This window comes from Poecilia latipinna, unplaced genomic scaffold (assembly GCF_001443285.1).
Source record: "Poecilia latipinna isolate Pla-1442-1.1 unplaced genomic scaffold, P_latipinna-1.0 Scaffold3042, whole genome shotgun sequence".
NCBI classification, from domain to species: Eukaryota; Metazoa; Chordata; class Actinopteri; order Cyprinodontiformes; family Poeciliidae; genus Poecilia; species Poecilia latipinna.
The window spans coordinates 5,986-62,073 of NW_015115658.1; the positions used below are offsets into that span (position 1 = coordinate 5,986).

General features: G+C 36.9%; 2 protein-coding genes across 4 annotated transcripts; both read right to left on the reverse strand.

Moving 5' to 3' along the window:
* Positions 1-6,115: 6,115 nt before the first annotated feature.
* On the reverse strand, positions 6,116-37,117 carry LOC106939963 (prominin-1-A-like). 2 transcript variants are annotated; one of them, XM_015022559.1, is made up of 5 exons: positions 36,311-37,117; positions 12,583-12,641; positions 12,033-12,059; positions 7,568-7,777; positions 6,116-6,127 (listed from the first exon to the last, which is right to left on the reverse strand). In XM_015022559.1, exons 1-4 carry the CDS (start codon positions 36,537-36,539, stop codon positions 7,568-7,570), a joined length of 525 nt encoding a protein of 174 aa, XP_014878045.1. In that variant the 5' UTR covers positions 36,540-37,117; the 3' UTR covers positions 6,116-6,127. The 2 variants fall into 2 exon arrangements, with proteins under 2 accessions (XP_014878045.1, XP_014878046.1); XM_015022560.1 differs by lacking the exon at positions 12,033-12,059 and having other exon boundaries at positions 36,311-37,107.
* Positions 37,118-39,468: 2,351 nt separating this feature from the next.
* Positions 39,469-56,046, reverse strand: LOC106939962 (transmembrane anterior posterior transformation protein 1 homolog). 2 transcript variants are annotated; one of them, XM_015022557.1, is made up of 15 exons: positions 55,821-56,046; positions 52,894-53,024; positions 52,011-52,129; positions 50,320-50,352; positions 47,880-48,042; positions 46,933-47,068; positions 46,462-46,559; positions 46,187-46,256; positions 45,765-45,845; positions 45,184-45,293; positions 45,038-45,097; positions 44,830-44,898; positions 44,627-44,703; positions 43,161-43,330; positions 39,469-41,665 (listed from the first exon to the last, which is right to left on the reverse strand). In XM_015022557.1, the coding sequence occupies exons 1-15, from the start codon at positions 56,008-56,010 to the stop codon at positions 41,361-41,363; spliced, it is 1,812 nt and encodes a 603-aa protein (XP_014878043.1). In that variant the 5' UTR covers positions 56,011-56,046; the 3' UTR covers positions 39,469-41,360. The 2 variants fall into 2 exon arrangements, with proteins under 2 accessions (XP_014878043.1, XP_014878044.1); XM_015022558.1 differs by lacking the exon at positions 50,320-50,352.
* Between the last annotated feature and the right edge of the window lie 42 nt (positions 56,047-56,088).

Below are 56,088 nucleotides of genomic sequence, written 5' to 3' on the forward strand. Positions count from 1 at the left end.
CCCGTTGAGGGGGGCCAATATGCTGAAGTGGCCCTCAGTGAAATTGAGTTTGACACCCCTGGTCTAAGACCTTTATATAACAGACGTATTTAAGATTGAGATTAAATGTCCAACAGCTGGACTATCTTTAGTAATTATGTGACTTCTAAATTATTAAATTAGGTTTTAATGTGTTTCAGAAATTAGGGTATGAATACAATGCATGCCACACTTTTGAAAAACACGTGTTGTTTTGCTCTAGTTTTTCTCATAAAGGTCCCAATGATATTTGTTGCTGTGATGTTAAAAAACTCTCCTTTAGCAAAATCACTTTATTATTCATAACATCAACTCATTTTCCATAAATCTGGTTTCATGAGTTCTTCCTTCTTTGGTTTAAACATATTGGGATGAGCCACTAGCATGTTGTGTTCTAAGTTTGTTCGCTACATTTAACTTTGGCAAATGGTTGCACGTCTGTGTGGCTTTTTCTTTTTTTTTGCATCGTTTTTACCAGAGGGGAAAATTCAAACACAGCAGGAAAGAGACTTACCTCTAACAACTCTGGAAAAGGGCTTTAATTCTTGTTTGAGAAAAAGCCAAATGACACATGAAACTCTTCCCTAAGGGTGGGAGCCTCAGAACAGCAGATGAAGAAGAGCATCAGTCCAGTGCGATGCTGCAGAATCTAGGCCACTACTGGGGGCTGGGAAGTGTGTGTTACATGGTCTAGTGGCTCCATAGCTTTTGCGAACTAACAATGGCTGCATTCAGCATGACTGTGGCTGCAAGGCCGGGGCAGTCGCCTTTCAGCCGTCCCCTTGTTTCACTCTGCTGGAATTGGACCTCACTCCTCCCGTCTCTCAAAAAGACATCATCTTTAGTCTGAAACGCTACTGTAAAGTGAAACTGTCACCTTCATGTGAGGGGAAAAAGTTTGGGATTGTGCTGTGACAATTCAAAAAGTCTGAAATTAGGACAATACTTTATTTTTGGCACATCTTTGTTTTCTTTATTTTGTTGATGTTATCTAGGTATTCTGCACGGAAACAGACAGATTAGGGAATGTGGGACAAATATGTGCTGAGTTAAACATTTTGGAGCCAAAACAAAGTATACTGACAAATCCTATGCTCTGAGAAATGCCTAACAAATACTATAAAAAGAAAAAATTATGCATACCACAGTCTTTTTAAAAAGACTTTAATAGTGGCAAGCAATATGTGTGATAAACAGTGTGCTTGTTAATCAGCACACGACTTTCTGGATGCCTGAGCGAAACCCTGACTAATTAACCAGAAAACATAGGCTTGTTATTCTTACTCTATAAAGAGCAGGACAACAAAAAATGATCCATTTCCTCTTGTAGTTCTAAATATAATGAGCGTTTATTATGCAATTTAAAAAAATGATAATACCATTTCAATGATCAAATTCATGTTTTAATTTGAGGCATTAGGGATAAGTGATGATTTTTTTTCACTCTTTTTTGTTATGTAATTTATGCATCTAGTTTAATCATTTTTCACATTTTGTTTTTTTTTTCTCCTCACAGTTCATCAGGTCAGTGTCTGCACCCTGCATCCTGTTACAACCACAGTTTCCTTATAAAAAATATTAGCAGGCGATGAACAGATTAGCTCTCACGTGCCAAGGCCTTTCCTGTTGTTTGGCTCTCTTGCCCTTTTCATCATCAGTGCTCTATCTAAGATTTTATTTGAAAACTATAAATTCCTTGAAAGCAGTCCAGAGGAGATGAATCAAAGTCTGAACCTAAGAGAAATCCTTGGAGTTCAGGATGATCTTAAACTGGAAGAAAACCACAAAAAAATACTTCTAAAGCAATTATATCAGTTAACTTGAGTGGGTATACTTTATATCTAGGTTAAACATAACTTACTGAACTGGATTTGATCATATTTGAAACATTTTACTTTCATAACTGACTAAAGGATTATGGTATGGATTATGTGGATTGAGGCTGTGAAGAGTTTATGTTTAAATGATGAAGAGCAAACATGATCATATCAGTGTAGAATAGCAAAGTTCAGTTCATCGGGGCCTAAAACACTCATTTATTGTTGACATATTTCACTCGACCTCTGGAGCAAAGAACAAAAATATTATCCAAAACAAATCTTCATCCGCATTCAGTGGCGTCAATTTAAAGTAAAATTCAACATCCCAGTTTCAGGATACATATCTGATATCTACTGAACTAATGCATTCAAGATTTGGTTGCATCCCCTGACATTTATTCATTGCTCTTTAATCTGGACTCAACTACAACTGCAAAGATGTGAATGAAGAAAAAACAACACAAAACTCATAAAATATTAAAACATTTATGATTTAAGTGGCTCTGTCTGAATCATCTCGTTTTCTGTTTTCTTCTATTAATATTTACAGCTCTTAAGTTGGAAATAAATATTTCATTCATTCATTCATACATCTTAATTTCAGAAGTTAGACGTCTTCACATCTATGAGTTGCAGTAGAGAAATCTCATCACAGAAGACTATAATTCATTCAACTAGTTTAACAAACCATGAATTTTCTTAACATAAAATGATTAATACCTAGCTGCTGAAATTAACTTTTCTACATGTTTTTTTAAATATAAAGATGTTTGCCTTCTTTTACTTCAGAGCTAAAATGGACCAAGCTGTATTAGAAATCTTGTTTTTGGGGCAGTAGAGGATCCTAGCTTTGCAGAAATAGAGCACCTCTAAGATGTAAAGCACATCTCAGAGCCATGCAGCTTTCCCTTTCATTTCTTTTCTCTCCCAAGGAACAATGTGCCATATAATCTCTACTTTTAGCCAAAACTCTGCAGGAATGCTTATGCATGCCTGTGCACCTCAGTCAGTCTCACAGTGGAACATGCTTAAATTTGTATGTTAAATAGTTTTATACACACCAGTTTCTGAGAAACTGTGCAAAGACAGAGTGGTTTTCATGGATGAAACAGACTTGTGAAAATTAGAAATTGATTAATAGGGATGTGTTGCATTAAGAAGATAAATCTGAGGATTCATTCTTAGAATGGCCTCTCTTGTTAATTAGCTGAGGAATGATTTGTGTCGAGCTGCCATTGTGTGCTGAAGGTGGACGCAGCGGGAGAAAAATGTGTAGTTTGTTAATGAAAAAGCAAATAAGTCATGAGGCACTACAGAGACCGTGAAAACACACATTCAATAACAAATCTGTTCCAACAGAAAATAAGTCAGGCTCCAGGCACAAGAAGCTGAGAGAATGACAAAGATTTTAAGACTTTAATAAGGAACATTATGGAAATGCATAATAAAGACTCATTTGTTATGCTATTTTCACTGGTGTTTGGTTGAATTCATTGATGGAGCAACTTTGAACATAAAAACATTACAATTTGGGTGCAAAGGGGCAAAAAAAATCTATAAAAGAAAGAAAGACAGAGCATTTGTTGCTTGCTGATGGCATTGTAGCAATATCCTCCCAGTTTCAATACATTTTTAATAATAAAAGTAGAACTTTCTGGGTCAATATCACGGACTGTATGGAGTTTTGTTTAGTCGGTGCTTACACCATGGGCCTTATGAAGCTCCACGTCACAGCTCCACGGTCCTGTTTCACATAACTACACTACTTATGGTGGAAAAAACACTTAAAATATTAAAAGTATTCTGCTCAATGAAATATTCCACACTAGTAATGTGGGGGGTAGTATCGATCCAACATACTGCCGTCAGAAACTTGAACCAAGATGCTTCTGTAAATTTCCCTCTAACATCTCAAAGCAGATATAATGCAATCTGTAACAAATTTACTCTAAGATTTTTTTATGTTTTATGTCAAAATAAAATGTGTTCTGTCAACTCATGGAGCATGATAAAAAAAAAATCTGTGTTTTTTGTTTGTTTGTTTGTTTCTGGACTTTTATATGTATAAAACTGAAAATATATGTTTTTAGAGGTTTGTTTATGCCAGCAGGATGTACAATAGTACATACAGTGTCCTTCACACTTATCAGAACTCCTGATGAAGATGTAGCGAGGCTTAAATTATATTTATCTTTTATTGCAGCAGCATAATCTTGCCCTGGAAATGTTGGAAAAGCTAAACCTTTAGTATGAGGACATATTTCAGTGTGGAAGCCTTCTGTTCTCTCGTTTCGGATCACTGGATGGCCCGTTCCAGCTGAGGACAAGTTTTGCCACACTAAACTGTCTGCCTGGGATTTTAGGTCAATACTTGGTTCAAAGTATTTGCACTATCTTTAATTAGAACCCATCTGATTAGCATAATAAGCATGAATTACTAAGCTTGTAATTTTTGGACCTTTTTTGTTAATACTGTTGGACACCCAGTAACTGAAATAGATTGTTGAAGTGCATGCTGGGTAACAGAATCAGCAGGGCTCCTCCACTCAGCTGCAACAAAAGGAGGGATCTTCATTGTCTTATTATAAATCCATGCATGGGTCATGTTGAATCAGAGCTGATTAGGACAGACTCAAATAGCTCCTGCTGTTCTTTAAATAATGCATGGTGTGGCTTTAGCGTAGCTGGCAGACAAAATGCAACATGTCATATCAGAATAAGAAAACATGCATGAGAGCACAGATGTGATATGTGAAGAACATTTGCACATTTTTCTGCATGTTTACTAATGATGATCCATGTACATAAATATCAGGAAAACATGAAAAATAATCACTTCTCAATTGAAATATTTCAATTTGAGGTTGAAATGTTACAATCAGGGCAATGAATGTTTTAGACAGAAGATGTGTTTAAATCCACAACAGCCAGGATCTAATGAAGCTAAAGATGCTCATTATTGCTGCATCAATCGCTTCTATTGGCTGCAAATCTGAGTTTAATTAGTTATTGAGTGTGATGGATAATGACAAGCGAAGGATGTTTCCGCTGCTCTCACACTCATATTGCTGTGCTGATGTCATAGGTGTGTTTACAAGCCAAAATGAATGCTAATATATTTATTTGTTTCCCAGGAGCAGATAATCAGTATTTCAGTGCGTTGAAGGTAAATCCCCATTACAGACAAAAAATGTAAAGAGGCCATTTAGTATTAGTTCAGGTTTCAGATTTGTGCATATTTTTAAAGAGAAACATAAAAGTTAATGAATAAGAGGAGCTATAGTTGTTGTTCTCTTAGATGCAATATATGTAAAAACAGAGTAAGAGATAAAGTTACATGACAACAAGAAACTATATCTGATAAAAAATTGGTTTATTGTGCTGCTACTGCATTAGTTTAGCATTTCAAATGGTGATCTACAGAAATGTGTTCTTAATCTCTGTGAACTGAACTGTAAAATGGTCCTGGTGAAGTTTAAATTGGGACGGACCTTCCTACAGAACAAGGTGACATTACATTCCTACAACCTGAATCACTATTCAAAAGAGGTACAAGTAAAAACCATAAAACAAACCCACTGACCTTTAGATTCTCAAGCACCAACAAATTGTTTTTTTAGTAAAAATTAGCAACAAAGAACTTCAGTAAACAGATTTGTCTTATGCAGGAACCCAAACCTTCAGGTTGTTAAACATCAGTGTAATCTGGGATATAATGTTCAGTAACTTGTCTTTTAAGTGAATAAATTAATTTAAATAACCTAAGCAGTGATATTCAGCGTATTTCACAGTTTGTAGGAATCTGCAGAAAATGCTTAAAAAAATCTTCAAAAATATGTATTTTTGCCTCAAATTTAATGATGCAAAACAAAGTATGAAGACAGTTTTGTTCTGTACCAACGATTACTTTTTGCCTTTTTATGTTCCAAACCTCACCTGGCGGCTGTCTTCCCCTTAATATGGTTCGAACACTTGTTGGGAAATAAATGTCACCACTGCTCTCCTGTGAGCCTGGCTGTCAGCTTTCTTGTGACAGTAAAAAGCAGTCAGTTCCTGGGCTCCGTGCCTCTCGCTCAGCTTGTAATTGCTTCATTAGAGCTTCTGCTGCATCTCTGCCTTGTAGCTTGGGAGATTTAATAAGAGCAGAAAAGCAGCTCGCAGACTCCTCTGTCTGGGCTGCTGGGTTATTGCTGTGGAATTTCTTATAACATGAAGACAGAAAGTCAAAGAACATCAAATTAAGTACACTCCTGGATCCCTTCACTTGAGCACAAGCAGCAAACAGAACTCTCTCAAAGCCGCTAAGCTAAAGATTTTATGCTGCTACCGAGACTGCAAAGCAAATCAAAAGAAAAATAGAAAAGAGGAAGATCCATGAAGCTATTTGCAAGAGATAAATGTTTGCAAACCTGGATTCTTGAGTGTTTCAAGTCAGATCTGCTCAGAAAATGTGTCTCCTAAGCAACCAGGTTTCACTCTGCACTGATGGAGAGTGCCCACTTTTTATATGAGCAGAAAAATAATGAGTCGGAATGTTAATGAAGTGATCTCACTTGTAGTGAAGCGGTCTGATATGTTTGCAAATACATTTCTATTCAAAAAAAAATGTCTAAATTGTGCTAAAAATTATTTTATTACTTATTTAAAATTCAGAAACCCATCGATTGTGGAACGTTCCAACGGATGCTGTCCATGCTGAGTTTCACAAGTAGAATTCAAATAAAAATGATTAAAAGATTATAAAAAATATAAGCTGTATTGAATGAGGCTCACTGAGAAACTCAACCGTTGCTCGGAGGGTGAGACAATAAGTTACTACTGCTGAAAACAACAAACAAGACGACAGGAAGTGGTAGCAGGAGGATGGTTTGGTTTGGGGGTTTTTTTCAGACAATGTGCGGCTAAAGCTCTCACAGCATCGGAACGTTCATAAAAGGTTGTGTGTCATTCAAATGTATTGAGTCCATAGCTTTGATGTAAAATCACAGACTACAATTCACACAAAACACTGTAAAATTAGCCATTCCAAGTATAAGGGGCTCATCGCTCCAATGCCTGAATAAGTCGCCAACCTAATTATCAGTATATCACATGCAACTGTTTATATCCATGGTTGCCATGATTTTTAGTAACTTATTTTTTGTGAATAAGCTTATTCAAGTGTGATTTTAATTTAATTTCTTATTTAATAGAAACACTGCAATTTCAAAATTGAGTTTTTTCAACATTAAAAATGTCAGAGCATAAGATGAAGGGATCTGCTGTGGGTATAAAGCATAAAGCAAAATCTCAACAGAAAAGCAAAAGATGAAATTGTAAGACACGTGAATGAATTTGACATTTTAAGGCATCCTGTGGTTTTATCTGGGATTATAAATGTGTATTGACATGATAGAGCTCTGGAAGAATCCCCTGCAGGACGATGAGACCCAAGCTTAGACTGAACACAAGGATGAAGGGTGCTGCCACACAGAATCTACAGTAAGACTTTACTATATTTAGCAAACAACATGGGGGGATGGTGGAGGCTCATGACTGAGTGTTTGACCAGAGGAGGAGTGTGTCTGTAGTATCTGTGCATAAACATAATTACGAGTACAAAGCTGCTGAAGAGGGTGGGGGTGTTGCATGTAATCAAGAGTGCATGCATATGCATGCATTCAAATATTCCTTTAAAAATAACATGCATTCTTATGATCACATTTCTGTCATTCCTGCGTCTGCCACACTCACGTGATGACCAGCGAGGTGGAGAAGAGTAACGTTCCCAGCAGGCCGCGCCGGCAGTCCGCGTTCTTCCTCTGGCGTTGGTGCATCTCACCGCCGCAGTTGTCGCAGCAGCGGCACATGCAGAAGAAGAGCCCCACAACCGGCATGAGGATGGCGAAGAGCAGGCCGACCGCGGCACATATGAGGAAGCCTATCTCATAGTAGATGGCCTGGGGTCAGTGGAAGAATGAGAGGAAAAAGTATGGGAATTATCTTAAAAGAAACAAGGAGGAAATAAAATAACGTATTGGGAGAGTTTGGAAGGGAGGAACCGAAGAAAGGAGAGATTAATGAAGGCAGAACAGAGGAGAAGGAAGGACACACAAGGAGGCCAAGGATAAAGAGAGCAACAAATCTAAAAATATCTGGAAGACCCCAGGGGTGTAAAAACTCCTGTCCATTGGACATGTACATAAACAAAGAACACGATGCATCACATGTAGATATTCCAAGTTAATTTGATTCTTATTTTTAAATTATCTCTTGCTAACATGCTAAAATGGGACAACCAACCTCAGACTCTATGATAACAGATTCAATATTTCAGAAAAATCAGAAATATTGTCAAAAAAACCCCGAAAACTCAATAAGCCCTAATTAATCAGCCAGAGATTGCATTTGGATCATTTTCCTCTGTATTGGTTCTGATTGGTGGTCAGTAGGACAAGTACATGAAAATAAGATTTTTTTATTCATGTGCCTTAAATACATCAGAGTTAAGAAGTTACATCATCAACCAACAGTGAGTACAAAGGGTTTTTTGTTTAATAATATAAATGCATAGTACAAAGATAATTACTTTAAGGCTGCATTTCTGATGAAAATCTGACTCAAGAGGAATTTGTTCTAAGGTAGGAAATCATTGTGAAGCAGATCTTTGGACTGAGCCTGAATTACAAAAACAGGTTTTATTTTTCTTAAAATATAACAAATGCACCCAGAACTGAGATGATTACCTGTTTCACTGAGATTAAACTGAGAAAGGTTGAATTGAATAATAATATTATTATACACAGTAGAAGTCAAGAGGCCATGAAAAACCTGCAATTATTGTCTACGAGTGAAAATTTCTATATTTTTTGTTCATGAATGAAATTTAATGAATTTGTTCAAAACATTAAACCTGCAGCTCTGAGGCTGAGATAGAAACTTAACTATAAAAACCTGCTTGTATTCAATTAGAATGAGCATTTTATCAAATATATAGCTGATTTGAACAAAAAGTATTCGCCTGAAGATATTTGACACTTATTAAGCAGTTATAAAAGTTTATCTCCTGCGTCACAGAATGGGATTATTTCTACAATGAAAAAGAGCAAAACTGGGTCGAAACTGAGAACATTTGGTTCAGATTCTTCAGCAGGAGACATCTCCAAACCTCAACAAGAAGCATGAGACAAGATCAACAGCTGCCTCCAGAAGTGACCCAGAAACCAAAATAATATGCAAAAAGTTCTCATTGTCTGTGATGGGGCAGTGAATGTGCTGCATTGCTTCTGCAGTGCAAAGAGAACGAATGAAAGCTGCTTCACAAATGACAGCGTCAGAAATAACCAAGAGAATACTCTCATTAATCACAGATGTTAACAAAGTTTAATCAAAATGAATGCTATGACAGAAAATTAATTTTTTTGAAATAACTTTTTAATCTACATTTTAAAACCAGAAAACAGCATATTCCTAGTATTAATCTTATTACACAGTAGGGGAAGAACAATGTATTATAATCTATATGTGTAGGACTCTGTCCTGTCTTTATGTGGTCACCTAGGAAACAGACATATCTCTCTACACAAAGCCTTGGTAATCCCAGGATCCATCTGAATGCCATAAATATGCAGGTTGACTAAACTGCTGCTGCTGAAATGTCCTGTGTATCTTCTGTCTCGTTTTATCTGAATTTCCACAGGAGTCGGTCCTATTAAATCTGCATTCATCAAAGGATTTGGAATTTGACAAAACCTTAAAGGCTGTTAGTAATCCCTCCCAGCAAATGTAACTTTAGTATCATGGTTTTTGCCTGTCTTGTATGAAAAGATCAGAGTATGACTCTCAGTGGTCCCGAATGGCTGAACAGGTCTTCCTCTCTGATCTGCACTAATCTGGAATAGCTTCTGAACTTGGCTCAGAAATATTCTTCTGTTCTTCAGGACATATTTGTGCAAAATAGTATACACTTTGAAAGTAAGAGCTTTTTAAAAGCCTGCATTAAAAAGCAACTGCTGGTATTAAAAGTCTGATTATGTTTTTTTTTTTTTTCCTGATCTGAAGTTATAACAGTGTGGAGGATTGCAGCATCAAATCTTACAAAAAAGAAACTGGACAGACTAATGTTGGTAGGAAGAGAAGGAGAATAAGGCAGGAGGCGTAAGCAAGTTTAAATGTATGTGAGTCATTTAAAAGCCCCAACGTCAACCTGCTGTTGGGGACATCGTAGAAATTTAAATGTCCGCACTGTCATTGTGCTTCTGGGCACTGCTTGTTATTGGGTGAATCCTCACAAAAAAGGTCAGCCATGTATATATATATGTTTTCTTTCCACCAAATCTCTTAGAGTGCCTGCAGCTCAGACTATTTCTGGGCTCCAGTTTGGTCTTGGCAAGTGCCCAAAAGAAAAAGACGCCGTTCTAATAAGAACAAAGGGGATGATGAGGTGGCGACATGTCGTACTGATGAAGATGATGTAAGTTTGATTAACTCTAGTGCTGGCAGCAAACATTAGACCTGCTAATAACCTGCCTAATGTGACTCTAAATTTAATAACTTTAAGTCATTACTTGATATATTCCAGTCCGCTAATGGGGAAAACGTTTATTTTAGTGTTAGGTAAATCGTATTATTATCAAATGTTGTTATACTTTTATAATATTCTTGCTTTAGGTACTCTTATTTGTTTAATCATATCTTTTTGGAATGTTGCTGTATTGTTAAATTACCCCTATTCCTTTCTCAGAAGGCCTCTCTGAAGAAGAGCTTTCTGCAGTAATCATTCAGTGGAACGTCCTGCCTTTGACCTGTTATTCAGCTGTAAAACCATCGCTGTGAAGACGTACAACTTGCTCTGTTTGATCCTGGGTCGGGAACTGGATAATCTAGTGCAAGATAGATTTTGTTGCTAGTTAGTGATAGTCTTTGGCACTGTAACTATGTGATGAAGTGTTTTTTCCCCCTCCCTTTAGAGTTACAGCGCTCTCTGTGATTAGGGATCCTAAAGACAATAAAAAGAGAGAAGCAGGAAAATGTGCTTTCAAAGCGGTAGGAGATTTGTAACTGAAAGCACATCTCTGTCTGTTCTCTTCGAGAGTATTCAGAATCTAACTTTCTCTTGTCTTTCCTGTGTTATTTAATCTGGGTTAATAGGTGTCAACTCTGGCATTTAGCATCTTTTGTTTCTATGTCAGCTTGGTTTGTTGTTATGGGCAAAAGCACCGGATCAATGGACCAAAGTCAGGGATCAAATACATCGATTTACTGCACTTTACTTGTGACTCAAAGTCATTTACTTTTCTTTTATAATCAAAATGTTACCTTAATTTAACTTCCATGGAGGTGAAAGGTAAAGGGAGTGGATTTGAATGATCTCAGTTCATCTCACATATAAATCAGTCAGAACTCAGTAAAGAACTTCATACAATGAGTCCAGGGAGGCTGATCAGACTTTTTATTTTACTTTCATCTTAACTTCTTATTTTTTGGTTTTATTTTATTGCCTACATTTGTCTGTCAATTTGCTGCTGGTAAACTTGAATTTCACCATTGAGGGACAATAATATTCCATTTTCAGGCAAATTTGTATTTGTGCAGAAATCAACAAGTCTTTGTTGATTTAATTTGAAAGAAAATGCTTCAGTTAGTTTTTCAAATCCAATAAAATATAAACTTATTATGAGGCCTTTTGCACATATTGACCATGAGTGGCTTGTACTGTAAATGTGCTCAAACTGCTGATGTTAAAATACTGGATTATTTTACATGACACTTATTACAACAAAATATCAACTATGCGTAACTAAAAGGGAGCAAAAGGTCCTGATTTTAGTACTGTCAACATGCAACCAATTCAAAACTGAAGGCAATAATCAGGTAAAAAGAAAAAACAAATCAAAAATCTGAATTACCATGTTATTATTAAGCACTGTTGTTCTTTCTGTGATCTAAAAAGCATTTCTCCTTCTGAGAATATGCTTTTAAAAGAGAAGGATATGACAAACTGAAGGATGTGGTTGGAGGAAAATGGGATGGCAGCATGAAAGTCACAGGGCTACACAACTAATCACTGGTGTAATTTATCAAATAATGATTTGGAATGGAGTTCTGAACAAGTTAAGATACCTTTCTCAGCTGTAATTGTGCCACCCTGGTGACTTACAGAAGCATAGTTAGACTGAATATGGTTGGACTGTAAGTCCAGAGTGTGGACTTTACCTGCAGTGTCAGCACTATGTTCTCTGGCTGGGGGAAGCCAGACGAGATGAAGAGGACATGCAGAAGACACGGCAATGCAGCGTCAGAAAAAGAGCAAAGCCACAAAACACAAATATGAGATGAAAACGACCAATAGGAAATGAAATCAAAGCAGGCATGCAAAAACTTATTGTAACAAAACACAAAAACAGTGAAAAAGGCTTTTTAGTTCATTTAAATTTTATTCTTTTCCAGGGTCAAAATTATTTTATATACAGAAAATTCGCGCCCAAATAGAAGTGTTTACCAGAAAAAGGTTGTGTTGCCTATAGGCTAATAAAAGGTTGTGCATTGGAGTATTACCATCATTAATCAATAGTAAACCCTGAGAACAGACCTCATCTGTCCTGCTTCAATATGGCAACATGGCTCTTTTTACACCGTAACTGAATGTTGGATCACAGAGTATCCCAGAGAAATATATATATTTTTTGTATTTGTTTACAGTTTTCATAAAATATGTAACATCCAGATGAAGACATGGTTATTTCGCTCTCTTTCACTCACTCACCTTTTGGTATTCTGTTTGAATGGCTCCAAACTTGTCCTTTGCCAGCTTCACAATAAGATCTGTAGGCAGAGAGGACAAGAAAAACAATCTTATTTTCCAGAAAATAACAGGAATAATGATTCACTCTCTTGTCTAACAATTTGTCTAAAAACTCATCCATAACTTAACTATATTCAGTTTAAACAGGTATGCCTCCATGGTTTTCTTATTTTCTATAATTTCTTGTGAGTTCCTTTCATCATTTAGTCTCTTTTCTGTACATTAATCCAGTAGCACAAGGACAGCTTGGTGTGGAGTTAAAGTCTGGAACCAAAAAACATCAACGTAAATTTCGAATTTACCGTAGTGACCTGTTTGGGTCTACATTTTCTCATCTCATCAGTCTTGAACCAGTCTGCAGATCCTGAAGTAATCAGGATGTCATATTTAACTATATAACAATTTAATTGTTATTGCCCAGGCTTATATATAAAAATAAAAAAGTGATGTGTGTCTCTATCATAAGACATTTGATAAGACATTGAGGGAGATCATGAAAAGGCAAAGTTTTTAATGAACCTCTGGAATGATGGTATGATGCATACTTTATTTTGCATAAAAGTAAAAATATGAACTTTTGCATAATCTCTCTGCTTTGTTTTATAATTTTTTTACTCTAAATAAAACACAAAAATAAAGACGACTTAACCAGTCTGCTGTTAGCCAAGTCAAGCGACTTTCTATCTTTCACTCAGTGTCATTTGGGAAATACATTTGCTCCTGTGTCAAGTAGTTGTGATTCCCAAACTTTTAGTGGCAAAAAACTGGAGCCCCACCCTGTGCATGAACAAAGAAAATGTTGATGACTGCCATCTGTATGTTGTGAGCAGAAAATAGACCAAATGCATCTAAGAAATAAGTACAAAGACGTCCATAAAGTAAATATAAACATATAAAAAAATAGATGCTCAGTGTTACTGTGGAAGATAAATAATCCCTAAGCAGTTCAAGAAAAAAGCACAAGTAAGACAAAGATTTGTTTTATAGTTGTAAGTCAATTACTATATTAAAATGACAAAAATAAACAACAACAAAAACTATATTTTGACAAAGCTGGGATTTAGGTGGTTAAGAAAAACCCCTATAACCAATATATAATATGTCTGTGGCTGTTTTCTGTGTGTAAGAGACACAACTTTAAAAGACAATTCAGGGATCCCAGAGGGTTATGGGTGCAATACACATTTATGGTTGATAAAATGTGCAACAGGTATTATATAGCTAGAGATAGTGCCTTGTTCTTGGGTGTGGAATAAAGAAAGTGGTGAGGCTGAAGACAAGAAAAAAAAAGAAGACAACATTGAATCAGAACCTTCTGAGAATGTGCAGAGAAAACCAAGACAGGGAGCAAAGGCTGCAGTGAGAGAGAAACACTGAGCAACAACCAAAAGAGACATTCAACCCCACCTGTTGGCAGGAATAATACACAAAGCACAGAGAGATGAGAGATTGTGTCCTCTTTCTTGTTTACTGGTGGGGAAAATGACATGATGCAGCATGTTCTTAAAGCTGTATGCAAATCAACCCAGAAGTTTCAAAAATACTTTTTTTTTTACTTTCAATTTTACATAGCATCCAAACACAGTTGTGAGCTTTCCTCATACAGGTGTGCAGCAACAATAATTGAGTTAAGAGCCATTAAGAGGTTCAAAGTGCCTCAGGTTGCAGAGGCTGGCCTGCACAGTACAGTGACTGTCAGGAAGTTACAGTCAAAGCAACAAGAAGCTATGCATCTCCTCAGAGGTGTGAGGAGTAAGCATTTAACAGACCATTTCAGCTTTTATCTTCTCTACATTCTAAAGTGGTGGACAGGCACAGCTTCAGTTTGTTCCATCTGGTTCCTCCAAGTTATCATATTTCATCACATTTGTAAGGTTCGTGACTGTGGACACCCACTGATAATAACAAGCTAGATTTGCTCTTGGATCTTTGCTGCTGTGCAAACATTGGTTAAAGTAAAATAAAAAGGATAAAATCTGAACACTTCAGCTGTATTTAATTGGATTTTAGAACAAGGGAATCCACAGAAAACATCAGAAACGCCACAAATGATTCCATCACATATCAAACTCTCTGTTTCTGTTCCCTTTCATTTGTTCACCTGGAGCAGCGCTGACTGTGACTCATCACACGATGATGATAGAAAAAGCAGCACTTTCAAGAAAGATGCAAGAGATATAAAAGTTTTTCTTTATCTGCAGTGTGCTGTTTGTTTTTCCTGAAGATAAAGTACAGAACAAGCTGTTACAGAGTGATTTTAATTGATATAACAATAACAAACCTCTGAACTGTACATATGTTTAAAGAAAAAAAATATATATATATAAAAAGGTTCATCATTCACCCAGTTGTTATGGATGTATAAGACAAACCTTTTTTCAGTACGTTGTATCTCATTGCCTTGTTTCAAACAGAATTATTTGACCCAGTCCTTCCTGTGCTTGATGCTTTTACAGTTCTGTTCAGTGTGACTGTTTGTCCCTCCCAGAACAGAAGTTTTCCTGTGTCCTTACTGTAATCCAACATCTGAGCTATGTGGTGTTTGTTCTTGATTAAATTTTCCCACCAAGATCAGAAACACAACCCCACTTTCCAGGTCAGTTTGTCCGTGTGTTCTGGATCGGCTCCTCCGCCCCAAAATGGCTGCCAGCAGTCCCTATTGTGCGTTTCTGGGCGAAGTGTCACATGATCCAGCTTTTCCGAGGACATTAGGTACAATGAGTTTCCAACCAGACCTTGGGCTTAGGGTGTGTTTTTATTCCATTCATCATGGGGAGGACACAGACTGTAACCTCTGTATGATAGCAAACAAAAGCTTGAATGGCTGAATGCTGGAAAAACTCTCTTAACAGGAAAAATTAGGGCATCAGTTTCTGAAACCCTCTGTAAATGAAAAGGTGAGATCAGATGACATTTCAGATCAAAAATAGAAGGAGAGGATCAGTAACGCTGCCTGTTGTTATTCAGATAATAACTAGTTTTCATAAATGGTGCAACAGGCACCACAGCAAAGTACAGCTTATCTTGTCTTTGTTTTTCTGAACAGTGGGCGCTACGATGCTGGTCAGTCATCAGTTATTAAGGTTTTCCCAATGAAATTAAGATCTATACATGTGAACAGACTTTAAAGGAAAATCCAGAAAATGTTGCTGGTTAAGGATTAGAAAAGAATTATGCTTAAAATACTGCAAGAACAAATGTTTTTTATTAACTAAGTGAAGGCAGCATTACTTTGTCATGACCTAATTTGTATCCAATAACAGAAGTTAAGACAGCATATCTGACATAAGTTATCACAATGAAATCAGTGCTGCAACAAGATAAGAAACCAAAAGAAGCCATGATAAATAGCAGGGAGGAAGGAAATGTAAAAAAATGAGGGAGTTAATGAATGTTAAGAACAACATCTAGGGAAAAGAGTGGAAGTGAATCCAGTCTCTGTTTCTTACGAGGAGTCTAATCCTCCTTTATGAACAAAAAGCTTAATGTTTTTTTCCACCCACATTACTCCTCTCTCCACTCTTTACACCAGTGCCTGTCCTTTAAAAACCACATTAAAGTATTTGTCAGGATGAACTGGCCTTTAAAAGCTTCAAAAAACAAACCTGTCACATGAAAGATGTACACAGGCTTCAGCAGCCTGCCCTGCTGTCTGTGAACTGTATTCCTTTGGGAAAATGCATACATCAAATTGAAATGTATGAGGCACATTCATGTAAATAAATTGTGGTAGCTACTTTCAGGAGTCTGAGCTTTAAATGAACTCATGGCATAGCTCTCCAAACAGATTTAATGAAGCTTTGCAAGCAGCTCAAGATAAAGCAGAACCTGGCAAGATGAATTTTTCATCAGTTTTCACTAGAAGGGAGTCACCCACCCAGAGGAATGCAGCAGCTCCTCATCTATCTGCTCCTCACGGTTGGAAACAGCAGAGGAAAAAATTGGACAGCCAACAACAGTAGGAATGCTGAACATACTGAACTCCGTCTTGGACCAACACTTTAATCTCACCAGGCTGGGCTGTTTAATCTTGCAGCTGCAAGATGACATTTTGATTTGCAGAATAACTTTTAAATCAGCCAGAAGTCTGATCCAGGTACTTTTAAATACAAGATGAAGTCAGTTGGTTTATTGGACAGGTTTGTGTAAAGCAGAACCAAAATAAGGTGCAAGATAAATATCTTCCCAAACCAAAACACTTAAAAAGGAACATAAAAATGATCAGCATTCACCTGCATTCTACTGCTGACTAAGTTTTTTCCTATCAGAATCTTATAATTTAATCTCCAGTAAAGATGGTATTGATGGTTGCAGTGATTAACTATTCTTAGTAAACTTATTTAAGAAGATTTTCTTCTTTTTTTTCTGCAATCGAAATGTTTCTATGAAGTTTGGCTCAGATATTATTGTTATGTTACTGTAGGTTAAACCGAATGACTGAATGTTGGTTAATCCTGTCAGGAACCTGACTGGGTGTCCCAGGATAAAGAGGCGATTAGTGTCATGGATGAAATCATCTGTTTAAGACTGTAACTTTATGTGCAGAAAAGGGCTTTGGACATGGGAATAACCGCCATTATAACCAGCGATTTATAGTATTTCTCTATAACATGCTAATAGTCAGCTGAGAGGAAATATTCTTTTGACAACTAAGAAGTATTTATCTTTACAAGGTTGCTCATGTTGGCTCTGGAATCATTAGCTATCTTATGTTATAGGAGATGACTGACCTGATTCAGAATTATGACAACAATCCAAAATAAAAATAGTCGGTTTGTATGAAATGGCAGCATGGCAGTATATTCTGTATGAACTACAGAATGATAAGACTGGGCTTCGTAATTGCTGTGGTTTAGGCACAATTAGCTTTTCAGAAAAATCGTAGAACACAAACATTGTAAAGTTAATGACCCTGACAAACAAAAGGTTTTTGTTGCTTCTGGAATATTACCGCACTAAATCATTAGTTTTGCTAATGATTTGGTGCAGTAATATTCCAGAAGCAGTTTGCAGGTTGAGGTGTGCCTTATATCTATATAACTTCCAGAAATCGGAAGGTCTACCAGATCTTACTGCATCTTTGTATGCATTTTTTCTGTCTGATCCCTGAAAGATATCTTTTGCATTTTATTAAAGTTAGGTTGATTTTGAACTGCTGACTCGTCTTTGGTCTGTCACATCGTGAATCTGGGCGAAGACGGGTTCATCTTCAACAGTCGCTTCCAAAACATCCCCACTAAAATTTGGTTATATCCTGGTACAATTCAGGCTGAATATCTGAGATTTCTTCTTTCAGAATTAATTCAAAATGTTTGATTTCCCAGCACAGACCTGCCTTTTAAGTATAGTTCACATTTGTTTTAAAAGGAGGAGGTCACGGCCCTTTTAGGAGATTAATGCTGCCCTGATTTTTCCATTCCAGAGTCAGAGGTGAGTTTGTAATCATTTTTTTATGGAACACGCAATTTTGTTCATGTTTAAGCTTTTAGTTTGGTTTAAAATTAAGTTGGATAATTTGAAATGAGCTCTTCATCTTCACTGTTTCAACCACTGTGTTAATGTACCAGCAGGCAGTCAGTTGACAAATGACCACTTTCAATGTTAAATTTTGTGATAATTGCAATAAAATTGATTTCTTTATTCTTCCTGTTTCACACACAGTTACACTGCCTGTAAAAAGCATTCAACTCCCTGGATGTTTTATCCTGTTAATGCTTTTACAAGACAATCATGATTAACAAAATGTGGCTTTTTTTCACAATAAACCCTGTTAATTTCAAAATTAAAACTGATTTCTTCAAAAATAATTACAATAAAAAATATGTAAAATGTAAAAAGTGATTACATAAATATGAACAAAGTGAGAAAGGTAGGATGACAGATGATTGAAAGAGACAGATTTAAAGAATATAAAAATACATGTTAATGTTGTGGGAAGAGTCGATGGTTGTGTGCCTTTAGCAGGCGACAGTACAGTGATTTAATGTTGCACTGGTTTGTACAATCTGTGCAACCTTTACAAAAAAAGCGGGGGGGAAACACAATCAACTTGCTCCAACAGCAACCACCCGAATCAACAACGCTGTAACATTTTCAAGTTAAGCTGCAGCCACCGTGTGTGAAAACATGCATTACTAACAGGCTTATTAAGAGATAAATTTATAAAGTAAGCCTGGCCATGAGGGACTCTATGCTTTAGAAGTTGATTCAGCTCTGCTCTGCTTGTAAGGCGAACAGCAAAGAGCCTGGCCAGCTGGAGGCTGTCGTGATTCTTTCTCACAAAGTTATCAGAGGATGCACACAGGCACAGTGAGGAAAGAGATTTATGTCAACAATTATATTCTGCAGAAGTCGTAACATTAATGGAGACAAGGGACTTTGCTTTGCCTTTTATAGTTTCACTCTTGAGTCAAGAAAATGACAGTTTTTATTCAAAGGCTGCTACAATCAATTGTTCTAAATGAGCAACGGGGCACATGTGAGTATTTGTAAAGAGGTTGCAGACATTAATCTGTTTCTAAATGACTGTGACCTTTAGATGAAAGCAACATCAATGCATTTTCTTCTCTATGATACATCTGTGCTTGTAGAAGACAGATTTAGAACAGCAGTTATTCCAGATTTTAATTTGGTATAAATTTGCAACAATCTGTATTTGCGACCAAAGTCCAGAAGGAAATCTGAGAGTTTGGAACCATGTTATTTGCAGATTGTCTATTGGACATGGCTCTATGAGAGTATGTCAGTCAGACAGCAAAATCTGGAGAGCACCGTTGAGGATCACATCATTTGGCTACAAAAATGACTAGGCTTTAATTTTTGCCTTATTTTTTTTGCTCATGTGTTTTATTTCACATCTAATCATATAAAGCACTGAAAACACGCTACATAAAAACATTTGCCTTGCAGACACAAAAGCGTTGGCAGGAGAAGGGCGTAAACATGTTTTTCTACATTCATGCAAACTTATTATAAATACCAAAAAGAAACATATAAGCACAAGAAGTACATTCCAAATGCATTTACTTTTAGCAGCAACATAAACATTAAATAAAAAGGAAAATGCAATACCTGGAGCAGATATCTGTTAATGATTGTTTTATACTCTATTTGATCATTCATAATTAATAAACTCTGTCTTTTAAGACAGAACAGACTTAGTAGATTAGAATAATATTTGCCAACTGATTATAAAGGATGGTGCACCACAGCGGCAGCGACCCCAGCGACCCCAGCGGCCCCAGGCACCATTGTCTTCTTGGATGGGCTGTACTGAAACAAAATTTTGTTGTGCTACAATAACAATAAAAGCATTCTGATTATTTCAAGAAAAAATATGCAAATCTTTAATCTTCATTCCACAGCCTTTCATTACCAGCTACAGGAAAATAGAAAATTTTAAATTTGAATCAGTGTTGAATATTTTTAGCAGTAGATCTGTGCAGTAGAACACAATGTACTTAAAAAATATAACTTTTAAAAAATTAGATATCTAATTTTAAACAGAGAAATTATTCTCTTGAGGTTAAGGATTTGCTATAATCTTCTAACAAGCAACCAGCATCATTGTTCACTAAGTTACTTAGATACATTATGAAGAAAAACTAAGTGATGCATGTCTGAAACCCTGAAATATCTTTTCTGTCTCCTACAGAAACGTCTGTACTCCTGTGATATCACAATGAAGCATTTCTAACAGCGCTGCTTGGGGTGTCAATAGAAAAAAGGTGCTAAAAGCTTTCAAGGAGCAAGTCTTCATCCTTCCACCTGTTGCTATGCAACAAGAGGTTCACTTTTGGATAATAGCTTTAGCATTCCTCTGTTTTACCAGAAAGTTCAACACACAGGTGGTGCTGAGACAGTGAGAAAGAGAAGAATCATGGCCTAAGGATTGATATCCAGTACTTAAGGCTAGGGGTTAATATTTAATCCTTTTGGGTGATTGCAGCAAATCCTTAACCTCAAGAGAATAATTTCGCTGTTTATAAGAAGAGAACATGAGAAGTGGGCATTGAAACGCATGCTCCCTTAAGATGGCCAACGTAGCTCCAATTATTAAATACAATCTATTTTTTTCTTAAGGTACCAGAGCTCCTAACAATGTTGTGGTCTGAAAACAGAAAAAAGGTACAAAAAAATATCTTGGTCCTGGATACCCCAGCAGACAGATAAAAATCAACATTTAACATTCTTAATTCCATATTCCAGTTTTTGTGTTTTAACTGATGCAGAACATAGCTGCTTTTGTTCCAATGATATGAAGCATCAAGGCGAAGGGACGACGGTAAGCTGTGATATTTTATTCTTTTCTCTGCTGCTGTTTATTCTGCCACATAATTAAATCAGATAATATGCAACTTATCAAAGATAAAACAGACAAAAGCATTTGGTTAGACTTACAATATTTGGGTAGAGATAATGAAAATGAATTTGATCAAAATTATGAGGAAACTTATAATTACTAGTAATGCTCATATATTTGCTGGCACGACGTTAGACTAAAACAAAAAATCAGTCAAATCATATTGAAAGTTATAATTTCAGTACAGAAAAAAACAGCTGCTGTCTAGTTTCTTCTTCCTTTTCCTGTAACAGTTAATGTTCCAGATAAAAGATAGCAAGGTTGTGTGTGTATGGGTGTGTGTGAGAGAGAACAGAGAGCCTGTGGGGCTGAATGTTCGTGTCAACGCCGACTTCCCATGAGCCTGCCTGAAAAACAGCTCCGCGCAGGACAAACACTGTTACCACAGAGTCTGTATCTATGGAGAGACAATGTGACTTTACTTTTCAGTGGAAGACACACAATCAAAGTTACTGTAGAGAGATTTAATTTAAAGCTGCCAACACTGGCTTTAATGACTCAGTAACAATGTTCCCACCACAAGCATGAGAAGACTTATTTCTCTCTTAACAAACAATTACGCACTTATTTGTTTCACATAAAATAATTATGACATACATTAAAGTTTGTAGTTGTAACAAAAAAATAATGTGAAAAGGTTGAAGGGATATAAACACTTTTTCAAGGCACTGTACATGCTGCATGAGTACTGTATGTACGGGAGAATTTTTCATGTAAACAGCTGAGTCTCTTGGTTAGATAACTCTCTTAATTTCATTCCCATCAGATGAAGCCATGTGTGAGAAACACATAGAACAAAGAAACAGCTTCTTTACCCGTGTCTTAAATAAGTCCTGATGCCCAATTGCAGTTTTCACAATGCACTGGTTGAAATACGGTGCGATCAGCGTTTTAATAAAGTTAACGATCTCCCCTCATGTGAAAGTCACACTGATGAGGAGAAACGCTTGACAGGGTGTGTGTGAGAGCACTCAAGCAATCACAGGAAGATAAAAATAAATCTGGGATGCATGGCAGCAGGACAGACAGTAATAAAGCATGTTATACTGCACAGAGGCTCCATGTAATCCTGACTGCTCACTTTAAGAAATGGCACCATAAATCAAATGTTCTGGGGCTAGAGTGAGTTTGTTTGGCTCTACTTTTTAAATGTACTTCTTTGCATGCATATCAAGGCAGCAGATTAGAGCCTGTTCTGTAATAAATATAAATATGTATTATAAAAAAGGGAGAAATCATTTTCACATTTGCGTTTTGTTTGGCTGCTCTTTCACCCCTGAGGCTGCAGGAAAGGAGCAGAGGTCTGTGTGGTGACCGGATTGGCTCTGCAGCCAGACCAAGTAAACAAAACCCAGATTATCATCAGCTAATGAAGGCTGAAGCCCTGCCACAGAGGTGACAGTGAAAGACAAGACTAGTGACCTGCACAGTGCGAAGAGTAAGCAATCAGAGGAGACCTGGACACCCACTGGATGACAAACAGCATTAAAAAGGCTAAATTATATTTCAGCTGATGCTATTATCCAGATATATGGAGTATACCAAACAAACTGACATAATTATGGTGTGGGTGTGTTCAGATTTTATGATTCACAACCAGGAAGTTAAGATTCAGAACAGCTATAGCATAATAGTGCCATGGGAGCAGAAGAAGAAAAAATGTTATTTTTTATGTAGATGCTTTTGAAGGAGGCAGCTGCTGCTTCACAGTGCAGCTGAGCTGCTTGGAAAATAATCAGAACAACACATGAGTTTGACCTCAGGCCACTGCATGACAGATCATTTAAAAATAGTCTATTATGATACAAACGTATTATGAGTTCTAATATGTTTGTGGTGAATTTTAGCTCCAGGGACGAATGCGTGAGAAATTTTGAAGGAAGTAAGATTTCTTCAAAATTTTTAACTGCCTTCTCAGCATAAAAATATAGATTTTTCCAAAATCACCATGAATTTCTAGAAACTGCAATGGAAAAACAAAATAGCCGGTAATGGCTGCCAGCAAAGATTTTGGTCAAAGACAAAAAAGAGAGAGAGAGATTATTTTTAAACCAAGTGTTGTATCTGTGTGGGCTGGATTTTAAAAGCTTCTTAGAATATAATATGCAGCACATGCCCAGTATTGCTTTCTGTCTGAGAAACCACAAAACAGTAGAGCCTCCTTAATGCAGCTTTCTACATGTTTTACTCTGTCAGGCCCATTTACATAAACCTCAATTGTTCTTCAAGACTGAGAGCAGATGGTTAATATCACTGAAGAAAACCTAAGTTTGCTAAAATGTTTAACCAAGCTAATGTTCCACCTCAGGTCACTATGCGACAGATAACTTAGAAATAGTCAATTATGATAATCTGGAGCACATATTACACTTATCACATACTAAATTACATTTTAATTTTCACTCCATTAAAAGTACACTTTTGTTGAATGATTTTTTTTTTTTGTTTCTTTTTATGAACTTAACATTATTTCTTGTTCAGATCCTACAGCCAGGACTGATATATGCCAGAACTTCCTGTTTCATGATGTCACTGATTGCATCACTGAGTACAAACCAATTGGAGGGTTTGTACTATTTATTTATTTTGTTCAATGTAACAATTTGAGCTTCCCTGTATATATATTATATATTGGAAACCATTTTGTTGTGTAAGTGAGTTTGTAGATTCAACTAATAATTGTATCTCTATTGTTTGGCTTAATCCATTCTTTAATGACAACTTCAGACGGATTATTGCGAGACAAGAATCAGTCATTTCTTTTCTTAAGAAAATTGGCAGAAAATTAAGATCTCTATGAATAAAATCCACCAACAAGAAACTCAAAATGTCTGTTAATGATGTTTTCCTACCATCATCTTTGGAACATGTTTACTTTACAAAAGGGAAGCATCAAAATCTAAGGATCTTGAAAGGGATTGTAAACAGTGATTTAAAACTGTGCTGCCTACATATACACAAACATATGATGTCCTATATCAAGTAATGACACTTAACCACTTAAATTTAACATTTCTAGAAATATCTTATTATTTTATAAATAAGTTTCAAAATATTTGACAGTGCAATTCTGCTCTGATGCACAACTCCTAAGATTTCTGTATTTTGTTGTTGCTGTACTCTTATTGGCATTATTTACGCACAGTGGGTCACAGTGGAGATGATATGTTTTGTTTGTCTCTAATGAAAATTAAATAAGAAAATATTTACATTAAAAATGTCTTAATCGACTGAATTTCATTCATAAGAACTTTTTCAGGGAAATGTAAACACTGGAGTGTACTTAGTGAGGTTCAAAGGAAAGAACAAAGCAGATATATTCATAGATGTAAATGTTACATGTTTTGGCATTTATTCACAGAATTCTGATTTTCACAGAATTTTAAGCTGTTCAGCTACAGATGAAGTAATTCAGCTTTTTCCCCCTCAAGATAAAGCCAGACAACCTGGTTCCTTCAGTAAGGCAGAAGCCATGTAAGCATATTCATAGTCCAGTGGTCCACTAAGGATTAATTCTGCTTCCCACTGTTGAGTATTCCTGCAGCTTGTCAGTTTGAGATAAACTGGACTCTCCTAAAATCCTGTATGAGTTTTCACACAGCCAGCTTCCTGTGAGACATCCCTCTCAGTTAAACAGAAACTCTGTCGCTGAGTGAAGGCAACCAGGACCTCATGGACATGTCTGACAGGAGGCAGCAAGAGCAGACAGAGACGGACTCTTAAGAGTAAAGTCATCATGTCTGGCGTTGGCAGGTTGACCTCTTATCAAAACACATCTGCAGCTAAAAATCACCATGTCCCTGAAGTTGATTCATAGCGGGCTCTACTGCTCCTGTCAATGAAGCGGAACAAAGCAACAGAGAATGCATGACTTGACATCTATTTAGCAGGCCTGGGCCGCTTGCTTCGTCTCACCCTCGCCTCTCCTGCTTGGCTTCCCAAGCCTGACCCAAATATGACGTTCCCGAATTAACCGGAGCAGCACCCGGGAAAGTGACAGCTCTGTCCCCAGTAAACTCGTCCGATTTCTTTCTGGTTTTTTTTATTCCTTCTCCTTTCTGTGGATTAGAAAAGCTCAGCTGATACATCCACAGTCATTCTGGAAGAAATGATCTTTTGATTAGCTTTGACTTTTCTTCTGTACTTTCAGTCAGTAAATGTTCTTATCATCAACTCTCGATAAAGTAGCAGTGAGCTTAAGCTGATGCTGACATTATTGTATTTCCTTAAAGTCTTCACTTTATCTTAATACTGAGGCTCGTTTCTTGCCTTACTTGGTCTGTTAATATGGTAAAAAAAAAAAAAAGCTTTCCAAATAAGATCCATAACTCTTTCCTCATAATCTAAAAGCTGTAAGTTCACTCTATTGAGTTACCCTTTTGATATAAAAATCCTCAGACAGCTTTCTATGCAGAACTGCAGGTTTAAAGGCTTTACAGTTCAGGCCAGGTTACATTATGAGGACCTCATCTGATTTTTTTTTCCTGTATTCAACCAGATAAAATCCCACTGAGATCTAGAACAAAGCGACAGGTCCCTGTTTTCAGGTGGACCTGGGCAGAAAACTACAACACGACAACCTGGTTACACGAAAGTAAAACGGATGAAAACATGCTTTAAAACAAATTACAAAACAGTTCAAATATATTCTTGACTGAAATCAAACGTGTGTAATTATTTGCAGATGTTGAAATCTGTTATGTGTTATAACCTGATAATGTATGTGTAATTATGATTATTATGTAATGATACATATGACCCCTGAAGTAACAGAGTGCGTAGTTTGATGGTAGTCTGGATGCCCTTCAGAAGTTCCCAAACTCTGTACTGACAAGAGAGACACTCCAAAAACTGCATGTGGGTCACAACAGGGGGTCTGGGAGCCTGGATAACAGCTCATTATGTATTCTCTTTTGAAGGCAGAAAACATATCCAACTGGAGTTTCAAATTCAGGAATATTGTGAGGACTGAGTAATTGTCTACTTCTCTATTGCTGGAATTTAAATATGGTAAATGGACTGAACTTATATAGCAATTTTTGGTTAAGCCCAGGGGCACAGAAACATGTGGCAAGAGGAAGCTTTCACTGATTTTTGTTACACAATGGTGATGGAGGATGCAGTAATGATTATGTTCAGATATTGTGTTTACAAAAAGTAAGAAGAACTGAAAGTATATAACTGACCTGTTTTATTTAATCTCCTAATTTAATTATTTTTCTGTCCAGAGCCTGACAGGCAGTACGAAGAGCAAACCTCTCAGACTGCACAGGTGCAAAACACCTATGCAGTTTAAGTATAGCAAGATGTACTGTAAACTGATTTTGTGACCTAACTTTATCATCAATGATGTTCACCACCTTGAAAGTTTCATACTATGTTTATACTGGTCACACTTTTTCCCTAAATCTCCTGAAAGACAGACTGCTCTGCTCCAACAGGGTGTTGAGTTTTTCGGTTCTCCTAAAGCAGAACTGACGTTTCTTTTAGAGGAATGTGAGTGGACAAATACAGCTTCCCCATCTGTGGTAAACTCACATCTTGCTCCTGAGGATGTTTGCATGTGAAGGTTGTTGCTGAAGTGACAGCGTGAGTAACTTTTTTCTCTCTCTTTGAAGTGACAGTGATTTTTTTGGCCATCAGATTTTCTTTACATTCTAGTCAACCATGTGGAAATGAAACGTATAAAAACAGCTCTCCTGATTCATGCATGTATATCTTTGCTTTCAGTGTTTTTTTTTCCCTTTACATCAGTTCAAAGAGCTGCAGCTGCAAGCAATGAATTAAAGTGCAGTACCGTCGTTCTTTTTGTTTTCAAAATGGAGCTTGATCATTACCACGATTCTGATGTGGCAGCCGTGGCTTAAATGCAAGACAAACCTTTCTGATGAAAACATCAGTGTGTTTCCTCAATCAACAATATGAGATGCTTCAGACCTTATAATGAAAAAAATGACTCAAAGATCAATTTTTGTCCAGCCAGGATTAAACAAACTTTATCAAGAGAGCATGGAGGAAATACATGCACTCTCCTTAAGATTGTTTTTTTTTTCTCAGAATGAAATTCTAATATGATTTATTTTGCAACATGTTTTACAGAAGTATAGAAATTAATATACTAAATTAAAAAAAGTGATCAATGTGCACAAGTCTGATTTCCTCTTCCAGCTTTAGTCATAAATGGATGTGGACACTTCCTTGCTTAGTTATTTAAATATGAAAAGGTCACTTACACCACAACTAAATGGACATGGCAATGAACGCAGGAGAAAAGAAGCACAATTTTACTGAATGTGACATTTTGATGTGACACATAGGCCATGTTTTGAGTCATTCAATCCTGCGTGGAAATGACCGGGACAGAGACGCAGATGGTGAGCGATATGTTGTCAGTTTGCTTGAACAGCTTCTGAAAGCCAAAAGTAGTGCATGACACAGTCATCATCTGTTGCCAGAATGAAACTGAATGATCACTTAGTGCCTTTTCTCTTATTGGTGTCAAATTTTCACCTCATCACCACAAAATCAATTTTTGTGCACAACCTTTGGACATGACTGCAATTACTCTAAACTCCAGAATTTCAATATGTTTTGTAAGATAACTGGTAAAATCACACAATAAGACAAAAAAAAACTCAGTTTCACCTCATGGCCCTGCATTTATATGTTGTATACATTGAGATCAACAGTTTCCCAATCATTCTGTCTTTTAAAGGAAGGGCAAAGTGGAAGAGGTGGGAAACACAAAGATTCTGTGCAAATACGCTGACAAATGCACCTGTTTTCTTTGTCAGATTTCTTTGGTTTCATAGAAAACTGTGTAATGTTTATATTTAGCATATTATTTGTACATCATAAAATGGCATGTTTATTAATAAAATACTAAAACAGTTGCTAATATGTGCTTCCTGGTGTATTCTGATGGATATTAATGTTTTGACAGTCTTGGCCCACAAAAGCAGTGCACACTGTGAATCTCTCCACCCAGCTGTTGTTTTTACCCACTTAATCAGTGAAGGTTTGTCGGTGCAGCTGGCTCTCATTTCCAACAGTCCTAAGCAGCAGGGTTAACCCTGGACAGGTCACCCAACTATCAATGGACAGCACAGAGACGTACAATACAGACAACCACGAACTGACACACTTATACACCTAAGGATAATTTAATGTAACCAGTGAAACTAAAATGTGAATTTCAATTTTGGAAAAATTGAGATACAGCAGAGGCAACAGTTTACCTGTTCAACCTGCACCTGATTGGCCATTATGAAGTGTTGCTGATGGTGTAAGTTACTTGTTACTGACTGTAGAAAATGTTGGTATGAATATTATTTGTGTTTTTGTTGATTTGCTATTTTGTGTTATTATTCCATATATCATTCAGTCTTAAGTATTTTGGGATGTGGTGTGAGTTTTTGTATGTATCTGAAAACATAAGTATGAAAACACTTTAAATGCATTGTTAAATTTATCAGCAGACACGTTTAATAAAATTGCAAGACAGGGAAAAAAACCCCGTTTTTTTATTTACCCTATAAAAGCCTTTTAATGATATACTTTATGTGTAAATAAAGGAAGAGGCAAACAGTCCAGAGAGTTTGCAGATCAGCTATTCACCTGTCAAAGCCTACTTAGCTCTGTGCTGTGGTGACGCGTTGCCTCTGGCTTTATGTTGGAGGCAAGTAAGAAAATGTGTCCTTAAGCTTCACTCTGCTGAGGGCGATCACTGTCAGTCCAACGACATGTCACCATGTGACAGCTGGAAACCGCAGCACTGGAACCATTTACATCACTTTCTGCATGCAGATGCTGCTACAGTGTAACTGGACTAAGGATAATGTACAAATGTAGAGTCAGTTCATCAAAAGCCTGCACTTTCCTATTTTACAAATGCAAAATACATTTAATATCATTCAGGGTGAATGGATTAAATTTCAAATGATCCAGTAAAAGCCCTGCATTCTTTTATACAAGGTAAATCCTTGTTAGGGATTTAACCTGAACATAGACCTTTAGCTGACCAGCTGTTGGTCAACAAACTCAACTTACAACAGCAGAAAAGAAACCTCCACCACTCTGAAATCCTTTATGCCGCAGCATTTTTGATACCTGAGAAAAAGAAAAGGTGACAAAGTGACAGGTGATTTGTTCGGGCTGTGGGAATATCATGACTGGGTGTTATCTGATAATAATGCTAAGGTTGGCATCTCCTTCTGAGTTTTTGACTGGTGCTAAGCTAAAGAGCTATTTTACAATTCCAAACCATTTCAACTGTATTTGATCAACTCTGGTTGGAAATGTAAAATAGCTACACTATGCTCAGGTTTTTATGTAAAATTCAGTTTTTATATTTGATAAGATCTGCTTTTATGATATTTTTCTTTGTGTGGTTGTTCATTGTATCATTTTAATTTGAACTTTATCAGACTGCAATATGAATAGTCAGTAAAACCAGAAGTGACCTGCACATACAGAATGCTGTTTAGAGAAGTAAACATGGATGATGCACATGCCAGCTGGAGTCTATCAGTTTTGAAATTGATACAATTATGACTGATTATGGATTTAGAAGCTGATCTAGCAACAATTTTAATAACTACTGAATTGAAGTGACTGAAGAATATTGTAAGGAAGTCTTGTTACTCAAGCTCCAAGGCTGCTCATTCCTATCTTGCCACAAACAAACCAACAGAAGCGCTGAGTCGTGTTCAGACACACAGCATTGTCTGATAAATCCAGCTTCTCTAATTTCAGCATGTTGGTGCAGCGCTGCTGCACATGACTCCAGAAAAAACACAGGACTGAAGCTGTGACAAGATGCACAGTGACAGAAAGACAACTTGCACTGGCACAGATTTTCATTGAAGCTGAAGGTTTTTATCTGCCAAAGAATTTTTACTTCTCTTTAAAAATGTGGCAGTTCGGTTTTGTGGTTCCTGGTCGGTTGTGGAAAAACTTTAAGCACATATTTAAGATTTTCAGAAAGAGTTGTGGTTTGTGGTTTGACTAGCTTACAGTCATGATTCACGTCTCGGAACTGTAAAGTCTTCCTTCACACAAACAGTTGTATTTTCTCTATTTGTGCCTTTGTAGGTTTGTTTGCAGTCGTATTAATCGCTAAAAATGCATCAATTATTCAATCAATTTCAAGACTTTGGGGAATATTTCCCTATCTGTCAAAATGTCAAATAGTAATTTACATTACAATAATAATGGTATATTGGAACAGCAGAGCTTCTTTTCATTAGACACACAGGATATAAATGTGACGTGTTGAGATATCGACGCCATCTGAATTGTAAATTTCGGCCTCTGTGGGGGATCTTCAAAGGCCCCAGATGTTCCTGCTGCTCAGGAAATCTCTAATTAGAAACATTTTCACCAGAAGGCAGAGAAATATTACAATAATGTCTCACGACTCACTTTTGTTCTGAATTTCGCCCTCTCCAACAGAGATGCTTCATTGTGTCACCATCTTACACGCTGTATTCTACTTTGCTCAAGGACACTTCAGCCCAGCAGATGTTTGCTGTCCAGAGGCTCGAGCTGCAACCTTCCAGTTGGAGGACACTCTCTGTTATCACTGTTGCAGTATGCTGCTGTCTGACACTGCCCACAGCATCGCCCGGCCACCGCTGTGTACCGCAAACTACCTGTGGGCGCATGCAGATTACGCTCTGGCTCAGGCTTTTATTCTGCTTTTTTCCAGTGAAGATAAACCTTAAAGAGAGGGCAGGCTCGGAAGGATTCAAGGTCAGAACCCTATGTTTTAAATTCGTTGAGCAACACAAATAATGTGACTGGTAAGGGGCCAAGACAGATGGAGCACAGGAATCCTGGATGAAAATCATGAATAATAAGGAAACTGTGATGTCAAATCAGAGGAGATTCAGGCTCCTGTTATTCTAAAGAACCTGATGTTCTGCCTTACAGACAGGTACAACAGTCCTGTTTTCAGGCACTGTGGAAAAATGTCTCTATGTACAGCTATTTTCTTCCTGTGTTTTTCCAAAGAACACAAAGTACTAGAGCAGAAAAAACATCTCCATTATTTTTTTTAATCATTATTATCAATCTGAAGCAGCTCATTACTATTTGGCATGTCTGTCTGTTTATGTGCCTGAATGTAATTCATAATTTTGTAGAAATCAACAACAACCACCTGTTCCAGGAACAGAGCAGTATGCTAATGAAGACATAAGAATTTACTTTTTAAAGAGCTGAACTGAAGGTACCCAACTGACATTCACTTATGGTATAATTTTGAGGTAAATTATGGTATTAATATTTTTTTATTTTTTGGCAAAATTCTTACTGAATATTTATTCATTTTTCTTATCAAAAGCTTCTTATTCACAGCCACTTATGTAATTGCTGAAATATCTCAACACTTTTCTGCAGTGCTGAAGTAAACAGGAGGGAGAGGAACAGGATCACACTGGGTCAAACACTATTTCCATAATGGTCAAATTAAAGTTGCTCCAGTGTAAGCAATGATAGATGATTGGCCCTTGGACTGTTATTCTAACGCATTTCCTTTGAAGGTGACAGTTGGGGTTGGATAGTTTAGAATTTGACACAATTGGGTATTAAATTTAAATATGATACAAAACATTCTTTTCCATCTTTAAAAATGGAAAAGTATGGAGTATTCATACATGTGGGAGTGAATAAGTTTGACTCTGTGGAAAGCTTGTAGAGCCAGTTGTGATTTAAGGAGCTCATTAAAATCTCTTGTTTAATCATTCCTCCATGAAGAAACAATGATTTCATTGTTCTGTCAAAAGCTTAGAATTAATATGGTATTTAAGGTCCATGATAATTGGATTGAAACTTCTCCTCAGTATTGTAAAACTCATGAAACCGTTTTTGAAAAGATGGTATGCCTGGATTCTCCACTACAGACTGATGGTTGCACATTCATCATGAGGGAATTTCCAGCACAACTGAGATTTATTACTTATATTATGAATTTTGTCCTTTATTAGTGTCTCTTTCTTAGAACATATAAAAGAAAAAATAAAATCCCAGCTATTTTTCATTTCTAGTAATGCATCTCATAAAGTCCTTTATTTTTATCTTTGTTCCTGCTTAGAAATCATTTCAAGTGTTTTAGTTTCTTGAATCTTTTCTGTGTTGTCCTCTGAACATCAAACCTTTTGAAATGAGAGTTAAACAGCAAACTTGTTGTGACACCTGGCTGAATAAATATACCCAAAAGCACTGCTCTGATGACAGACACCCTGGAGACTGCAACTTTCTTTGAATTAGCGCCAGATATTCCCCTCATCCTCCTGTGGTTTGAATTCTATGTAAACCTGATTTAGCGACGAGAGGGAACAGAGACACTAATGAGAACACGCTTCAACAGGGACCTGCAGCCTGGTGGTGACTGGAGTGTCTCCCACAGGGATGAGATGATAAAGACGGAGCTTAATGCACCTCTGTTGTCAAGTGGAGGCTGACTTACAGAAAGATTAACTTTAAGACATGAGAAACTGAATTAAAGAAACCAAAATCACATGAAATGCAACGTCTATATTAATTATTTTTACCATCAAGACTATTTATGGGGGAAACTTCTTTAACCACAGTATGTTGCAGTTTTTTTATGTATTTCATGTCACAACCTGAAATTTGTCATTTCTGGTAATACAGCAACATAAAACTGAGCATCACTTAAGGTGGATTGTATTTGATAAATTATTTTAAAAGGCTTATTTACATAAAAATCTAAAACGTGTTAAGTAATGAGCCAAATTTACTATTATGCATGCATGCTACAGGTGGTTCCAGCTCACCATCACAACCTTTCAGGTTGCTGCTAATGCAGACCAAAAATTAAGACAAAATTACTATTAACTGTACAGCAAAGAGAAAAACAGCCTTCAGAGGCTATTTATGCTTTTTAGTCCTTTAAGGATCCAAAGTAAATACTTTCCTATGTAGAAGGTGACAATACTAAAATCTTGCTGTAGTTTGGGATAAAGGAGATCATACAAACTTTTCAGTTTGGTAAGTTTCCAGGTTGAAGTACAAAGTCAAAGCTAAACCCCAAAAGTACTCTGAAAAAGTAAAGTTCTTTTTAGTCCTACTTACTAATAACGATTTTGGAAAAAACAGTTGGAAAGATTTCAACGTAGAGATGTGTAATAATCCACAAGGTCGGATGTTGGGAGCATGAATACATAAATCATGTGGGCATGAGTTGGACACATGCTAACCACAGTAACTGATCTACTTTGAGCTCTTTACAGAAACTCTTGTCATTATGTCAGTTCATAAAAGAAGTTTCCCGCTGATGTCTGGAACCAAAGCAGTTGTCCCACGATGACTTGGCTTTCTGTGCTGCACAAGAAGTGTGTTACACACACATTACCTGGAAACAAGTGTCTGAACCCAAACGCCAGCCTGTTTATTGAGGAAGTGAGGGACATCAGCAGCTGCTGTGCACGAGCAAACTGTAGAAGAAGACTAAACAATAAGCAGTATTTAATACACAGCACCGTTCCTTTGTGTGACGTGGGTGTCCAGGGTGGGAATGTGTTGCTTCTCTGGTATTATCACCTCCTACGAGTTTGCAGACAGTTTAATAAAACAGTTACTCAACTAAACAATATGTGCTGCAATTACTGAGAATGTGCTGATGCTACTAAACATGACAGAACTCAACATTGGCTTAACTGGGAACAAACTTAATCAAACAGCTAAATTGAACTACTAATTGAATTTGATCAGCTAGTGACATGAACCAGAGCTGTTTAGTCCGTTTCAAGCAAACTCTGGATTGTTTCTTCTCTTGGGTTTGATTTGATAATTTTGTAAAGAACAAAAACATAAGGAATTTTAATACATCTCAATCATTTGTTATAGTGCTCAGATAATTACACCTGTAATCATGCCCAGAAACACACAATGGCATGATTAAATCCTGTTTTTCTACAAGCTGAGAACACACTTAGATTTAGTTTACCCACACTGGACAAATCTGACCAATACACACACTGGTTTAGTTACAAGTTACCAAACTCATCAACTGATTCAGAACAAAGTAAACAAACTGAAGTGTGAAATCGTCCTTCCAGTTGGAAGGTTGGATATTTACTGTTGGTGAGATGATGAAAATTTGAAATCAGAGACAGAGCAGTTAAAGAAGTCGTTAAAATGGAAACTGTATTTTCTATTAATAGCATACATAGCGAGAAATGTCTGTAGATCATTTCGGCTGTGAGATTCTCAGCAGATGTCATGAGGGATGAACAGAGCAAAGCTGCTTAGATTTATCTGTTTCAGTTTTCATACAGTGTTATGCACTGTGCTAGTTTTGGAAATTGTGGTAGCTGTTTAAAAAATCTCATCTATGACTACACACAGACAGCTGAACCATAATAATGTCAAAGAGTTAAAATGGTGAATGTGATAATTTTGGTTTAAATTATTATTTCAGTCTTGTTTTACTAGGAATGTTCTCTAACACATACACTATAGTGTTGCTGAAGCTGCTAAAGTTACTGATTATGCAGAAGTCTGGAAAAAATATGTGGACGACTGCTTTTATGTATTCTTAATTTAAAGGAGAAACTGGAGCTAAAGTTGGTCTAAACAGGTCAGAGTTGTGCATAAAACGATTCTCAGAAATTTACCAAAAAGTCAGAACCACTGCATCTCCAGTTTAATTTGTTAAAGAACAATTTTTAACGATTGTTTAAAGAAGTCACAAGAAAACCTTTTTTCATAACTGCAAATGAGTTTTCTTTTGACTTTACATATTTCACAAATCAAGTTGGGGAGACAGCAAAGAAGTGGAAGAAGAGACCTACATAAATCTTCATGTAAAACACTTTGTTGACACTTTGTCCTGCTGTTGTATCAACTTTCCAGACCAGATCAGTCAGGGTTTCTTGCTCTAATCTGCTCTGCATTCTCAGAACCAGAACCAAACATGGAGACACAGCATTCAGATTTTATACTCCTCAAAACCAAAACAAACTTCCAGAAAACTGCAAAAATGCTGAAACACCCACCTGTTAAGATATTCTTTTGAACCATAATAAATTGAACATTGAACATCATTTGATGTGTGTTGATGATTCTGATGACAACATTTGACAAAATATAATGTTTAGTGCTTGTTTCATAACTGATGTCTGTGTGATGTTTTTATGATGTAAAATATTTTGATCTGCCTTGTTGCTGAAACATGCTATGCAAATAAACAACTTTGTGCTGGTCTGTTACATAAAATCACAATAAATTACACAGCAGTTTGTGGTTAGAACATAATATAGATGTAAAAGTCCAATGTTAATTAATACAGCTGAATGTTATCATTAAAAATAATCCAAACATCAGAATAATGGAGATTTCTCAGATGAGGTGGGGGGTTTTTTTCTCCTTTTTTCACGTTCATTTGGTAACACTTGATGTTTAATTTAATCAACTTCACCATGACAACCTTCTGTGAATTACAAAGGTAGAGCCATGAATGACTAAAACTTCAATGATCACAGGTCTGGCTCCTGCTGCGGATTTGGCCAGCTGCCCCCTGAAAGCTGGTGGCAAACTGGAAACTAAGGGGCCAACAACATATGGCGCAGAGGCTTATGGGATTACTCATTTAACAAGGTGACTTGGAGAGCTACTAATCTTCAAAATGTTCTAAAGGAGTATGGAGTCTGTGTGGGGCGCAGGGGAGCTGCCTCTTTTCAGGATCCCATACCCAATTAAACACAAACCTCCTTTAAGTCGTCTCTGAAATGCAGAGGTTGGCGCAGTGGAGCTTTCTGGGTGCAGCTCCAACTAAATTCTTTACACACATGTAAAAATGCCAAGCAGACCGACCGCAGAGCATCTGATTCTGACAACATGTAGGTGCGCTAATTGTAATCATCGTGACACAAAGTGCGCCGCAGGCATAAACACCACCTCCAAAGTGCGCTGCTGTGCGCACAGAACGAGACGCGCGCCGCCTAGATGGACGTCACGCGCACGCACACACACACACACACACACCAGCTGCAGATCGGAAAGTGCACTTATGTTGACGCAAATCGGTAATTAAAACAGCACTAAGGGTAAAAATCTGTTTTATTAAACATTTGGAGTTTTGGCGCTGGAAAATGATGCACATGGTTGAGCTTTCCAGAAATGTAAGAGATTTGATTATCTTTCATATTTTGTTGCTAATTCAACTATCACAATAAAAGAAGTCGTTATAAGTTCACATAGCGCTTTGGGTTACTTTAAATGTTAAAGTTCTGCCAGTTGAAGCTGATTTTCTGGCAGCCCAAGGGGTTAAAATGCTCAGACCGGACGACGGTGGCTTACCGTGGGGGAAAGCGTTGGGCTGCACCGCATGCAGGAAAGCGTGCACCAAGTGGAAGAGGATCCCTATGGGTCCGGGTTCGTAATGGGCCAGTGTCTCGTAAACTCCCGCAGGCACATAACCAAAATTCAACTTTCCCGGAGGTGGTAATCTCCGCGGCTCTGTCTCCTGCTGGAGTTCACCGGACGCCCACAGCACCGACAGTAGCAGTAGTGTCCCGGACTTCCACATCGTGTCCAAGCCAAACCCCGATCTACCCTCAAACTGGTTCTAGATACTAAACTGGACGGTGGCGTTTCTTAAAAAGCCACAGGAATTGATTCGAGATCAATCTTAAAGCGCTCCAGTGGATGGACCGCAGTTCTTCAAGTACTGCTGCCCACGGAGCGGCTCGTTCTGAGCATCCTACCCCGCGGTCCGGGGGGTCCCTGTCGGATGCACACCGGCTGATCTTCCCTCTACCGTGTCCGGTAGTGGATGCGCTCAGCCCCTAAGAGATGTGCGCGCCTGTCGCTTCGACTCCGGCATCTGCGCGTAAAGAGATGCGCTGCGTCACGGGAGCGGGCGGGGTCGTGCGCAGCCATCCAAACAGTGCAGAGGATAATCCAGAGAGAAGCGCTCCTCCTGCCGGGAAAAGGAGGCTGGATGAAGGGAGTGCTAGTACCAACAAGATGTAATGAAATCTACCTTTAAGTCTCTTTCCATCTAATTTATTTACCAACGCTTATAACTACAGATTACTGTCAGAGCCGGCCCAAGGCATCAGCAAACTGATCAGCTGCCTGAGTACACCTACGACAGGGGGGCCCAGACAGCACTGCACTTGTCATTGGCGCTGTATTGAATCTCAGTGTTGATCGTAATACCCCGCCTATCCGCGGTTCAGAAGTCAGGGACTCAACTATTCATGGATTTTTCTATGAAACATAACTCCAATTTTTATTTTTTTATTTTTTTGTGTGTGGTAAATCTGCTTATTCATAGCTATTTTTCAATAGAGCCTTTTTAAAATATTCAAAAGAACATCTATTTTAGAAAGATGTAATACATTGGCACAATGCTACGTGTTTGTAAAGCAGTATTGTGCTGATTGGCTAAAGCAGAGGTAAAGAAGGCTGTAGATTCTGAGGTAGTGCTAAGATGGTTTCCACTGTGCATTTTAATGAAAAATGCAGGTATATTTCATGTGTGAACAATTAAAACAAGAAGTTATAAGTGTTTTTAAAGAGGGTTTTAAAGTATTTGCAGATTTTAGCTGTTTGTGGATAACTATGTGGGAGACAGAGCCAGCAGGAAACAGAGACAGCAGGATCTTAAAAAATTTTTTTAAATTTTACAATCATTTATGACCAAAATGATTCAAATGTTTTAGGACTGAAGACCCCACCTAATTATACCTCTCAGTTACAAATTTCCAACCATTGAAGAGGAACTTATGCAGTATTTTATTAGAATAATCTTTTATTTTATTAATTTAATACATTTTGACTTCCTGTTGTGATGTTTATGTGTTAAGGACACTTCCAGATTGACATTTTTGTTTCCAATAATGGGTTTTGACTTCTTTCATCTTGACTGCATTGTGTGCACATGTCAATTATACCAGGTCCTCAACTTTTCTTTTCCTCCTAACATATGCTACTGTAGCCATGGTGATACCTGGCTTACTGGTATGATTGCTGATGCTATGTTTAGGTGGACTTTTCTCAGTACAATAAGAGCTTTGTTCTGACTGTGGAGAACATCAGGCCTCAACCCTGGCTTAAAAATGTCTGATAGTCGACTGTGATCATATTTCTTTACACATAACAAAAGCTTATTAAACCTGCAGAATGGTCTCACTGCTAAAAGATATGTTTTAGACCCTGTGTTGGAACAGATGACTTAACTTGGATTTAAGTCACAGATACTGTCTGGTTTGACTAAAAATGCCTCTAATTAACAATATTTTAACATCTTTCCTGATTATTTCGACTTCTTTTTTAAAGTTCTTTTTCTACCCATTCAGACCACTGCTGGAATTTATCTAAATAACCTACGACTACACCTGTCGCCCTACTGGAAGCTGCAACAGGGCTGCACCTTGCCTCAGCTCTCGGCAGTGTAAGGAGCTTATCCCTCTAAGAATGTCTGGTCCAGATTTACTCTGCCTGACCTCCGCTTCCAAACAGACAGTGTGCAGATAAAGATGAGGTCATCATCCAAACGGGAAGTTGAAAATATAAACCACTGTTCCAACTTTGTGAGTGCACTGGCAGCCTCAGTCCTTTTGTTTTTTTAAATCTGGTTTTCCAAACTGTCAGGCTGTCAACATCCCCAGAAGTATAAGAATCAGTCTGATTATAATTTATAATCTATAATTTAGCCATTGGAGTGATTTGATATGGAGCTGTATTGCTGAAACAGCTGTATTGCTTCATTTTTTTTATCCTACCCTACTATTGCTTAATGTAATTTTAAGTGTTTTTAAAGTGTTTCACTGAACTTTTGACAGCTCTTCCTTTTCCCCCAGTTCTTGTTTCCTTTAGCTAAAGCCATAGTTTGCAGAGATATTCCAAATATCCATTCATCAAGCCATCTTCTAAACCTGCTTATTCTTCTAAACCTGCTTATTCTTTACAAAAGTATCATGCTTTTTAGTCAGAGTTTATTCTGATAATCTCCTACTTAACTTTGGCGTTATTTACTAGTTAAAGTAAAAACTGCATGATCCTGCAGAGTGAAATGTGCTACACCCATAGTAAATCACATGCAGCTAGTTGTTTCTGGTCATGATTAAAGCTGTTTTAACACCACATCACAGAGGCTTCTGTTGTATATATGTAATCTCATCAGAGGAAAAAAGACAACTCTGTATTATATGTATGTTACAAAAATAAATGTTTTTTTCATGCTGCATTACTGCAATCACATTTAAGTCCAGACTTTAAGTAGGCCGTTCCAAAACCTTCCTTTAGGATTTTGGAGACATATCGGTGGACTTTTTTTTTTTTTTAATCAGTTTTCTAATTTTTCTGATTACTGTTTGATGTAATTCTCCAATGATTACCAAATTAGATTTTTTTTGTTTACTTCAGAGCTACAGCGGCAAAAAAAGCTGCTGTTCACAGTTACTCCTTTCCATATTGTTGTTTAAAGGAAACATTTGCGATCACCATTTAAAAAAAAAAATACACTTTTATTATTCCAAAAAGGCAATTTCATTCATTATCAAGGTATGAATTAAATATAAATCTAAACTAATGAAACAGAGCAGGCAGTGTACTGGACATAAAAATACTCCACTTCATCAGTTCTGTTGATCTCAGCTTCGGCCGCCTTCACTGTAAACAAACAAAGAGTTTGGACGACTCTGAACAAAACACGGGGAGTTCTGGCCCTCTGAGAGAACCACGCGATAGTTTGAGGAATCACATTTCACACAGAACATTTGAGTCATTTACAGTTCCCCAAGTAGAACCATAATCCTTATTATGATGGAAAAGGACAATGTAAATCAGCACTTTGCCCTTAAACATTAACGTAAAATTTTTCCTGCTTAAACAATATTCAACATTTGTCTGTACATCCTTGTTCTGAGTACATTTTTTGTTTCCTAAGCCAACAGTTCTTTTGAAATCGTGTTTCAGTGAAAATATTTTATACAAATTAAATGTGTAATAATGGATGAAACCAGAAAGCAAATCAAACCATATCTGCATTACTTTTGAAACTGATACATTTCTGATAAAATTGAAGGGCTTTGCTTGACTTTCTATCATAAAAATATAATCAAGTTGGGATTTTTATATTGTCCTTACATTTAATTATAAACAAACAGTTTTTATATACTCTACATATTTATCATATGTTTTAATCACAATAAAAAATGGTTTACAATAATTTCTTAAAGTCAGTCAAATCACAGGTTTTAAAGCACACATGCAAAAAAAAAAAGGCATTCTGTCATGGAAATATTGCTTCTATCTTTCTAAGATGTTCCTATGGAAACATCAGCTGAGTTTATGTGAAACATGACCCGATATAACTTAATAGTCCATCAGTGCAAACATTCAAGACCAAAAGAATTAGAAACTAACTTGGTACATTCCAGAGGAGGCGCCTCACTCAGTCATATCCCGTCTTAATGGATAACAAGACATTGAAGATGATAATATTGAATGACTTTGTTCATATAAAAGTGACATTATAGATGTAACTGCGCCGCTGCATCCTCGACCTTTGGTCTCCATCTGCTGAGTCAGGGACCGACAGAAGCTGCTGAGTTAACGTCAGCAGGATGGGGTTCAGTAAGTTAGTGAAGGTGCTAATGATATAATGATGTAAACAAAACGCCCCTCTTAAGGCCAACAGTTCAAAAGAATGTTGTTTTTTTACTTTGGGTTTCATGTTTGCTGATTCTCATGTTTTGATTTATAAATTTCATGTAGTTTTCTGTAATCCACATTTTATTATCCTCAATAAACCGAATAACATACTGACTTATGTGTGCAAAAATATCTTTCCTGTTTTTCTGTTTGCAACACCATCTCAATATAAATGCCTAAAATAATCACTTAGTCTTGAAAGCCAATATGTTGATACCTCAGCATGTTTTCTTATACAAAATGAATATCCTGACGCTTGCTTTAAAAATCTGTGGTTTTAGTTTGTTTTCTGTCTGCGGAGAGACATTGCTCTCCTTCTGGTCCCACAGCTGCTCAATCAGGAAGTGCTTGTGTGCTGTCACACTCACACACACTGTTGTTTTCTTTCACACATAGACACACACCCACACACACACAAACAATTGGCAGATTGTCCCGACGACTCGGCTGCCACACTCACACTTTCTGTCTCCTGCTGTTTATCAGACACCTGAAGTGTTCTTCGTCAAACTTCTTGACCTGAGGCATCGACCACAGCAGATCTGCCTGACACTGTGTCCCTGGTAACAATAACTTATCATATTGCCAATAAATACTCTGCTTTCCGCGTGGAGGATCTGGCTGAGAGCCTGCGCTCTCCGCTATACCTGAGTGGGTTACTTGCTACATCGGTGGCTGCTGCTGGTCAGTCGATTCGGTTGCCACAGATTGTGAAGCGGTCGATCTCCAGCAGGTCTTTATTGGGAGCTCTGTGGTTCATATCGGAGGCTTCGTCTGCCTCCTCTTCCTGTAAAGGTGAAGCTGTTGGTGGTTCAGTGTCAGATTGGGGTTCTGAGGTCGAAGGACAGCTGTCTGCTGTCGCAGGTGAGGCGTCAGTGGGGGGAGGGAGAAACAAGTCAGACCGGGGAGCCGGCTGGGTGGTCACAGAGGGTGATGAGGAGGTCGGAGGGCTGCAAGGTGTGGCAGGAATCTGATCCACAATGGATTCACCTGAATGACAAAGGATGAAGCGTATAAACTCCTTTTCTCTGAAAATGTATTTTGTACACAGTTGTTGTCTAGAAAGACTTAAATATTCCAATAATAACTTTATATTATAACTTAAAATGTTGTTATGCTTGTCAAGCTAAATCAGCTTTGCTCAGAATAAAAACAAAAAGGCAGTGGACATAGATCATCTGATGACTTTGTACAGGGTTCTTGTTGCCAGGCAACCACGGCAGACTAGAGCAAGTCAATGCAATCTGTCAAGTTGTTTGCAAAAAGGCAAATTGTTGCCATCTTTGGCATCTTTGTCCACTGATTACACAAAGAAGTTGATATATTAATAAACCCTTCATGCTGCAGTTGACTGACTAATAATGGCCAAAAATTCAGCTATAAAACCTGCATCTCTCTTCCTGAAGATTCAAACTACAGCTAAAAGCTAAGAGAGACTGGGTGGTTTAACTTGCAAACAAGTACAAAATGTATTTTATCTTTACATGTTTGCTTCCTTTCTTTTGGGGAACCACAGTAAGGTGATTTTTTTATATTAATATTTTTTATCCCTCCTCCTTGGTGAAAGTGAGAAAAGATCAAGAAGAAACCAGCTTGGAAAATAAAAAGTAGTTATTTCCACAACTTGGCTGACCTCCACAAAGATGGCTGATTAAAATGATTCTAGTTTATCTAGAAAATGTAATCTTGAATAAATCAAAGGACAGCACAGATCTCATTATGAAGTACTGTGTTTTGTAGAAAGAAAACAGTGTGAACTATTTCACTCTGAGAGCACAAGGAGTAGTATCATGAGAAAAATCATTCTGAGAATAAACACAATAAGACATATTTGAAAGAACTGCGCAAAACTGATAAGAGACTTGGCAGGAGAGACACTGCCTCACTTCAGGATGTCTCTGTTGTCAGCTGCACATATAAATCACTGCTTTCATAAACAGAACTGCAATCCACAAACCTATTGATTCTGATTGTCATAGAAAAGTATTTGCATTGTTTTAAAATAAAAATAAGATGTTTAGATTATACATAAATACCAGATGTATTGATGTGTTTTTATAAATGGTTTTGCTGGTCCACCAGCGATTCCAAACATTTTTCCAGAGTTAAAACTCACAAAATGAATAATACATGGCAATCATTTCCTCTTTTTATAAAAAAGTTGGCTCAATGTAAGTTTTTAATAAACATTCAGTTATTAGTGTCACAGTTCTAGTGAACTTAAACTGTTTGGATTTTACGTCGGAGAACAGAAAAAAATGATCAGACTTTTCACTTAAAAAATAATTGGAAATTTTTACAAAGTTGAGACAACACTTGTTTTTTAGCAACAAATAAAATGCAATGCACAAGATAAACCTCATGTTGTGTTTTTGTCCATATTTTACAACATAAAACTTCAATAACTTTCATGAGAGATCCCTTCATCTTCTCTGAATACGTGCACTTTAATAAAAATTAACTTGATGTGAAAAGCTTTGCTTACCTGAAGATTTAGTGCATCTACGTGGGTCAGATTTGCTGGGACTCTTTGCAGGGAAGGACGGAGCGGTCGGTGGCCTCTCAAACAGTTTGTCCTCCATGTTGGCTCTCTTGACATAAACACAAGACTTCCCCAGCAGCACGATACTGTTTAAAACTTTCAGAGTAACCATCCTACAAGACGAGCAGCAACAAAGGAAACAATATTACAATATTTTACATTTTATTGGCACAAAGAAATAAATTGCTAAAAACATAATAAATCAAGTTTAGCACTAGGATGTGCTAAACTTACAGAAGCATCTTAACATTTTAAAATTCAATCAAAATGTTTGTTTCAGTAATTAAGTTTAAAACATGAACCTTTTAAAATTTTAGAAGTGAGTTATTTGGAATATTACTCAACATTCTGCAGCTTCAAAGGTGACTCTGCTTAAATACACCTGATTCTATTAATTAGGACATTAGCAGAAGTCTGTACAATTTGACTGCTTGCTGAAGAGAAAATTGAGCCCTTTGATGAGGGTGTTGGACAAGGAACCCAACAAAAAGTTTCAGGCCTCAAGGCTGAAACCCCCAATTCAGAGGACTGTGAGACAACGACCTTTGAGAAGTTTAAGAGAGATTCGCAAAGTGTGAACTTCGGTTCAGGTCAGTTCTGAAAGAGTCACCTGCTTCAAATATCCTTTAAAAAAAATTAAAAAATGGTATTATGTAATATTCCTATTGTCTGAGAAACTGAATTTTGGGTTTTCCTCGGTTGTAACCAATTGTCATCAAAAATAAATAGAATGGAAGTCTATATAATTCTAGTTAATTTATTTATTTAAATAAGTAATTTTTTTTTTACACAAAATGTAATTTGTTGAGATGCACTGGTAATAATTCTTCCTTAAAATGGAGCCTAATGATTGTAAGCAATCACCACCATTCAAGCCTCATCTTTCACACCCGCATGCTGATGTGCAGAACGCTTTTCTTTGCAGAGCTTTGACTCTGACACTGATGAGTGGAAGACGGACACATTTGGGTCTGTGGAGCAACGCTTGCTGTGACAGGCCATTTGGAACTGAGATTGTGTCAGCTAAATCTTTGCCAAGGCACAGCGATCTGCTCAAACAAGGGCTATTTTTAAACCAGAGGAAAGGGAAGGCCAGAGATGACAACAATGTGTTCTTATTCCTGAAGTGAATTCTTCAATGGGAAGAGCCCAGTGGGAAGTCAGCTATGGTGTTCATGCTTATATAACCACAGATGTTTCAGTGTGTCCTCATCAAGCGCCGAGAGCAAGTCAAGAGTCTAACAATTGCATATTTTTATGTTTTTTTTGTTTGTTTTTTTAAAGCATTTGCTAAATTTGTAAAAACTTTCATCACAATATTGTGGTTACTAGCTCTCATTTTGGCAATAGGGATATAATTTGCCATATAAAAGCAGAAGAAAACAAGCAGAGCAAAACTAAAGGCTTACCCAAGATAAAAGAGGAACACACATGTGTATGACAGAGCCCCCTGTACCTTCACAGAACTCATCACCACTCGGATTAGCTGAAAAAACAGCAAGACATTCCGAAATCAGTTTAATCCAAAAATCAAAAGATCTAAAAGCTAGTATTTGGACCGTTACTCTAAAGGGTTTGAGTCAGTTTAGGGTAACAGACTGTTGTCACTCACCAGGACAGCCAGCGGCAGAGGGATGAAGCCCATCCTCCGGGCCACTGAGTCACTATAGTCAGTGTAGGCCTGCACAGTGACAGACAGGTTATATTTCTTGACATGAGAATCTGTTAGCTGCATGAGCTTTATGATGTAACAAAATAATTACAATGATATGAAAACAAACAACCAAAAAAGTAAATAAATTAAAAAAAGAAAATCATACGTTCTTTTGTCGACTGCTAACAAGATCGAAGGCCAGACTGGCTCTGTATTCACTGTACACCTGGAGGACATGCATGTGGCCGGTTAGAAACTTTGTTCAATAAGCGATGCGTAAATGTGTTATTTTGCTGCTGGCTTGTTTCTTACATCTGCTGTGATGTCGTTGAACTTTGTGATGAATGCATGTTTAATGATGTCAACAGCAACTTCAGACATGACGACCATAAAGACATCAGGGAACAACATCCACAGGTGGTCTGAGGAGAAAAAATGTCATGTCTGAGCAAATCCATCTTGGTGTATCAGAGGATGAACACAGAATGAATGCAAAATGAGAAGTGTGCTGCTTTAAAGTGTTAACATTTCAGCTGACAGTCAATGTCTGTCACTGACAGGGAGTTTGTGTTTGAGACTGGCAGGAGGAGCCGAGTGTCAGAAAGCTGTCAAACAGTAACGCCCAGCTCTCATCTCTGACTTTACTGCCTTGTTGACTGAAGATTCTGGGAGAAACTCCCCAAAGTACTACAGTCGGTCAGTGGGAATAGACAGAAAGCAACTGCTCAGGATAGCTGTCAAATCTTTATTCAAGACAAGCAGCAACATCAGTGCTGGCACAGAAATACTGTCAATGTGTTATATTTATTGCAAAAGTGAAATGATGCAGTTTTGTGTTTATTGCATTTTAAATTTTAATAAAAACTTAGTTTACAGGGAAAACAAATAATTACCTGGGTTCCATGAAAACTGCTCCATATTCCTGAGACAGACGATGAGGAGGAGAACATAGCTGGTAAACCGTTCTTTTATATCTGAAAGATAAAATAAAAGCTGCTAATTAAGTAGAGTAAAAAATGTGAAATGGGCTCATTAAAACAGTTCACAGGAAGTCAGGTGCCATTTTTATCTTTTTTTTTTTTCGTCATGTGCAACAATGAAGCCAAAAATAAACAAATGCACTTTTCTAATTAAGCTAGTTTTGGAAGCCTTCAGCTAACTGTGAAGGCTTCCATACCATACATGTTGTAGCTACAGGTGTTGTGTAAGCTATCAAACACCTATAGCTGAAAGCAGAGCTGACCAATGCAACAAACTGTTATGAAAGACAGAGGTCAACGAAAAATGATGTGCAGTGTGGTGATGAAAAACTTACCACTGTTAGACATTTGAAATAAATTGTTCTTCTCAAATTTCTTGAAGACGCTTCCCTTGATCTCCACAAACTGAGATTTATAAAACACACATATTGGAGCATCAAATTGATACTGTATAAAAATACAATGTTGTAGCTACAAGAGTCAGGTTTCAACATCAGCAAGCTGAATATATCAACATACAAATACTTTTAGTGCATTGCTACTTGGACAAATATTTTAGGTAAATGCGTTAGAATTTCTTATTGTTGCATGTGTATCTGTGAGCACTGACATTGTTGGACATCATAATGGTAAGCAGAGACTTGTTGTGCGAGTTGAAGGCAACATTCAGAGTGGAGGCTTGGACCATGATTAGGATGGAATGAAGAACTGAGGAAGAAATACTCAGGAAAAACACCTTTTTAAAAATAAATCAAGTTAAATAAAAGCAATGGTTAGGAATAAGACTTCTAAACTAAACCAGAAACTGTAAGTCTATTATTTCAATAATATTTGGAGATGGCTCAGGTGCTGAAGCGACAGGCATAAGCAAATGTTGTTTAAGTTCAAAACTGTTGATTTGTCCTGCATTTGGTATACCATATTTGATAATAAATTTCAAATAACTAAGAATATGGATGTTACAGAATACTCATTTACCTAGTGTATGACCATGTGCATCACTGTTGCTTTAAAGAATAAATAAAAGGGGTCATATTTCAAAAGCTTTTGGGTTCAACATGAAGACAAAATGGAAGGATACAGACATAAAAGACAGCCATAAAAAAGTGAGGGATAACTCCTATACTGTCTCTTTTGCGTTCTTTGGGTTCAGTGGCCGTCCAGTACAGAGCATCCAGAATGTCTTGACCAAAAGACGAGAAGAGGCGATCTGCAACCTTATAAAGGAAAAACAGGTTGGAAATGAAGTTCGACAAGCTTTAGACAGAAAATGTAACCTTAATGATGTTGACTAGTGAACTATTAGTTTTTTCTGTTAAATCACAGAACCACCTCAGTCCAGACATGAGTAACTTTCATATAAAGTGCTTCGGAGCATCAAATATGGAAAGAACTACAGTCTGCCTGTGATGCTTGCTTTCCACACAAAGACGAAAGGTTTATTTTGTGGGTGCAAAGAAGTAGCTCACACTGCTAAACATGACTTGTCAATTTATTCAGCCATGAATCTTAAACTTTTATTAGATGTCCTACTACTGAAAAGGTACGTGAGTCTAAAGAGAATTTAAGAATCACAAGCCTCAATTATTTAACATTTAATCTCTGAACTTCAAAAAACATCATTGTGTTTGCCAAGAAATAAATACTAGATGTACTCAGAAATCTGAGTCTATTTACCAAAATCAGATGATGTTCAGCTCGATCCTCAGAACCCCAAAGTCTAATCTGTTTTGATCAGTGAACTGATCAAGCTTCTACTAAGGGAGAGAGAATGTAGCTGAGAAATTTAAGTATTAGATGTAAAAAGCTATTTGAAAGAAAGCTACTTTTTGTTATTGAGGCAAACTCTGTTCAGTATGTCAGCTTTGAAGCACACTTTTCCTTGTAAAATATATATATATATTTTTAAATACTAGAGATTTATTTAAAATGACTGCAAATAAATACTTTATTTTCTTCCTTATCGATATCATGCAATGGAACGGATTTTAAGAGTTATAAATAAAACAACAGTGTAGTGTAAAGTACCTCCAACATGTTGTAGATGATGTAGAGCTTGATGACGGACTGTCCTCTGATCAGGTGATACATCATGGAGTAATCCACGTAGTGCATCATGGAGAAGCACAGCACCAGGATCAGCCCCTTCAGCATATCACAAACCTGCGCTGGCTGCAGCAGTCGTGACCCGCTGTTCACACAGACACAGGGACACACTCAGAAAACTCAGCATCTATTTCCCGTACCGACATGCAGACTTGTGTTATTTAATGCCCTGATGCATGCTGAGCTGCAAGCTGTTCTGTATCTCCCAAAATCAAACATGCATGAGTAAATATGTTCACACCGCAATGTAATGCGTGCTGACAAACGCACACGTGAACCAAGTATTAACATGAAGATATTTCCAACCATTTGAAGAATCATGCACACATTCATCTACCCCACGCTGATGCTTTGCAGTGAGGCTAAGACAGCAAAACAAGAAGGAACAGACAACAGATGTTTCCCAGCCTCATCTATTACTGCAGGTTACTCAGGCTGAATGATCTCTGTCTGATTAGATTCTCACAAGTTGATGCCAAGATACAACATGAGTAATATTTTCATTTCTGTTCAAAATGAGATAAAAGACCAGGAGCAACAACAGATGGTATCAATAAAAGTACAATATGAAATATTAAAGATATTATCTCCTTTATATAACATTTATCTTGGAAGCCAGCTGTCTTTTTAATATGGTTGTTTTTGAAATGTGTTTTTCTGGTTAAAGTACATGTATAAGAAATAAATCCAAACTGTTCTTATCTACCAAACAGACCAACAGGACCAGTGGCTGAGCCTCGGTCTTGATTAAAATGTTTCAGTTATGATATAACATTGGATTCAACATTTTGGACAGAAATGACTAAAACAGAAAACAAACAGGCATCAACTGTCATATCCAACAGTGACATTGGCACGTCTTTTCAGGGTAATAAAGTGAGTCAAACATGCAGCTTATTTTATTAATATCTGTAGTCGGCAGCGGCAGCTCTGGAGCACGTTACGAGAAGAGCTGACAAATCCATGGGAGCGGTTATTTAGTTACAGTGACAGGGGCGACTGGGAAGAGCTGGGGGAGATTAATTTGAACACTTTCTGCATATTTTCCATGTCAGCTGTGTTCCGTCTATTTGCATGCAAGCATGCAACACCACTGTAGAGAAATTATTTATTTCCCTTCTAAGGACATGAACTTATTGGTAATGACCAGTTTGTTTAAATTATTCATTTATCACAGAGAAATGGGACTATACCTTGAAAATGCTGAGGGAGCCTAATCAGCCTCCAGCTAGTTGGTTAATTGAGCTCTTCTGAAAGCTAAACCCAGTTATCAGCTCTGTGTGATTTTTCTCTTGGCCAAATCAAAAAACGCATACTTTTTAAACACTCAGTACCAAGGTGGAATGTTAGGAACTATTCTAACTGTCATTGATGCCTCCACTGACTTTAGCAGCAGCTTTAACGATACGGAAAAACATGATTTACATGGCTGGTAATAGAGAGGCTGAATCATTGCACCTCTGAACTGACACCAGACTGACAACAGCCTAACCATTAGTATCACTGTATTCTCACTCAATGCACAGCTGAGGAAGCAGTTGAACATCTGGACTGTTTTCAATATAACATTAGAGGATAACTACCCCATATCAAAGTGCTTCATATCACAAATAAAACCATGTACATAAATTCTGCAGAAATGGGAAAGACATTGGACATGGACTTCTGGTGCTATACCACCACCTAGTGTTCAACCTGTCATTGCATTATATGTTGCAGTTTTAGTATTCAGGTAGTCAAGGTGCTGTCCCTGAGAAGGCTCTTGATTCTCAGCACACAGACTTGAAATTGCTGCAGCCTTTAAGGTTACCTGCTCAGGGGTGCATCATCTACATTCTGTAAGCACCATCTTCACAAACCAAATCATTTTACAAGAGCAGAAAGCAGCATTACAAGCAACTATTACTGAGTATAGTTCCCTCCATTCGAGGATGTAAAAGAAAGCTTAACACAAAGGGCAGAATAAGAGGTTTTTGTTAAAAAAGCTTAACTTTTAGTATCAAACAGTCTGTCTGCTGCTGTACAGTGGTTCAGGATAATTTAACACTGGAGATAAATAATTACTTTGTTTTTCTCCCTCTTAAGTACTGGAAAATGAAGCTACAGACAATACAAACTGCAGTGCAGCAGTAGGTGTATCACGAACACTTAACACGGGATGAAAATGGCCAAACATGCTCAGCAGAACTTTATCAGAGCAGACAAAGTTAAACTGACTTGAAGACCAGAACATGATGTGTAGTGCCAGGCTGTATCTTTACAAACATCATGGAGATGAGATGAGACTGATGACTGGAAACACGGGCTTGTTCGGGACAGGACTAACTTTTACTGGAGCTATGATGGGCTTGTGGGAGCATACCTGCTTCTTTTGCAGTAGGGGCATGTGCGTGCCCTGCAAGGGAGGGACAGTCAGGTGAGAGATAGGCAGAACAGGGGGCAGAATGTGACACGGGGCCTCTCATGAGAGTAAGGGTACATTTATCCATAACTTTGTGACATAGCTGGACTGTTAACAATTGTTCCCCTCATCCAACTGCTCTTGCGTGTACAAACTATTAGAGTTTTTGTAAGAAGACATTTTTCCTTAGTGGTTTTTGGCCTTTTCTGGAAAAGTGATCTTTTCAAAGCGTGGCCCTATGAAAAACTGATATAATCATTCCTAATATTTTATTTGCAAGTCTTACAACTTATACTCTTACAAGCTAAGGTAAAGTAAGGTAATTTTATTTATATAGCACATTTTCAGCAACAAGGCAATTCAAAGTGCTTTACATGAATTAAAAGGAAATACAAACAAAATAAACCAAAGGAAAGACAAAGAAGAAAAAAGCAAAATGACTAATCTAAATCCTTTTCTGGTGTAAAGTGAGTAGTTACAGTTTCTAAAAAGTAGTAAAATAAAAGTAATTAAGTAGTGACTGTTCCTGTTAAGTATTTCTGGATTCCAAGTTTGTAGTTATTCTAATTCTAATTCCAATTCCATTTCTGGGCTGTATAATATTGATCTAAATAGTGCTTACTCCACAATTTCTAATATTACTAATAAACTAAAATAATACTGCTCAGGGGTGCATTAATTATTATTATTATTATTATTATTATTATTATTATTATTATTATTATACAAATTAATAAGGAATAACTACAGACATGATTGCCAGTCTGAAAATTAAGAGAATTATCTGAATGATTTGTATTTACCATTTATGCTTGCATAAAAGTAAGTGGATATCCCTTTAATTTTACTGTTTCTGATATACAGTACATGTTAAAATGTTTTAGACTTTGACATATTTTAGTTGAACATTTGCATGAATGGGTGAATGACTGAATGCAGAGTAAAGCGCTTCATCCTCTCGACTTGATAAAGATGAAAGTTCAGGTCATTTATCATTTATCATGTCATTAGATGAATAAAACTGTAGTTGAAAACCTGACAAGAGGATAAAAGCACAGCTTAAGTTTGCAAAGACGCATCTGAGCAAGACGTCTGGACCATATCCCTAATGCAAAGGTCAGAGAATCAGAAAGTTATGGCTTCAAAAGCTGGTTCTACAGGATAATTAAACATTTTAGATTGCTTAAGTATCTAAAATGTTAAATGTTTTTTTCTTTAAATTATGTGTGATAGATCATGTGTTGATATTTATCTGATGTTGGATTTAACCAAGTTGAACTGATGAGATATTTTTTATGTCCAGATACAACACCTGTAAAATATTGAAAGAGGGTGGCCTTAACTTTTAATTAAAGTTATGTATTTGCAGTTTAACAGTTGATCTAGAAGTATGAAAATATGATTTGAATCCTTCTGATACGTTATTATATGAAGAAACATAGGAATAGGTCAAATGATCCTGGAGGTGTCTCCCAACACAAACTCCTGAACCTAGTGACCTAAAGAAAAGATTGTAGTTCTGGTTTTTATAAAACCAAGACCAATACAGAAAATTAACCGTGAGGTGATAATGATACTCAGTTTGTGCAGAAATACAATTTGCTCTTATTCCTGTTTTCAGTTATTGTATAATGTATGTTTTCCAATCTTACCTGAAGCCACAGCATGGCAGGGTGAGGAGGCGAAGTAGAGCCAGCAGCACTCTGAGGGGCAGCAAGGTGAAGATGTACAGGAAGGCATCGGCACACAGGAAGAAGCCAAAGATCATCAGCTAGAACCAACAAACAAACACCACCCCCACGTCAGACAACAGCTGTCAGTGTGAATGTAAAACCTCCACTGTGATCATTAAATGTGTGTGAGCTGAAAAGCAACAATTCAAGAATCTATAATCTTATAATCCATAAATTTAATAAAGATCAGATTATTTAGCGGCAAATCAAAAATACCATCAAAATATTTTACAGTACAATGTTATTCTAAATCATATGTAATTAATTGGATGAAATTTTGTTGTAATTAATTTAAATCAATCTAGTTAAAAATATAGTTGCACAGATTCCAGTTTAATTCTAATGCTGCACAGGACGATTCAGTTGATTTAGCTGATTCAGCCTATAGCACATAGTGGTTTATATTAAAATAACTTACATTATATTTATATTTATATTATATATTATAAAAACAACTACAAAAATATCACCAATGCACATTTTTAATTATTATAGTTATTAGTAATACGCCATAGTTTAATTAATTAGGCAGAATCAAAATTTATTGCAAGATTCTGCAATGACAACTATCACATATTTGGTTTGTTTACAAGAGATTGATACAGTTTCCCATCATATAATCCACTGATGTACACACTGAACATTTGTTGTGTTGTCACATGGCTCAGCTGTAACTCAGTTTACTGGAGCTTCAGGCTGCTCATAACAGAATCATTTCTGTTTGGCTGGAGAAACAAGCAGCTTGATGAAACTGGCCAAAGAAAAACAAGGGGAATAGTTCAGGACCGTTACTGTACACTACCTTCTCCAGCTCCTTGGGTATACGCATGCATGTATATACCCTCTCTCTGCGCTCTGTGTACTTTGCTTCATTGTGTTCCAGGAAGTAGCCTCTGGTGAGTTCTGTACAAATGAAGCGCGTCAACGATGGATCTGGAACAACAAGAGGCCCACAGTGTTATCACAAAGACATTGTCTGTGACAATTGCAGCTGTCAGCAAAATCAGATTTCAATTCCATGAATGTTACTGGAAAAAGTGATTGAAACTGATTAATCTTTGCTTTTTTCAATGCAAAAAATAAAATATACCAAATACTTATTTTAACAAAATTATATAATTATTCTCCTGGCAAGTACAGTTATTTTAAAACTTCATGATGTTTTGTGATTAAATCAATTANTAATNATCAACAATCAATTAAATGTTAAATTAAAACAAAGGATTATGTTGAAGTTTAAAAAGTAAAAAGTTTATTTGCTCTAAATGCAAATAACCCAATTGCATTTTTCAAACGTCAGCCACAAAGAATACGTCAAGCATGTTTTGCCCCAAAAAGGTGAAACAGTGATGAGTTTGTTGGGCTTGATGTGCACATAATCATTTTACATCATTTTGCAAGTATCTTGTGGCCAGTGTCTGAACTGCACATGGAATTGAAACACCTAAATGACAACTCCTAGAGGTTTCCTCAAGGAAACTGTCACTACACTGTAACATTTCTAAGGATGTCTATCATAACTTTATGCCATAACTTCCACAGTAACTGTTTTTGTGCAACTTGGTACATTATGTAACCCAGCATGACTTCGTACTTTATACTGTCTCTGTTTGTTTAACTGTGTTGAGATGATATCAGATGCACTTGCTATCAGTTGATCCCTGTATAATTCACATTAGCATACCACAACTTATAGGTGAACTCAAAGTTTATATCTTTTGTTTTCTTTTACACTTGAAAAGTATTTAATTTGATTCATTTAGTATTTATGTTTTTGACTAAGAGCCTCAAATCTAAAAATTATAAAAATGTAACATTAGTATTTTTAAAAAAAGTAGTATTTATTTTTTGTAACTTAACCTTAAAGTTACATGGTCTGTTCATTAAAATTTCAACAGAAATTTTATATAAATTTGATGTAGAGCTGTACAACATATCACATCGCAATCATCACCATATCAAAGTGTGTGATATTGCAAAGAACTACTTGGATGCTATAATGTTTTACGTATGCAAATTCCTTATGCCAATAATGTATTTGGACTGTTAGATATTCTTAGTGGTCTCAATGCTAAAGCTGACAAGCAGTGGACATTGCAATGGAGAAAAGTGGGTTAATCATAACCAATAACATTATCGCAATGTGAAGCAACATCTTCCAACATCATTTCATCATATTGAACAGTCAAACAAAATATATTTAAACTTTTAGTTCATCATTTCCTTCTGCAGCACTTTGAAACAATGGGCATCGTGTGCTCAAAGTTGATTTATGCCCAAATAAATAAATAAATAAATTACCTTGATTCTTCTAGAGTGAATCAGTGGCTGTTCTACAAATATTTAAACTAAAAAAAATATTCATGTGTCCAATACTTATTTTATCTGCTCTGAATACGATGTGACACTCAAGCAACATAGGAGTTACCTGGTATAAAGCTATGTGGCTGTATAAAGTACCAACAGACTTCAAAGTAAATAATCTCTCAGGTCTTTGTGTTATTATTCAAGGAGTCAGAGTTTACTGTAATGTCTTGATAATAGTTTAAAAGAGATCATAAATATTTCTTCAACACTTCATACAGATAAAATATTATTTTCACCTTTGGGTCAAAAAGCTTTAAACTTTTTTGACCCAAAGGTGAAAACAATGTTTTAACTGTACATAGCAAACTGTTTTATAAAATAAAAAAATATTCACTGAACTCAAAAAGTTTACAGCTACATATTTCAAGCATTTGTTTAGTTTAAAGTTTAGAACTAATAATAAAATATATATATATATATATATATATATATATATATATATATATATATATATATATATATATATTTTGATAGACTTACAATCAAACTGGATTTCAAAAAGACTGTAGACATGGTAAAAAAAAAAAAAAAAAAAAAGGATGCTGATGGTCCATCTGATGGACTAACAGCAGATGACATGGCTCCCTAAATCATCACAGAATCCAGAAACTTCAAACTGGACCTGTAGCTATTTGAATTTGGTCTGCTGGCTCTTTTCAAGGTCCCTGGTCCTCGATTTCCAATGAAACTCTGAACACCGTGTAACAGCACAATTCTTTTACTCCTCAAACCAGCCAAAGCTTATTTGGTTCAGAAGCTTAACACGAAGAATTGAAGCCCAAATGTTGGACACATTTGTGTGTTGGTTCACGGACTTCAGCTGCAGTCCACACACTGCATATGTCCCTCACACTTTTTGTTTTGACCTTCCACTAAACTTCCTAATATACTTGGATAAAGCACAATAAACAGTAAGCTTCCTTAGCAACAACCTTTTTGCCATCTATAGATAGATATATTTATTATACACAAACAGTAGAGCTTAACACGGTGTGGTATGGGAGCCTAAAATATGAAAACGAAATATGAAAAAAACATGTCATATACAACAGTAATAAGAAAACACATAGCTTCACCAAATGGCTGAATTCGCTGTTTTTAAACTAGCTGGCTATTTACTATTAGCTTGTTAATTAAGCTAGCACTGTAAATAAATAAACTCAGCAGCTGTCATCAAGCTGAGTAGACTCATTTTGGCTTTTGTAGCTAATTTATGCTCGATTCCTCACCCCTGCACTATAGACAAAACGTTGTAGTCGTTGAATCACGTAAGTGTGAATGGCTAAAGAAAGTCAAAAACAAGCTTTAAGTTGTTTAACGGTTGTATCTGTGTCTTCACAGCTGGGTAGACCAAACGGTTACCTGCTGAGACCTCCTGCTGCTCCCTCTTCACTGCACTAATGTCGAAAAACCCCAGCGTCTCCGGAAGCTCTGGAGTTATCCCGATTTTTCCCGACCTGTGAAACTCTTCCCAAGGTCTTTTCTGTCTTTTCTTTAGCTCAATTTCGTTTTCTTTCTCTTCTGACAGCTCGGTCCCCGACACGTCCGCCATCTTTACTCTGGTCAACGCATGACGTCATCAAAGCGGCGTCGGTCTAAGACACGTCAACTCGAAGATTCAATATTTATC

Excerpts from the sequence above, each read along its gene's own strand:
- LOC106939962 (XM_015022557.1), bottom strand. The coding sequence starts at position 56,010 with ATGGCGGACGTGTCGGGGACCGAGCTGTCAGAAGAGAAAGAAAACGAA. Across the intron at positions 45,294-45,764 it reads GCAGTTTTCATGGAACCCAG|ACCACCTGTGGATGTTGTTC; the intron begins GTAATTATTTGT and ends TTTTCTCCTCAG. Across the intron at positions 41,666-43,160 it reads TAGATGCACTAAATCTTCAG|GTGAATCCATTGTGGATCAG; the intron begins GTAAGCAAAGCT and ends TTTGTCATTCAG.
- LOC106939963 (XM_015022559.1), bottom strand. The coding sequence starts at position 36,539 with ATGTGGAAGTCCGGGACACTACTGCTACTGTCGGTGCTGTGGGCGTCC. Across the intron at positions 12,060-12,582 it reads TTCAAACAGAATACCAAAAG|CCAGAGAACATAGTGCTGAC; the intron begins GTGAGTGAGTGA and ends GGCTTCCCCCAG. Across the intron at positions 7,778-12,032 it reads ACATAGTGCTGACACTGCAG|GCCATCTACTATGAGATAGG; the intron begins GTAAAGTCCACA and ends CACTGACCCCAG.